The sequence below is a fragment of the Cervus canadensis genome, chromosome 12 (assembly GCF_019320065.1).
Source record: "Cervus canadensis isolate Bull #8, Minnesota chromosome 12, ASM1932006v1, whole genome shotgun sequence".
Taxonomy (NCBI): Eukaryota; Metazoa; Chordata; class Mammalia; order Artiodactyla; family Cervidae; genus Cervus; species Cervus canadensis.
Window position 1 is genome coordinate 44,895,722 of NC_057397.1, and position 72,089 is coordinate 44,967,810.

Genomic DNA, 72,089 nt, shown 5'->3' on the forward strand with positions numbered 1-72,089 from the left:
AATCTGAAGCAGGACCCAGTAACCCAGAGAAGTGCCTCCCAGTTTAGAACACACTGCTCCAGCTGGAAGCTGAAGTGAGACTTCCCTTTCCTTTTTACTGCTTGAATCTGAATCTTGAAACCAGCACATTCAGTCCTCTCTGCAAAGACAGAGTGGGCTGGGGAGGAGAGATGGGTGGCCAGATTTGCACTGAAGGCCTTGGCCTAAGTCACCTACTCAGCTCTCTGCTCAGAGGGGTTGGAAAAGAAAAAAAAGGAGAGAAGCATGACTGGCCTGGAACAAGGAGATACTTTTGTCTGGGTTTATCTACCAGGGAAGCAAGGAGAGAAAAATGAGATCAGTTGTCCGTGGCTGTAGACACAGGAACCCTGTCTAGGAGAAAACCACAACCCAAAGAATGTTCTTGCCTCAGATGAGTCATGTTAAATACTCCTGTCCCCTTGTTGGACAGTCTGAAATGTGCACAGAAGTGGACCTGGCATGTAAGGAGCGGCCTCAGATTACTTCCTCTTATCCCACTGACTTTTGGTCAAAAGGCACTTTTAGCAGTGCCTAAAAGTGCCACTTCTGAGTCATCCTGAATGCCAAGACCTCCATGCCCCAATCAACTGCCATTTCCCCATTTAGTCTCTCTCTCTCTCTCTCTCTGTATGTTGGAGAGTGCTAGCAGTAATTAGTAGGTACAGCCCAGGGCTGCCCCCTCCTATGATGCATAAGAATAACTTTCTGCCATTGTGTTGTAACATTCCGTCCACAACAAAGAGTGATCCAACCCCAAATAATGATTCCACTATGGTTGAGAAACTCTGGATTGAGAAGAGTATCTATGGAGTACTCAATTTTTACCACACAAAGAACCTTGTTCTTTACATTTTTACCCCACATAGTTCTAACAGAAACCCATTGATGAAAATATAATTCCCATTTTCAGATGAGGAATCTGAAGCTCAGAGAAATGAAATGGCAGCGGAAGGTCACAGATCTGGAAGGCAGCAGAAGGGACTGACCAGATTTCTCATTCCTTCTAACGTTCATTCCTTACCACAGAGTCCCCTGTTTCCACCGCCTCACTCCTCTGTCCCTTTCATGTCCCACGTCACTGGCATGACTCAGGGTCTCCAGGGTTGAGGCTGGCCCACAACCACTTCCATTACTTTAGGTTTCCTCTTTCTTTAGCAGACTCCTGTGTGGCACAGTCCTAGTACCACCTAAGACAGGATTTATTACAGAAGCACCTGTCAGGCCTTTACTTTTAAACACAGCAGTTTGTTCATCTCATTCCTCTGAGGAACATAGGCTCCTCTTTTGTAGGCACTTCTGAAATAATGACTGATTGTCAATGCAGATCACTTGATCAAAAAAAAAAAAAAAAAAAACAGCCCCCCACCCAAAACAAAGAAAAAGTGTTCAAAGAGAAAGCATAGATGGGATTTTGGTCAAAATAGATCTGGTTTCAGCTACTTTCTTACTTGGACTTGCTTGTTTCTCCTGCCTTTTTTTTTTTTTTGAGCCATGCCATGTGGCATGTGGGGTCTTAGTTCCCTGGCCAGGGATCAAACCCTTGCCCCCTACATTGGGAGCACGAAGTCTTAACCACTGGACCACCAGGAAAGTCCCTCTCCAATTTCTGGTCCTTCATATCCTTTAACTCACTCTTTACTTAGTACATTCTAGCCACAAGGACCTTCCCCAGTTCCTCAAATGCACCCACCTCTTTCTTCACGGTGTCCCCTCATTCTCTTGCTTCCTCTGAAATGTCCTTCCTGGTACAGTGCATTTGGCTATCACCTACCTCTTCATTCTAGTCTCAACTTAGATGCCATCTCTTCAGAGACGCCTTCCATTGACCTCCCCAACCTCAATCAGCCTCTCTTCTTTCTTATCACTTGCTGCTATTTGTAGAATATTCTTGGTGGTGTTTATTAGTATAATGCCTGTCTCCTCCCAAAGGGGAAAGAGTTCTGTGTGGGCAGAGAGCATGTCAGCTTGGTTTACCGGTGCTCTGCTCATAGCCTGTGTTGAAAAAGATTTTTAAATGAAATAATAAATGACTTTGGTTGATTCACTTAACCTTTATGGCTTTATCTATACAATGATGGTATTAATTTCCACTTTTTAAAAGTCATTAGAATGAAATAAGGGGACATATCTAAAGAGCCATGCATACATACTCATGTGCTAAGTCATGTTCGACTCTTGCAATCCCATGAACTGTAGCCCACCAAGCTCTTCTCTCCATGGGATTCTTTAGGCAAGAATACTGGACCTCCAGATTCGCTTTTACCCCTGACTCGGCTCTCCTTACTTCCACTTTTCATGTTTTGGAAAAATTTTTGTGACTGTTTCCTTGCCACTGATTCCTGGTAAGACTCCTTCCTGAGTTCAGTTTTGCCCACTCAGCCTTGGGATGCATTACTGAAGGGAGGTGAACTTTCTATTACCTGTGGTTACAAACAGCTGTTATTTCAGCCCCAGTCAGGACTAATCTATACATACATTTCTAGAATGAACACAGCTACTGATGGGTGGATAATCCAATTGACTGATGAATCTAAGCACGTTTTCATTTATGGTGGACGGAGCTAAATAAAGAAGGATACAGTGTGCATCGATCGTACTGTATCACGAGTTTCTCAGACTTCTTCTGTTGGTTTCTTAGAAACTGTGGAGCAGCACGCCGTGGCCTGTCAAACGTGGGGAGCTGGCAGAGCAACTGGCTAGTCCTGAGGGTCTTCGCATAAAAGGCAGTCGGGATCCTGGTCGGCTGGCAGCTCCATCTGAATGGTGAGTGAGTGCACGGGAAAGCGCCTGCTAAGGACTCGTGCAATTTCTCTCCGAACCACCTGGCTGTCCCGGCGGGCTGCTGTTGATAAAGAACCGAGAGAGATTGGCACTGATTGCACACACAGGGGCGGCAGCTCATCTCCAGCTTCAGGTACTCTGTCTCTGCAGCTGGGGTAGGGCACAGGCCGCGCGCTTGGAAGGAGCCGTGATGGCTCTGACAGTCAGCTACGCGGACACAGACACGGCTGCAGCGCCCTGTCACTATGGGGACTTCCTGCCCACAGTCCTCTCTGGGGTCTGGCGTCCCTAGGGGCTGAGTGTGACAGAGGAGATAAGCCAGGAAAAAGCCAAGTCAGAACTACTGTTTCTTATACAGCCCTGCTCACTGGCTCCCTGAGTTCTCTGAGTTTTCACCCTTATATCTAATCACAATTTATCTCAAGGATAGTGACAAGAACCAGGAAGCATTTAGAGCAGCAACCTTCTCTGCCGTCTTTTTCTCTTTTCCCAAAAGGTATCAGGAGGCTGTGAAGTTCCCTCCATGGTAACCTGAGTGTTTACTAGATCCTTCCATTTGCAGTGAAATATTGGTGTAGTGGAGGCTGTAAATTCCCTGCAGCCAGATCCAAGCCTCTCAGCTGAGATGAGGATGTCTGAGAAAGCACAGTCCTCCAATGACTCTTCCTATATCCTGCCTCTAAGTAACTCCATGAGTTATTTCACAGCAGCCTAATACATCATCCTTGGTCTGAGCTGTCTCCCAAGCCATTGCCCATTTTCTCAGCCCTAGGATGTATCCTGAGCAAAATCACCTTCTACTGGACAAAGTAGTTTTTTAGGGTAAACCTCACATCCTAAGAGTTATCTCACATGGTTACAGAATTGCTAACCATCCAGTAAAGGAATCACCATTAATTCTGACTAGTATATCTTTTACCTTTTTGGAATCTTAAGGATGGGACCTGTGTCTCCTTCACCTTTCTCTCTTTGATGCTAGGGTAAAACATCTCACACACCAAAGATAATCAGTGAAGGTTTCTTGTTAAATTCATTCCACTCCTTTAACCAATAGGACATCGAGTCAAACAAAGTTTAAGGCCTTGAAGCTTGGGTGGCATTTTATCCTTTTGTTCTACTCTCTAAACTTCTACCATTGACCTCCAGGGTGGTCATAAGTAGCACTGTTGCCATGACGACACTGGCACCGGGGAAGGGGGTTTCAGCTGCCCTGGGTCACACGAAACACATTGCAATTGTTTGGGCATGCAACAGGCACCCAGGGCTGCTCTACCAACAGGAGGGAAATTACTGATGTTATAGGATAAGAATGAATTCTTGTCCAGGATGTTTACCAAACTCACTGACCTGCAGCAACGTGAACAGAGAGAATCACTTGGTTCATTGTTAGCGACCAGATGTGCAAACTGTGCACAGACACCACCCCATCCACTGCTAAGATGAGCTCTTTCACACCATTGTAGCTCAGGTGCTTTGGCACACCTGCCAAGAGGAGAGAACAGGAGGCTGGGGTTAGTAGGTTATCTCATGAAATATGGCTCAGTGCAAGGATTAATTGGGGCTGCAAAGTCCTCACTCAAACGCTACCTTGCCCTCCCCATCTATGGTTTCTCTTTTCAAATGTTTACAAAAAGCAGATTCACCTGTTTCAAAGGGTTTGCCATCAGCCACAGGTTCACAAAGAGCATTTGCAGATTTTACTCTGTGACCATCAAGACAGTCATCACCCTTCATTTCTTAGAGTGTATTATCCCCCCAATTACATTTGCAATTATCTGGAAAACAAAGTGGAATCCCATGGGATTTGGTATTGAATAATCTTGGGTTGGCATTCTGACTACAACTATTATAAATTTTACCCAGCACTTGGAACTTCTCTAATCCTCAGAATATTTGTAGTAAAATAGGTATGATAAAAGCAATATGTAGTTAATAGAGTCCTTTGGGGACTCTGAAATCATCTCAGAAAACATCTGTCCTTTGTAAACTCTAATGCTATACAAGTGTTAGTTATCCAACCAGTCCCTTAGTGAACTATGATAATAGGAAATTCTAATGTTATAATACCATCTCATTATTCTGTCTGTAGAATTTCTATTATTTTAAGTTCATTAGTAAGGGTTTACTATTCAAGCTGCAGAATGTAGTAGTTTGATTGTCATCATTGTTTCTAGAGGAATACTGTGGGACATGCAAGAAGGTGGAGAGTTTGGCAGCCAGTCAGCTATGTTTTGGGGCTAAAGAACTGGAGTGTCTCTACCTGGAGATGGGAAGGTGAAGGGAAGTAGAACCATTGTTTTCAAACATTGCGAGGATTGTCACATAGAAGATGATAGGATTCGAAAACATAAGGGCACTTGGTTTGGCTGGCTAAATACCAAGTCAGTGATTGGTTAAAATCATAAAAGGTATCAGGTTGATATAAGAATTTTTTTAAAATCAACTCAACCAGCACCACTGTGGTAAAGCCATTTGATGCAATAGGTAAATCTCTCTCAACTAAAGATGATCCAAAGAGGATTCTGTGGAAAAGATTTCTAAGGATGAACACTTTTTGGCTTCCACTTCAATTATATACATACAACAGAAACACCTGGTATGTTGGTTATAAATAAATATGCCTTGGCTCCATTAAAATTCTCCTGAAGAAAACATCTATGGATGAGGCTCTGAAATCTATATGCTTTCAGAGTGGCTCTTGACCTTGGATGCACATTAGTGTCACCAGATATTTAAGAAATCCCAATGACCAGGTTATACCCAAGACCAATTAAATCAGATTTTCTGGGGATAAGACCAGCATCAGTATTTTCTTAACTCATTTGTTGATTCTAACAGAGTCAAAGTAGAGAACCATTGCACTAGTATTTAAAGCTGCTGGGCAGCCCTACTTTGAAGTGGTTCTCAAGCTTGCCTACATGTTAAAAAAAAAAATAAATCAGAGCCAGTTTCTATTAAATCAAGATCTCTGCATCTAGGACCTCGGCATAAGTATTTTCCAAAAGCTTCTCAGGTGATTGTAATAAGCTGCCAGTGTAGAACCACTTTCTTAAAGGGAATGGGGAATCCTTAGCCCTGCTTTTTCAGGATTTAAGAACGTCGCTCATAGGGATTCCCTCCTTGGAGCTAACCTAAAATACAGTACAGTTTGAGTTTATGAAACATTTTATATTGTTCCATAGAACAAAGAGCTGGTCAACATGATGTTTTACTCTATGAGCTCCTCAAAGCTCAGGGTACTAGAAACAAATTAAAGAAGTTCTTGTCTCAGATTAGCCATAGAATGTGCGTATAGTCATGGGTGAAAATGTTATACAATAATAAAATAATTAATAATATTAGCACCTTTATTAAGAACCTACTATAGGTTGAAGTTTGTGCTAAGCACTTTATAGTAATGATCTTATTTAATAGTTATAAAACTTTAAGATCTAATCAGTGTTAGAACTGTTTGACTGGAGAAGAAATTGGGAGTCAGAAAGATTAAGAATTTGTAAGGCCACATGGGTAAGTGGGATGCCAGACTCTAAGATCCCTCTTCTGGGTGTGAAGTGTTATGTAAACATTAGACCCCAGGTACGGTAACCCAGAGATGACAATTATGCCTAATGTATCATCCCTGGAGAGTTTCCTTTGACCTTTTGCTGTCATTCATCTGGGACTCTTGAGATGAAGTCAAGATCCTACTATCTCTTTTTCTCTTGCCTCCTTTTATCACTTTACTTTTATGGAGAATGCACGTCTATGGCTATTTATTTTCCTCTATGAAATAATATTGACAAGCAAGAGGATATGTTCCTGTTAACCTCAGTATTCATCACATCCTAGAAATCTTTTTCTTTCTGATGGAGAGCCTACAAAAATATTAATGCATCCAGAAAAAGTTCAAAAAAATAATTACCCAGGCTAATACACATGTGAAAAACTACTCAATAGGTTTCATAATTAAACATTCACATAAGATATAATATATTCACCTATCAGATTAGAGGAGAATCAACAGTTTGATAATATCCAGTGATGGTGAAGATGGGAAGAAATGAGCACTCTCATACTCTGTTGGTGGGAAAGAAACTGATATGGTCTCTTTGGTAGAAATGACAGTATCTATCAAATTTTAAAAGGTCTATAACTTCTGAAACATCAATATACATCTAGGAATTATTCCACAGATTCAAGTGCCAAGAATATAATTGAAGCATTATTTGTAATGTCCATCAATAAGCAAGTGGATGCTAACAATAGAATACTTTTTACCCATGAAAAAGAAAGAGGTTATCTATGTATTTACCAATATGGAAAGATTTCTAGTTGAAAAAAACAAGGTGCAGAACAAAATACGTGTATAATCTTGTTTGTATGAAAAAAGACATATATACACACACTGTATACACACACACACACACATACTCATGTATATATACACACATATGTATGCACATATTTAGGGTTTCCCTGGTGGCTTGGTGGTAAAGAATCTGCCTGTCAAGCAGGAGACATAGTTTCAATCCCTAGGTCGGAATGATCCCCTGGAGACAGAAATGGTAACCCACTCCAGTACTCTTGCTCAGGATGGGGTTGCAAAAGAGTCAGACACAACTTAGCGACTAAGTAACAACAGCATACACACGTGTGTGTGTGTGTGTGTGTGTGTGTGTGTTATGTTTATACATATATGTGTAAATACATTGTTTTTGGAAAGATATATGTCACCTTTTACCTTATTAGTAGATGTTAGGCTTGAAGATTGAGAATTTAAAGGTGAAAAAATGGGGAGAAGTCTTATCATTTTATGCCTTTCCATTTACACGTATATGTGTATGTATGCCTTTCTACACATATACATGGGTTTCCCTGGTAGCTCAGCTGGTAAAGAATCCACCTGCAATGCAGGAGACCCTGGTTCAACTCCTGGGTTGGGAAGATTCCCTAGAGGAGGGCATAGAAACCCTCTCCAGTATTCTTGCCTGGAGAATTCCATGGACAGACGACCCTGGCAGGCTACATTCCATGGGGTTGCAAAGAGTCAGATGGCTGAGCGACTAAGCACACAGCACACACACGCACATATATATTTAAATTTTATCTAGTACAAGCATTATTTTATGCTAACCTAATTTAAAAATAAGTATATTTCATATGGGAGTTACCTGCCTATCTGATAGGAGTTTCAATAATTAGCTATACTTTTCCTTACATAAAAAAAGATAATCACGAGAGAAGAGCTGTACTGAGAGAGAACACTGAATATAGTCATCGTAAATTGTATATGCATTTGTCTCTTTTCGATAGCTTCTGTAAAAGCAGCAACAGCTGCAGCCCGGCTCTCAGCCCCCAGGACAGGAGGTGGAATCATCTGGGACCTAAACAAATACCCAGTCCCCTGCCAGGCGAGGGCGTTCACTTGTCACACAAGGACTTTCGACTCCGTTTCCTGTTTCACTGTGGTCAGCACAGCCACCTACCAATGGTTACAGTGCCGGCTGAGAACAAAACCCTTCCTGTGTCCTCTGCAGTGAAGGCTGAGCTAGGGGAGGATGAACTGTTGCGGAGGCAGCTGCCCTCTGAGACTGTGCCCACCTTTGATCACAGTGAGCTGGACAGAAGAGAGCAGCTCAGCCAACATCTGGGTGGTTTTGATCATCTGAATGTTTGGTAGGATGCAAACCTCTAGCTGTGATTGGATTTTCCAAGGACTGCTCCCCGTGCCCTCATGGAGGAATCTCTGAAGTGGTATGAAAACACTAGTCCAGTGTTTCTCAAAGTATGGTCCCCAGGGCAGTAGCATCAACATCTTGTTAAAATTCAAATTTCTCAGGCCCCATCCCATCCAGGTCTACTGTCTCAGGAACTGTCCGGTGGGCCTCACAGTCTGTTTTAACAGACCCTCCAAGTGATTCTGACGCCACTAATGTCTGAGAACTGCTGGCCTAACAAACATTTTACCTTTTCAGTATCATAGTACTTATAATGCTGCCCAAGAGACAGAGTTACACAATCTTTCTTAGGTAATTTCCATGTATTTAGGAATAAACGTATAATTTTGCTGTTTCTCCCTCACTGTTTATCTCTAGTATTTGTCCATATTGCTTTTATACTATGCCATATGATACGATAGTTGCTGGGGAAGAAATAGAAGCCAATTCTTTTTTATTTATTCCCGTATGAATAAAACTCATAGTACTTGTATTCATAAAAGTTCCTTATAAGTTTACATTTTCCTTATAATGCAGGCTCACAGTGAGCATGCCTTGAGATCATTTCCTTTTGTGGTTATAGGGAAAAGAAAACACACGTGCTGGAAATAATATGAAAATCACTCCTACCTTCCATGAGTAAGATGGAGAAGTCCTTTAAGATCGTGACGGTGCTGGCCAAAACCAGGCCAGAAAAGACAAATGTGCAGATCGGGTCTGCCATCTTATACTCTGGCTAGAAAAAAAAAGGAATTTCAGTTCATTGAATCCAGGCCTCCCATGCAGAAAGTCTGATTGATAAAATAAGTAAACCCCCATGCTTCCTTCCTTTCCTGTCACCCATTCACCCTCCTCACACTTCCCATCCAAATCAGAGACAAGACTTCCTAAAGACGTAATCCTTCACCTAAGCTTTCAACTCTCAGTGACTGAAGAAGGGAGACCACAGGACATGCTCTCCTCACAATTTAAGAAGTAAGGAGGGGGACTTTCCCAGTGGTCCAGTGGTAAAGAATCTACCTTCCAGTGTTGGGGACGAAGGTTTGATCCCTGGTCAGGCAACTGAGATCCCACATGCCTTGGAGCAGCTAAGCCCACACAGCACAACTACAGAAAGCCTGCTCACTGCAGTGAAAAGCCAGTGCTGCCAATTTTTTTAATTAATTAATTTATTTTCATTGGAGGCTAATTACTTTACAATATTGTGGTGGTTTTTGCCATACGTCAACATGAATCAGCCTCGGGTATACATGGTCCCCCCATCCTGAACCTTCCTCCCACCTCCCTCCCCACCCCATCCCTCTGGGTTGTCCCAGTGCGCTGACTTTGAATGCCCTGCTTCATGCATCAAACTTGCACTCTATTTTACATATGGTTATATACATGTTTCAATGCTATTCTTTCAGATCAGGAAAAGCCAGTGCTGCCTTTTTTTTTTTTTAATGAGGATAAAAAAGAAGTAAGAAGAGAGACATCCTTGAGTACTCCTTCAAAAGGCCTTATTTAATGTCTCTTAAATTAATAGAAGTAGAGAGGATGGATGAAAATATGCACACATGGGCAAAGCATTCAATGACTTTTCAGCCTTAATTATGATAAGAAAGGGAATCATCTGCTCAGAGGTTGCATGTGACCAAGGTACAGCCAGAGCTTGGTCTTGGCAGATGGGGTCAGTATATATCTTTCTCTCTTAAGTATGTTACAGACTCAAGGTAGGTGTCTTTGATACAGTCCAAAAAGTATACACTGAGGCCTCATTCTCATGCTCTCTCACCACTGGTGCCCTTGGCCTCAGGGTGAAACATCTGCTATTCTGCCCTTGATGAAGTTCTATGCCACAGAAAACTCTGTGCCTCATTACTTCTAAGAAACTCAGCCAGAGTGACCTTCATAAGAGTACTTTCAAACTCTACTCACCTGTACAACTTGAACAATTTTGCCTTAAACTTAAATCTTTCAGTGAGGATTTACTCCTTTGAATTCTTTTTTATTTACATGTTTTAATTTTTTAGTAAAACAATAGAGTCCCTGCTAAATGGACAGTAATGACACAAATGGACAGAGATGAATGCCCCTCTCCTCCATTACCCGCCTGCCTGTACTTCTGCCCTCACCCACCTCTTTTAGTTCTTGTTATTACCAAACAGAGAGCTATAGTGAATATTTGTTTAGGGTCAGAGGCTCACCCAGATCTACTCCAGGTTTCCATTAATACAGTTCTTTTGGGAAAGAAGTTCTCTCCCTCCCATGTGGAAGAGTCAGTCAATGGCTCTACCCGCCCCATCCAAGCAACAGAAACAAGACCCAGTCTACATCAATTGTGTTCCATTTCCCAGCAACATGAATTTTCAGCAGAGTGACAAGAAGAGGGAAAATAATTAGCTGAATCACATTCATTTCAGGCTTCCCAGCTGCCTCAGTAGTAAAGAATTCACCTGCAAATGCAGAAGATGTGGATTTGATCCCTGGGTTGGAAAGATCTACTGGAGGAGGAAATGGCAACCCATTCTAGTATTCTTGCCTGGAAAATCCCATGACTGAGGAGCCTGGTGGGCTACAGTTCATAGAGTTGCAAAGAGTCAGACACCATTGAGCGACCGAGCATGCACGCACACATATACATTCCTTTCAGCATGGTGCCTGGGACAGAAGTTGGATAGTTTCTGAAATCTGAAAACCAGAAGTTTCCCTTATTTCTACCTTGCTTTCTTAGATGAGTACCTCTAATAAATTTCAATCAGTGAATCAATGTTTTGCTAAAGTGAGCTAGAGATGTTTCCTGTTGCTTATAACCCCAAAACCCTAAGTTTTTCATGGTTCTGTTGCTGTCCACCTTAACCCCAGGACAAAAGAACTGCTTTCTTAAAAGACTGGCAGCCCTATAGTTAACGACATAGCTCTTATGAATTCGGAAAATCTAAGGTTTCAAGCTTTGAATGTTTGTTTGTTTACACCTTGAAAAGTAATTTGTGTAGGCAAATCGGCTGTCTACCCCCATGTAAGGTAATAATGGAGGGCCAGATCATGTACCACCTAATCTATAAAGTCACTGGAACAGCGAGTAGACTCCAACATACTCACCTTAAAGTAGATAATCAGTGCACTGGTTAACACACTGATGCTCTGAAATAGATCTCCAAGGGCATGTACAAAAGCAGCTCTGACACTGGCATTGGCTTGCACTTCTTTGTGATTGTGGGCAGGGCGTTTCTGGTATAAAATCACACTTAGTCTGAAAGAAAAAACAATGTCCTTGGCACACATGAGATTAACCCTTAAAAATCTTTGCAGTATCATGGGGGAGTTGACGGCAGCCTGTGTTATCCAAAGTGGCAATGGATTGAAATATTACTGCTTTATAATGGACTATTTTGGAGTAATTTTGAACACAGGGGTATCACAGAATTTTCAAATTTTCACACAAGGACAGACATTGAAGATTCACATCAGTTTTCTCTTTCTAATTAATGCTATGCTGTGCTTAGTTGCTCAGTCATGTCCGACTCTTTGTGACCCCAGGGACTGTAGCCCGCCAGGCTCCTCTGTCCATGGGGATTCTCCAGACAAGAATACTGGGGTGGGTTGCCATACACTTCTGGGGATCTTCCCAACCCAAGGGTTGAACCCAGGTCTCCTGCATTGCAGGCAGATTCCTTACCATCTGAGCCACCAGGGAAGCCCGGGAATACTGGAGTGGGTAGCCTATCCCTTCCTCCAGGGGATCTTCCTGACCCAGGAATCAAACCAGGGTCTACTGCATTGCAGGCAGATTCTTAACCAGCCAAGCTACCGGGGAAGCCCAGCTAATGCTGTTTCATTTTAAAACTAGAGAGTAACATCTGTTAGGTAAATGCCAAGTATTTGACAATGAGGAGGGGAACTATCATTTATCAAGTGTCTACTGAGCTAGACTTAAAGCTGAGCTTTGGTGGGAGCTTAATTAAATGTGCTGGTTTCAAATGCAAAAAGCAGCAGAAAGCAATACAACAAAATAAGCAGTGAATTTCATCAAGGTTGAATTTTTTTAAACTTTTATTTTACTCGATTTTATTCATTTCCACTAGAACTTGAAATGTGAATGATTCCCTAATGGCCAATGATGAAAGTAATGTGCTTGTGTAAATATGTAGCTGTTTATCAAAACTGCAATATATTCATGTATATAAATGTTTTATGTGTATATAACATATTGCAAAATTTAACATCTCTAATCCAATTTCAGGAGATTAGTAGTGGGCCCTATAAATTATTTACCCAATTCTGTTTATCTACAACTTTAGGAGTAATATCTCTTATGTTTTGCCTAGAAACACTTTCTGTGCATTTTAGAACAAAGGTGTAAAAAAATAATTTTTCAGTGACACATACCCCAGTCTATTTGCAGGTAAAGTCTCTATTAAATCTCAGGCCATCATCACAAGCAGAGTGACTTCTATTCATCAAGATTTGATCATTATATAATCTACAAGGTCTTATATTGTTACTGTTTGAGCAGAAATTCACCTTCTATTAGAAGCTACCATTTAAAGTTCTTCAGACAGCCATGTATGCCTGGCAGTTATTAGACTTTCTAGGCCTGCCATGTATGCTCATCCCATTGTCATTCATTCTTTTACTCATTTTATATTTAATTTTAAAAAACTTATACAGGGATTTTGTATGCCAGGCACTGTTAAATAATTGGAGCATAACAGTGAAAATAGACATGACCCCTCCCCATTATAACTTTAAGTATGATGGAGACGGCAGAGATTCTAAAAAGACACACATAAATGGAAAATTCTAATTATACTAAGCCTATTAAGAACTGGTGCTACAGATAGTACAACAAGGGAGTCTGATTTAGTTAGACAAAGCAATTGAGTTGGGTTTGAAAGGTTATACTAGAGTTAAATGGGCTAGGAGAGGAGGAAATGTTTCAGGCACAGAAAACTTAGCCTTAAGGCTCTATCAATAACCTTCATCCTAGAATCCCTTAGCAACTTCTGCTAGAATATTCTGCCCTGATTTTGGGCTCCCAAGGAATAGATTTGTTCCCAAATTATGGTTCAGATATCTCTGTAGTCAGACAATGCAGCATCTAGCACTTGAAATCTGTAATCCCAGTTCTCTAAGTAAACATTTTAGTCACTCAGTATGTTTATCCATAAAAACTGCCTCCTTGTGCAGGGAAGTCAATGCTTTTCAATTCCCTGGTCTTTGTAAGTATGAAAATCACCTGCAATATTACGCCCAGAGTTTGAAAACAGTTGCAGTAAAAAGAAAATGTGGATGGTATCTATTTAGAAAGTCAGCCTCAATCATCAAGGTGCCAGATTTATGTGGTAGTTAACTGGGTATATCTTCATCTTTAGTCAGCATGGACACAGCCTATGTGACAATGACTCTTGGGAAATTATTAATATTTTTATTGTTACTGCTGTCCTGGGGACATATTGTTCTTCTTATGCAAAGATGATGACATTGACCCCCGGTCAGCAGGACATGTGGTCTGGCTTATTTGTCTCCTAGGAGTGATAGACTTGTATTGATCTCTCCATATGTTTTCTCCCCCTGACAATGTGAAATGCATTTTCAAGTTAACTGGGGGGAATTAGGGATCTCATCAGTGACAGCAGATCAAATACCACTCTTCTGATTGTTTTATCTTAAAGATTTTGAGCAATGGGTCCCAAAGTAAGAAGTAAGGAATTGAAGTAGGTACAAGGTCAGGATATGAGAATATCTAGAGGAGCTTATTCACAGTATGCATGCTCAGGTTGTCCTCTAATTCCAAGGACTCCTTTGTACCCTCTCTAAAATTAAAAAAAAAAAAAAAACACTGTTTAAAATGCCACTCTACTCTCAGCGTCTTCTTCACTTTTATGTGTGAACCTACCTGATTGCATGTATTATGTCACATTGCAAGATAGGTGATACATAGATGGTATCTGGGTTTCCTATTGCTGCCATAACAAGTTACCACAAAGCCTTTGTGGCTTAGAACAACATAAATGTATTATGTTATAGTTCTGGAGGTCAGAAAGTGGGCAGGACCACATTCCTTCTGGAGGTTCCAGGGGAAAATTCATTTTCTTACCTTTTCCAGCTTCTAGAGGTCAGTTCTGTTCATTGACTCCAGGCCCTTTCCTCCATCTTCAAAGCCAGCAATGCATCATCTTCTCTCCCCTCTGACCTTATGCTTCCCTCTTATAAGGATGTTCATGGTTATGTTGGGTCTATCTGGATAATCCAGGATAATCTGCCCTTCTCAAGATCCATCCTTAACTTAACCACATTCGCAAAGTTTTTCTTACCATGTAAATTGACATATTCAGGAGATCCAAGGGTTAGAATGTGGAAATCCCTGGTGGGCCCTTATTGTGTCTACCATAGATGGTAGGTAGGTAGGTAGATAGGTAGATAGATAGGTAACAGAGTTTTAAGTAAGGTTACCCAAAATCAGACTATCAAATAAGAAAGAGCAAATCAACCAAAAAGGGTCAGAGTCCTGGCCTCAACTCCCCATTGTCATGAGTAATCAAGCAGTTCATCTAGGAAGACCAGACCAACATGGCAATGATGGATGTCCTATGAGAATGATTTAAGATTGTCTGGATAAGAGAATGGACCAACAGATGGAAACTAAAGAGAGAATTTAGCTAACACGGCTTAAGGAAGAATTTTCATCCAATCATAATGATGCAAAGATAAGATAAGTTGCTCTTGAGAGAAATAAATTCCCTGTTACTCTGTTAAAATATATATGAAACTAATTACCATTTTATGGGGATATTGCAAAAGGGAATTCAAAAGTAGAAAGGGGCTGAAGTAAATAAAATTTATGATCCTTTCCAACCCAAGTCTCTGGGAACCCATAATGTGTTCATGTAACAAAAACAGAAGAGGGGTAAGTCACATCCCACGTGGAACTGTCAGTTTGCATGAGAGAGTAGAATGGCTAGAAGCTCAATTCTGGGTTTGGTGGATCTATTTTCAAACCCTCCTCTGCACTACCTCATTGACAATTTATTTACCCTTACTGAGCTTCAATTTTCCTCATCTGTAAAGTATTTGTGTTGTGAACATTGAGCTTGATAATGTAGATCAAAAGATCTTAGCAGTCTCTGGCACACAGGAAGCATTCAAGATGGTAGCTCTTGGAAGCGGATGTTAAAATGCATGTTAACTAGCACAAGCTGCCTGTTCTTGGTCGTAGAGCCTTGTGAACACCCTGTCAGCTCTCTACCATCCTCACAAGTGGAGGAATCAGAAACAAGCAGTAACAACAACAAAACCCCACAGATCTCTGTCCTGACAAGCTTCACGGGCAGCGTGTGGGGCTACTTACATAATGTTGGCTGCCACTGCACAGCTGGAAACGATGATCATCAGAGTCACCCGGATCTGGTAATCGGGGTGTAGCAGGCGTTCACATGCCAGGCACACCAGCACACCTGTCACCACCCAGACGCACAGAATGGAGAGCAGGGCACCGAGGATCTCTAGGGGTACAAGCACACAGACACCCATGCACAAAGAATCTGTGAGCCGCCTTCATCTCCCCAGGACTCACAAGACATTAATGCCCCACCAAAGAAGAGAGGCCTCACAGTACTTCACTTAGTCATTTACAAAGCAGAAGTGTGGATGAATTTTAGTACTAAGATGAGACACTTTCTTCTTGCATTCATAAAATATCAGTTCATTATGCTCCATATTACTAAGTAATTTTCAGCAAATTTTTAAAGCATATTAATTGCTGCCTGCCCTTGCTGTTTTCCTGAGGGATTTTAATTTAAACAGGTGCTAAAATGATTGAAAGTTATTAAGAGATGAAATAATGAGACACAAAGGGTAAAATGTGTTTAGAAACTCTTAATTCTGCCATAAAACATTTACAACTTGCCAGCACTGTAAAATAGTAAAAAGGGAAGGTTTCAGAGGCTTAATGAAAATGAGTTTCATTTGCCAACCCAACATACTATAAATACAGAGGCAAACTCCAAGGTATGTCAACACTCTAACTGTATTTTATGGGCAAGAGTAAGGAAGAAAAATATCAGACTAGAGACATTTACATGAATATTTAAAGATAAGACAGTGTTCAAGCTTCCCACTGAGCAAAGCATGCTTGCTTACTTAGAAGCTCCTTTACCCTCACCTTGATCTTTCACTCAACCTTTTAGATCAGTTCTAAAACCCTATAAGGCTCTAGAAACACTCTGTGAGTCAGTGGTCAGGCACATCCCATAATTTCGACCTTCCCCCCTTTTAAGTAGAGCAGTGTAGCATATCATTTCCCAGACTTCAGTTATTTACATATGCAATTTATGATTTTTGCTATATCCACATGCCCACTGTCTCATGGGCCACTTAACACTCTATTCTTTTATTGAGGTATGGTTTATGGACAAAGTTATATAAATTTCAGGTGTATGAGATAGTGATCCAAAATTTTTTAAAGTTATATTCCATTTATAGTTATTATAAAATATTGGGTAGATTCCCTGTGCTGTATAATATATTCTTGTAGCTTATTTACTTTATGTGTAACAGCTTGTACCTCTTAATCTCCTATCCCTTTATGTGTAACAGCTTGTACCTCTAAAAAAATAAAAAATCTCCTATCCCTATCATGCCCCTCCCTCTTCCCTCTCCCCTACTTTGTTTTATTTTGTAGATTCCACATTTAAGTGGTATAGTATTTTTCATTCTCTGTCTGATTTATTTCACTTAGTAGAACATCCTCCCAGTCCATCCATCCACGATGATGCAAATGGAAATTTCCACTCTTGTTATGGCTGAGTAGTATTCCACTGTGTGTATGTGTGTGTGTGTGTGTGTGTGTGTATGCCCATCTTATCTTTATCCCCTCATCTGTTGATGGACACTTAGGTTACTTCCATATCGTGGAAATTAAAATAATGTTACTATGGACATTGGGTGCATGTATTAACATTATCTTTACCTAAACTCACTTTTTATACTTAGCTTCTTCCTAAACAAAATTATCCATGAAGTTATACGTTTGATGTACTAGTTGATTTTCACCTATATGTCTGCAGAGGTGCTGCCTAATATGGTAGCCATCAATCCAATGTGGCTGTTTAAATTTAAAGTAAAATTAAATATCCAGTTTTTCACTAGCACTAGCCACATTTAAATTGCTCCATGGCCACAGTGTACTATCTATTGTACAACATTTCTCTTGAAACAGAGTTCTGTTGAGCAGCCCTGGCCTTCTAGAGTGTTCATTCTCACTGACCTCTGTGGCTAGGAGGAGAAAGTTCAAGTAGCAATCTAAATTCTGAGTCCTCCCTGTGTTTACAAAACAGCTTTGACCAATGGTATCAGAAAGGGTAAAATGCATGCAAAAATTTATGAGGATCAATAATGGGTACTCAGTCAAAGGTACATGCTTTCCAAATGTAGCCCTATTAGGGACTGAAAACATCTTCAAATCACAGTGTCACCAAATCCTTTTATTGATGTTTATTTCCTCAATTCTCCCTCTCCCTCTCTTTCTCTGAATGTTAAAGGAAAGACAGTGCAAAACACCTCTGATGATAAATTGTTTGGCATGAAATTGTTGTTATTGTTCAGTCAAACCAAATCATGTCCAACTCTTAGGTGGCAGGCCAGGCTTCTCTGTCCCTCACCATCTCCTTGAGTTTGCTCAACTTCATGTCCATTGCGTCTGTGATGCCACCCACCCATCTCATCTCATGAAATTAGAACTTTCTATCATTGTAAGCGTGAAAAACCACAGTTCACAATCATCAGGCTACAACCTGTGGTCTGTGTCTAGTGGCACCTTTTAGTGAAGGCTGTCTGTGTTAGCATGTTGGCCAAAGCTCTGCCCTCAGATCTCTTTCACGTTGATTTTCTCAACTGGTGTGAAAATATGGAGTTATAACTCTTAGTATAAATGATTTTTACATTCATCTAGAAGCTCCTCTTATTCCTCTGACAGAAGAAATAATACAGAGGAGGAGAAGTGAAGAGGCAGTGTGTGTTGAAGAGATGGGTGGACTGTACAAATGAGCCACAGTAAAAATTTCCCTGACTGTAAAGCCTCATCATACCTGGTCCCCTTCCTAGACAAGAGCAAGCCATCACCCCATCAAAGACCTAGCTCTAAGAAAAGAGGAAAAGTAAACTTTCCTTCCCTCTTCCTCCTCTTCCTCCTCCTTTTCTTGTGGTTGTGGATGCTTGTTTGAACAAGATATCCAGCTGAGCCCTTCACTGAATGGCTAAATGCCGTGTGAACTGGAAAGTCCCTATTCTATCCCCAGCCCCTCTAGGAGAAGTTCTTCAGTCTTTCCAAATCTCTGGGCTCTCTGTGCTTTATTTTGCAAAATGTCAGAAGCTTCACCCCGTCCTCTCTCCCAGATGCCAAGTCATTTAATGAGTAACATCATGGCTGTTACCACACACTGAGATCCTTGGGCTGAGGTGGCTGCTAAAATCATGCATGTGTTCCTGTTGTCCTGTCGGAGTCGGGGTAACCGCCGTTGATCTGGCTGCTAGTGGAATTAGCATTGAGAGCACACAGTCTGTTATACACATCTATTTCACTCTCTGCACCGGAGATGTGCCTGTAAGGGATTTTCAAACAAAGCTTGGCTTCATCCCTTCCATTTTTGTACTTGATTTGACTCTGCAGCATTACTCTGCATCGATGCCCAGTTGATGAACTATACCTGCTCGGTGCCATCCAAAGGTTAGCCTCTTGGAGGGGGGTTTTGATGACAACCACAGGGAGAAGCGACTGAGCAGAAAACTGGTCAGGTCAATTAAGAGATGGGCAGCATCCGTGATGACAGCAAGACTCCCAGCAATGTGCCCACCTAGGGGATACAGAACAGGATATGGGGTTAGGGCCCCACGGTGCCACCAGATCGTATGTGTACTAACCACAGTTTGGTGAAAATGCCTCAGACTCACAGAACTGAAGATGAGAAGGGGTCTTAACTTGGATATAATCTACATCTTTTCCCTGTTTTGACAAGTAAGGAAACTGAGATTGAGAGGGTGAGTAGAATTTGAATATGTAGAAATGAATTGCATAAGAGAGGCCATTCCTGGGAGAGCTAAGATACAGAGATTAGAAAGTGGGGCACATTTGAAGAATATTCCAGCTAGATTGGGGCATAAGGATTCAAAAAGGGAAGTATAAAAGGATGAGACTGGAGAGGTGCAGGCTGCATTGAAAGGGTCTCCAGACTGAGGACCTGGACTTTGTCTATAAACCAGATGACACAGTCTGGCCCACTGATATGCTGTTGTTTGATGTGTAATTTTACCATAGTCTTCACTACTTCCTTCTGCTCCATTAATTTATCTTAACCACCTGGGCTTGAAATCACTGTTAGGAATATTGGGGAGGAATAAGAAGAAAGGACAGGCACCTTCTAATGAGATTCTTTTTTAAAATGTTTATTCTATATTGGAACATAGTTGATTTACAATGTTATGTTAGTTTCAGGTGTGCAACAAAATGACTTGGTTGTTCATATACATATGCCTATTCTTTTCAGATTCTTTTCCCATACAGGTTTTTATAGAATATTGAATAGAGTTCCCTGTGCCATACAGTAGGTCCTTATTGATCATCTATCCTATATAGAGTAGTGTGTTTGTGTTAATCCCAAACTCCTAATTTATCTCCCCCCTACCTTCCCCTGGCTTCCCTGGTAGCTCAGACAGGAAAGCGTCTGCCTGTAACACAAGAGACCCAGGTTCGATCCCTGGGTCAGGAAGATCCCCTGGAAAAGGAAATGGCAACCCACTCCAGTATTCTTGCCTGGAAAATCCCATGGACAGAGGAGTTTGGCAGGCTACAGCCCATGGCATCACAAGGAGTCAGACATGACTGAGCAACTAACACACACACCTTCCCCCTTGGTAGCCATAAGTTTATTTTCTGTGTCTGCAAGACTATTTCTGTTTTGTAAATAAATAAGTTTGTTTGTGTCATTTTTTAAGATTCCATGTGTAAATAATATCATATGATATTTTACTTTCTCTGACTTGCTTCACTTGGTATGATCGTCTTGAATGCAGCAACAATCCAGTAAAGCATAGGAAGAGAACCCAGACCATAGGAGACCTGTCGTGTTGTCTCTCTATTTGGTTTGTTCCCTGCACTTTCATTTAGTTCTCAGTTGAGGAAAGACCTCCAACCTCTAAAATAGAAGTCAAAGAACAGCCTTGTCTTTTCTCAAACAGGGCTTGTTGTTTGAGTGCAATAACCTTTATTGCTCTTGTTCCATCTTCCCAGCAAAGCGCTTCTGCTGATGGATTAGTCCTCCCCGAAGCTGTTTATCACCTTGTGTATTGCAAAGTGACGGAGTCTGTCAGTCATCAGCCCCTCCATCATCAGACTCACCTTGTCTCAACTAATGATTTTTAAAAATTACATATAAGGTTCATAATTGCAGTAATCCCCACAGATTGCTGGCTCTAGCTGTAGTTAATAACTGGTTTGTCAAAGTTTAATGGTCTGAAGCAAAATCGTCTTCAAGCTTGTTACTGAGCTGTCAGGGCAAAAATCGGAATGATTCATTAGCCAAAAAGCAACATTTTGCTAACAAATCAGCTGTCCTTCCAATTATCCTCTAATGTTGCTCTGTCTGCCAAACTTGGGCCTGATAATAAAGCTGTGTTAATAATGCATTATTTCTACCCAGAGGAATGACTACATGCAGATAAGCAGCGTGCCACAATCTTAGCAATGAGTGATGGTGATGACTCTGTATACTGGGCTAAAGTCATAGCTTCAGTCAAGGAGATGACATCTTATAGGAGTTCTTCCACAGACTTAGCTGAGTCAGGAGGCACCTGGGAAAGAAAAAGGACTTACTTTGGAAGAAGCATGTTTGTATGGCGACCCGGGAACTGAGAACCGTTTTATAACCATCTGAGCTTCTTATAAGAACAGTCCAGAAAACCGTGGGCCCTCATGCTGAATCTTATGGAGTAAATTGTGTTTAAGAGGTCATCTTGGCTGAGTTTGCATTTGCTTCTGAAAGGTGCGGATATTACTGACGATTAATTGAATCATCCAGGCGGGATGTATGGAGCCCTTACTATGCACAGTGCAGGGGTAGGGTGTACAAAGACAAATAAAGTGAAACGAAGCCCAGGCCCTCTCTGCAGTGATCTCATTGTTTGATGCTCACTGTCCAGAAGACAGGCAACTTGAGCAAAGGGATCAGAAAGCCACTGTCACTGGGAGCCCTGAAGAACTTTCCACAGAAGGGATGAGTAAGAATTAACTAGAAAGGAAGTGTTTCTCAGGAAGAGGTAAGAGCAGGAACAAAAACAAAGAGCAATGAAAGATCAGGGCACCTTCGTTGAAAAGTAAAAGGGGGTGAATGAACCTTTGCCGACAAAGGTCCGTACGGTCAAAGCTATGGTTTCTCCAGTAGTCATGTACAGATGTGAGAGTTGAACCATGAAGAAGGCTAAGGGCTGAAGAATTGATGCTTTCCAATTGTTGTACTGGAGAAGACTCTTGAGAGGTCCCTTGAGAGACTGCAAGGAGATCAAACCAGTCAATCTTAAAGGAAATCAACTCTGAATATTCATTGGAAGGACTGATGCTGAAGCTGAAGCTCCAGTACTTTGGCCACCTGTTGTGAAGCGCCGACTCATTGGAAAAGACCCTGATGGTGGGAAAGATTGAAGGCAAGGGGAGAAGCAGGTGGTAAAGGATGAGATGGTTAGATGGCATCACTGACTCAATGGACATGAATTTGAGCAAGCTTCAGGAGATAGTGGAGGACGGAGGAGCCTGGTGTGTTGCAGTCTGTGTGGTCGCAAAGAGTCAGACCGGACCTAGCAGCTGAACAACAACAAGAGGGGTGGCGTGTTGGAGGAATAATGGGCAATGAGACGGGAAGGGTGGCTTGGGCTCTTTGTAAGGTGTCACACCTCATGCTAAAGGACTTGAATGTTATCCTGTGGGAGAGAGGGATCTTTTTATGATTTTGAGGCAAGGTTATGTCATGCTCAGGTCTTTATTTAAGAGGAGATCTTTGCCAGTGATAGGGAGGATGACTCGGAGCGAGGAGAAGCTGGAGGTTAAGACACAGCAGGAATAGCCAAAGGAAATTGCAAGACAGGCACAGAGTGATGCAGCAACTGTCATATTCCTGGAGTACTTGACACAATGTAGAAAGCAAGGCACTGAGGACAATGCAGGAGAGGCGCTAAGGACTGACTCCTGGAAACAGACTCTTCTGGGGCCTGGCGGGTGGAGATGACCATAGACAAGCAGAGAGATGTTGGGCCTGGGTCTCACGTTCACCTCAGATCTGGAGAGTTGGTGTCAAGCACTCATGATGTTTTTCGTGAAGAGCAGAGAAATGCTGACAGGACCGAGAGACAGTTGTTCATCTGACAATTGTAGTCTTGTGTCCTAGTACTAGACAACTCCCAGTATATGTTGTTAAGTCATATTTTAAAAAGTGTTTGTTTTATGAGTAGCATTATTATGCTGTATATAATGTTATGTCAAAATTCATGATGTCATTATTTTTAAAGTATTTCAAACACATCACAGTTTGCTTTGGCACATTTTCTTAAATTTTTAGTACCAGGAACCTCAAGAAATATAAGTAACCTAAGCCACGGAGACACTCTGGCTCTAGTACAAAACAAGTACCCTTATTAATCAAGCTTGTGGTTGTCACACCTCCCAGGTTTGGCTTTCTCTTACTAAGAGAGAATTTTTTCCCCCTCTGAGATACTTACCATCTTCCCCAGCCTGCTGCCAGCACTGTATTCCTGTCCAGCAAGCTAGTGCCTCCTCCATCCTTGCTTAACTCTCAACAGTCCTCCCTCAGGATGCCTTTCCCTGGCCACTCTCATTTTCGTCCAGAAATGGCCATACTTGAGCTTACTTCTGTGGGTTCTCTGTGTCTGTATGTCTGTCTTCTTAAATACGGATGCATATTTACATATGCGGTGTAACTCTGCTTAATGGCCTTTCTACAATTAGGACCTTTCATGAGCAATCAGAAAGTATTCCAATTCAGTAGGTTCAGAGGCCCATTCACAGTGGATACACTGATGCTTGCAGCCTTCTTTAATTCCTTCTTCCTATCTGCTCTGTACCCTGTGGCCAGTTCTTTCTCTAAACACAGCTCTATGACCTGTTCTCTCCTGTTCTAAATGTCAGTTACTCCTCAGGGCCTACAGAGTAAACCCAGATTCCTCAGCCAGGCCACACAGCTTTCTGGAACCCTCAACCACCATTCTCCACTAACCATGTTGTACCCCGTACCACTGCCTCAGGTTCTCTCAGTTGTTAAGTCGTAAACACCCAACACAAACTACTTTAAACAGCAGAGTGGTCATTTATTGGCTCAAATAACAGAATAAATCCGGCTGGGATTGGATCAGGTATAGCCTAATTGTAAGGGTCAAAAAATCTTATTGGGGCTCTGCTCTGGCTCCGATTTTTGCTTTTTATTTTTCTGCTGAAGACAAACTTTCTCCCCTTCAGCAAAAAAAAAAAAAAAAAGGAAAAGTAGGCCTCTGAGTTTATATCATTTCAGCATAGTATTTTAAAGGAAAACGAGAGAGCTTTTTTCCAAATCTCCTTGATAAAGACCCGGAGACCCTGATTTATCCAGCTTGGCATCTTACATCCCACTGTGCCTGTGAACTTGAAGTGCTTGGGCCAGAAGGACCAGAGCTGCCACCAAGACAATAAGTATGAGAAAACCTTATTGGACAGGTAATTCCAGGCCACTGCAAACAGTGGCACCCAAATATCGCTACACATCAGAATCACTTGACTTGCTTTGTAAGAATACAGATTTCTTGTCCTGATGCTGACCTACCCACTTAAAATCTTTCCAGGTGAAGCTGATATTTATGATCTCCTGGGCCACATGCAAGCCCCTGAATGTGAAAGGCCCTTCTCATCTCCCTCTTCGCCACCTTTCAATTCCTACTCATCCTTCAAGGCTTTGTTCAGACCCCACATCCTGCAGGAGGACCTTCCAGATTCCCGAAAGTCATCTGATAACACTACTTGCTTTCTCTGACTTGGTCAAAAATGGTTTTAGAAAGGAGGTTAGCTGTGGGTTGAGGTCTTGAATGATGGTCAGGGTTTTGACGAGTAGAGAGAATGAGAGGGCTTTTCCATATAAATCAAAAGGCATAAGCAAAGGTTACAGAGACCTTAAAGTACAGTGATTATTTTGCATAGAATGAATAAATAGCTGAAACAGAAGAAACGTCATATAGGGAAGTAGTAAAAGTAAAAGATTGATAGTCAGTTTGGCAGCCAGATGGTGGAATAACTTGAAACCCAAAGTAGAAGTTTTCACTTTGTCCAGGATGCCAGAGTTTTCCAATGTGTTGATCTCTTTTCACCTGGGGCAGCCGAGTAGAGCTTAACACAGGGAAGGCCCCTGAATCAGCCTTTTTCTGCTGCAAGTATGCTTGTCAGTTTATCTCTGTGCTCGGTAAAATTTCCTGTGCTTGCTGTGATGGGAAAAGGTTGTGAAGGACTGAAATGGCAAAGGTGAGCCACTGGAGAATTTTGAAGACAGAATTAACACAAAGAGAGCAATGTTTTAGGAAAATTAGCTAAGTATCAATACAATTCCAATTCCAAATGATTTTCTGTCAGTATCCATTGAATTCCTTTACTGACAACATCACTTTCTTCTGACTCTGAAGCCAGATTTGAACTCATAGACTAATTATTAGAAATGAGAAGGAAAGGAGGAGATTGATTTGCTTTCTCCAAGTGAGAAGTGTCTCATTTCCCCTCTAAAAATATGTCATTTTAGAATCAAAGTGACAGGGCATATGGAAAGGTACAAAGAGTAAACTGAGCTTTGTGAGTGAGAGAACATCTCATTCCAGAATATTAATTAGACATCACCTGGGGAGATTATGTGTCAGTTCTCAGCATCCACGTGATTTCAGGGCAAAGCAATAGAAGAAAGTTGTGGAGAAAACAAGCCACTTTATGCATCCTGCCGAAGTGTGTTCACATGGGGGTGGTGGGTGCGTGTTCAGTCGCCAAGTCATGTCCAACTCTTTGCAACCCCACGGACTGTGGTACACCAGGCTTCCCCGGTGGCTCAGATGGTATGGGATGGGGTTGTACCAGTACTTTATCTGGAAGGTTATGAATTTCCAGAATATCACTTTTTCATATCATGTTTCAAATGGATTCCGTTTTTTAGATTTTCCATTTTGTTGATCTCTTATAAAAGCAATTGAAAATTGTGCACAATCTCATGGATTTCCTTAATTAAAAAGAATACCTCTCTAGTATAGATATCAATGGATTTCCAGAGGGAGATTTCCAGATTGGAGCTGCTAAAAGTAACCTCTTGGCAGCTCTATCAAGTTATTAAGTCATTCATTCGAAAGACTTACCCTGGTTCTAGAAATTATATGGGATTAATTTTTTTTAATTTGACTAGAAAGTTATTTACCAACTCTGGATTCATCTTGAATTTTATTAAGGGCCTAGGCTGTCTTCCCTGATGCTGGGAAAGATTGAGGACAGAAGGAGAAGAGAGTGTCAGAGGATGAGATGACTGGATGGCATCACCAATGCAACAGACATAAACTTGTCAAACTTTGGGAGATAGCGTGCTGTAGTCCATGGGGTCGCAAAGAGTTAGACACAACTGGGTGACTGAACAACAAGCTCTCCTCAAGTTTTCCAGTTTTCAAAAGCTACGAAAGTCTATGTGTATAGGTCAGAAGACTCAATAGCTTGAAGAAGCAAATTAATTCTGATTGCTTGCTATTGTAGTACAAAAAAATAGCAAATTCTCCTTTAGCGTTAGATTATTATTAATTTAGCACCCATTTGGGGTAGTAAAGAGAAAATGAAGCCAAAATATCAGTAGGAGAATGTAACAAGTAATAGTGGTAAGAGTGGTATTGAAAAATGAAAGTGTTAGCTGCTCAGTCATGTCTAACTCCTTGCGACTACCCGGACTGTGGCCTGCTAGGCTCTTCTGTCTGTGGAATTCTCCAGGAGAGAATTCTGGAGTGGGTAGCCATTCCCTTCTACAGGGGATCTTCCCAACCCAGAGATCAAACCCAGGGATAAAACCCCGGTCTCCCACATTGCAGGCAGATTCTTTACCATCTGAGCCATCAGGGAAGCCCCAAAAGTACTAGTAGCTTATGGCAAAAACTATATAAGTGGTTTATAATGTTATTTTAAATTATTTTGGTAAAAAAAAATTATAAATAAGATAACATAGCATACCAAAACCTTTGGATTGTTCTTAACTATACATAGCTTTGTTATTAATAAAAAAGAATACAAATATATTAAATAAGAATATAACTTAAGATATTAAAATATGCAATAAGACTAAAGCTCTGACAAAAGAAACATAGAGGAAGGAAAAATATTTTTAAAGCCAAGGATTGTGAATTAGAAAACAGAAGGAAAATTAAAATAATATATTCAATAAAAATATTTACCAATAAAATAGACATCTACCAAGTTAAAATTAAAGAAAAGAAGTGAAAATATACAGACAGTATTAAAATGAGAAAGGAACTGGATTAAAGAGAGTACCAATGTGAGATACCATGTTCCACTGTATGATAATAACTTTTACAATTTCTGAGATGAATCAATTTAGAGATTTATAAATAACCAAAATTTACTCAAGAAGTAGAAATTTTTAATATGTCCATGAATGAGAAAGAAGCTAAAATATATCAAAAGATTATATTCAAGAATGTCTCTGAAGTCAGAAAATTTATTAGGGAGTTCTTAAAAAAGAAAGAATAGTTACAATGCCATATAAACTTTTAGTTTTTTTATATAAAAAGGAAGTTATTAAAACTAAATTTTTCATTTCAATATGCATAACTCAGATTCAAAAACCTAGAAAAGTAGTTCCAAACAGAAAGCTATAATTAAATTTCAATGACGAGAAAAGGTATAAAAATCCTAACAAAAATATCAGTGACTCAGATTGAGCAATGCATTGAGAGGATGGTCCACCAAGGTCAAGTTCAGAGGCACCATGTGGGAGCCTAAGAACATGAGCTCTGGGATTCAGACTGCCTGCCACTGATAGGTATGTTACTAAAGTCAAAACTTTACTCTTTGTGCTTCAGATTTATGGTCTATAAACTGCAATTTATAATAGGACCTACCTCTCAAGAATGTCATCAGAGTTAAGTAAGGTAATTCATGGAAAGCACTCATCGCAGCTCCCAGCACGTAGTAAGCATAAATAAATATTAGCTGTTGTCATCATAATGTCAGAAATACATGGTGATCTCTTAATATAATACACATCGACAATAGGTCAAACGTTTTAAAAAACAGAATGAACTTAAAAGAAAAGGTTTTGATAAAAGGCAATTCTCATCCTTGACTATTTGTTAACCATTAAAAAACTAGGAGGACAAGAAGAATACTTTGTTAACATAATAAAAATACTTAGCCCCTCAGGAAATATTTCACTTAACAGTTAAATAGTTGAATATATGACTTGATTTAACATATTATTTAACATGATAAAAATATGAAACATACAGAAGAGATATAACTATTGAAAGCAAGGAGAAATAAAATTTTTTGCACAAAAGAGGGTTATCTCCTGGGATGGTGAGGAGGGATGACAGGAACAAGGAAAATTAACTGAGTTACATTTAGAATGGCAATAGTTCAAATACATTATTGAATTCAAAGTGAATATAAAAAATGAAAACTTTCCAAAATACAATAACAATCTACAAAGCAGGACGTGAGAAAAGAAAAGGGAGACCCCACTCACCTCTGGAAAAAATAAACCAAACACACAAAACTACTATAAACCTAGCAAGAAATAGATTGTCCATGTCTTTAAACAAGCAAACTAAAACCACAGAACCTTGAAGAGAGATGTAAAGTATTGGGGTAAATGGAAAAACATACCATATTCCTAGAAGGAAAAACTGAGTATTTTAAGAAGATTTGTGTTCCCAAATTAATTCATATACAATGAAATCATAATTAAATTTTGAAGGAAGCGGAACAAAATTATTTTCATGTTCAATTAGAATAATAAACAGGAATGAACAGCTTTATATTTTTTTTTCTGTTAAAGGATAATGAGGGAATAACAACAGACATTACAACATGTAAATCTACATTAAATAAGTTAACTGCCGACAGATCAGCAGCACAGGTCAATAAAACACCTTAGAACCTAACTCTGTTAAATTCAAGAGGGAGGTGACATATGTCTGCTTATGGCTGATTCATGTTGTTGTAGAGCGGAAACCAACATGTTGTACAGTAATTATCCTCCAATTAACAATAGATTTAAAAAAGGAAAAAGTAATATGGAGAAAAATCAATGGAGGAAATAATGAACTATTCCATAAATGATGCTGAAATCTTTGTTAGCTCATTAGAGAATTTTCAATCTTGAGAGCATATATAATTCCATATTGATTTAAAATTAAATGTGAAAAATTGAACAACATAGTGATATTTATCTTCTCAGTAGATAGGAAAGGCTTACTAAACACTAAAATAGTGAAAGAGTAGTATAACAAAACAAATCAGTTCAAAATGAAATATTTGATAGAATTACCTATATAAAATTTGAAACTTCTCTAAGTCAAACCAAAAATTAAACCAAAATTAAAAAGTAAATGACAAATTAGAATAGTGCTTATAACAAATGTAACAGAAGTTAAATATCCTAATATATAAAGAGCTCCCAGAGATCAATACAGAGAATTACAAATTATCTGACAAAATACAGATCACTAATACATTAGCAGAGGGAAATAGAGATCACTAATAAACATGCAAATAATGTTAACAGTAACAATTAAAGGAATGCATATTAACATAAAGCATATTCATCTATACATTAGCAAAGATTTTTAAAAGATTGAAATAAATTCTAGTAACAATTTGGAGAGAGTCATTCTGCAAAGCTGGCAGACCCAGGAACTGTTTCAAGCTTTCTAGATAGCAGCTTGACAATGTGCACAAAGAAGTAATAAAAATATTCATATTCTTCAACCAACAATTTCCACTTTCAGGAATCTCTTTGAAGGGATAAACCAGAAGAGTAGGCAGAGTTTTATTCAAGATTTTTCATTGCATCATTGTCCATAAGCAGGGAAAAAACTCCCTAAACTTCTAACAATGGAGAGATGATTATGAAAATCACAAGAGCATATTATAGAATATTGCTCAGGCATAGAAATGTTTTTTGAAGAATATTTGATGGCATGGCAAAAAGCATTCAGCATGCTCTCAGTTATATTTTAAAAATTTGTGAGCTATGAATAGAAAATATACAGTACAAAAATACTCCATAATGTTATTGGAGATTATCATTCGATTGTGGGATTTTGACGAATATTATTTTGCTTCCTTCTATTTTCCAACTTACTACAATGAGCATATTGTTACTTTAAGTGTACAGAAAATATTCAGTCTTTTGTTAAAAGAAGGACTTTAGACAACCCTCCTGTAATGACGTGGGGGTTTCGTTTGTTTGTTTGTTTAATCAGAGACGTTTTGAGAAATACTCACCCACGACCTCTGCAATCATGAAAACTAAGCATATTCCTGAAGCAGCGCAGAGCTTCCACTTGGCATAGATTTGCTCCTGCGCCCTGTCCTCTGTGGCCTTGCAGTTGTGGTGGCAGTGATGGATGACTCCTGACTCCGGCTCCTCTGGCTTTTCTCCAGGACACTGATCTTTATTCAAGGGTTTCTGCTGGAGTTCCACACTGTGGAGGAGTTTGACAGAAGCAAGAAGTGAACATGGTTGCAAACAAACTTCTCACTGACAGCCCTACCAATTCTCAGAACAGCTACGAGGACATTTGCTGACTAGCTCGGAACTTCGATTTCACAGCTCCTTCTAGGCGAAACATCCAGTGTAAGGAACAAGCAAGAGATTTTCTTCTGAATTCTCAGTTTCAAAAAAGTTTTGTTTTTATGTAAGCAAACTCATATTTAGTCTATACTACCCCTGATTAGGGCTTCCCAGGTGGCTCAGTGGGTAAAAGAATCTGCTTGCAGTGCAGGAGACGCAGGTAGACTCAAGTTCGATCCCCAGCTCAGGAAGATCCCCTGGAGGAGGGCATGGCAACCCACTCTGGTACTCTTGCCTGGAGAATCCTATGGACAGAGGAGCCTGGTGGGCTATAGTCCATAGGGTCACAAAGAGTCAGGCGCGACTGAGCGACTAAGCAGGCACACACACCCACACCTCTGATTAAGAGATAGCAAAGGAGGGACTTCCCTAGGGGTCCGGTGGTTGAGAATCTGCCTAACAATGCAGGGGACACAGATTTAATCCCTGGTCCAGGAAGACTCCACATGCAGCGGGGCATCTAAGCTTGCGAGCCACAAAGACTGAGCCCAAGCACCCTAAAGCCCATGCTCTGCAACAAGAAAACCCACTGCAGCAAGAGAACCCACCGCAACAGTAGAAGCCACCACAATGAAAAAAAAAAAAAAAAAAAAGCCTATGCACCTGCAACAAAGAGTAGCCCCCGATCGCTGCAACTAGAGAAAGAAAGCATGCAGGCAGCAAGGAAGACCCAGTGCAGCCAAATATAAATTCATTTTTTAAAAAAGATTTTAAAAAAGGACAAAGGAAGCAAATACATTTTGATTCATTTCCTTCCCAGTTACTTCACTGAAAAGACTTTGGACACTACTATAAATTTAGAAAAGGGCAGTGATGAGATTATTATTATTAATGAGTAATGTGTGTATGAGCCAGCCTGGTGATGGAAATATTCACTGTGGCATGCCATCACTGTCTTTCTTCCCAACAGTCACATTGTTAATAGGTTATAGCACTTTTTCCTGCTGAGTCCATATGGACCCTTTACACAGTTTTGCAGAAATTTCTACCGATCTATCAAAGTTGTAATGAGAGTTTGTTGTTGTTGTTCTTTAGCCGCTAAGTCATGTCAGACTCCTTTGCAACCCCGTGGACTGTAGCCCACCAGGCTTCTCTCTCCATGGGATTTTCCAGGCAAGAATACTGGAGTGGGTTTCCGTTTCCTTCTCCAGGGGATCTTCCCAACCCAGGTATCAAACTCACATCTCCTGCATTTGACAAGCAGATTCTTTACCACTGAGCCACTAGGGAAGCCCAGTGAGAGTTAAACCTACTTGGACTTCCCAAAAGAGGCAGTGCATTTTTGTTCTGTTCAAGTATAAAGCATTCATAGAAATATGGAGCCATTTATAGACATACAGAATTTCACAGATGGAGAGATTGTGGATGACATTAATCCAGTGCCACAGAGAGGAGCCTGTCAGTTATAGTCTGTGGGGTCACAAAAGGTCAGACACAACTGAACAACTAAACAGACAATACAGTTTCTTACTGAGGTAACTAAGATTCAGAGACTTTCAGTGATTTCCTGAGGTCAGATAGCTGGGACATGGCAGAGCTGGGACTCCAAGCTCAGTCTTGTTTTCACTGTGCCCACATTGCCTCTCTATCTGAACATCGGTATGCTTAAAACCAAATTTTACCTCTGCAGTGATCTCGAACTATTCAGGCTTATAGTTTTAATAAACTTATTAGAAGACATATTATTAGAAGAACTTTGCATTCATGGCTTTGAAAGGCATAAAGATGGAAATAAATTATTTTCCTCCCCTTGAAGAGTTACTTCATTGGTCTTATCACCATCCAGAAAAAGATCTGATGGTTTTGGCCTAAATGATATTTATGATTATAACTCTAATTATCATTATATATTTTTTCTGAATAAAATAACATACATATTCATTATAGAAAAACTGGAATTACAGAAAGGTACAAAACAGAGGGAAAAATCACTAATAAACATACTTCCAAGAGACAAATATTATTGATAGTTTTTTGTTTAGCTTTGTAATACATAAATGCACTTTTTTTTTTACTTAGTTGTTGTCGTTCACTCACTAAGTCGTGTCCATCACTTTGTGACCCCATGGACTGTAGCACACCAGGCTCCTCTGTCCTCCACTATCTCCTGGAGTTTGCTCAAATTCATATCCATTGAGTCGGTGATGCTAACCATCTCATCCTCTGCCACACCCTTCTCCTTTGGCCTTCAGTCTTTCCCAGCATCAGGGTCTTTTCCAGTGAATCAGTTCTTCACATCAGGTGACCAAAGTATTGAAGCTTCAGTTTCAGTATCAGTCCTTCCAGTGAACATTCAGGGTTGATTTCCTTTAAGATTGACTGGTTTGATCTTGCAGCTTCTTAAGGGACCTCTCAAGAGTCTTCTCCAGCACCACAATTTGAAAGCATCAATTCTTCAGCACTCAGCCTTCTTTATGGTCCAACTCTCATATCCATACATGACTACTGGAAAAACCATAGCATTGACTAAACCCACTAGGGCTTCCCTGGTGGCTCAGATGGTAAAGAATCTGCCTACAGTACAGGAGACCCAGGTTCAATCCCTAGTTCGGGAAGATCCTCTGGAGAAGGAAATGGTAGCCCACTCCAGTATTCTTGCCTGGATGACTCCATGGAAAGAGGAGCCTGGCAGGCTGCAGTCCATGGGGTTGCAAAGATTCAGACATAAATTGGAGACTCACACTTTCACTTTCTTTGACTATACAGACCTTTGTTGGCAAAGTGATGTCTCTGCTTTTTAATATGATGTCTAGATTCCTCATAGCTTTTCTTCCAAAGAGCAAGCACCTTCTAATTTCATGGCTGCAGTCACCACCCACAGTGATTTTGGAGCCCAAGAAAATAAAATCTGTCACTGTTTCCACCTTTTCTCCTTCTATTTTCCATGCAGTGATGAGACTGGATGCCTTGATCCTAGTTTTTTGAATGTTGAGTTTCAAGCCAACTTTTTCACTCTCTTCTTTCACCTTCATTAAGAGGCTCTTTCGTTCCTCTTCACTTTCTGCCATTAGAGTGGTAATAGCTGCATATCTTGAGGTTGTTGATATTTCCCCCAGAAGTGTTGATTTCATCCAGCCTGACATTTCATATGATGTACTCTGCATACAAGTTAAATAAGCAGGATGACAACATACAGCCTTGACGTACCCCTTTCCCAATTTTGAACCAGTCAGTTGTTCCATGTCTAGTTCTCACTATTGCTTCTTGACCCACATAGAAGTTTCTCAGGACACAAATAAAGTAGTCTGGTATTCCCATCTCTTTAAGAATTTTTCAGGGTTTTTTGTGATTCACTTTTTTCTTAGAGACAATATTAATGATAATGTTTTTCATTGCAAGTACAGAAAACAAAGCTCATGCTAAGTAGATCAATACATGGGAATTATTGGTTTTGCAGCTGAAAACATCTAGAGGCATCAGGCCTGATTTATCAAAGCTCCAGAGCCATTGCTCTGCAGTTCTCTACTACTCTTTTACCACAGGCTAATTTTTATCATAAAGTGGAATAGTTGCCCAAGGTAATCAGGACTGTGTAGTTGTATTTTCTTATACAAGGAGAAAGAGTGCTCATTCTCCCAACTGCTAAACAGGAGTCCTGAGTTGCATGCTGATTTGGCCAGCCTTTAAGGCCAGAGGATTATGGGTAGGCTAACTGGCTTAGACCTTGTTACAGCCAGAAGACTGGCTAAACCCAACCCCACTGACTCTTAGAGCTGAGAGTAGGGTAAACTCTACCCAGATCACATGACTGCCAACTCAGTGCGGTGGGCTAGAGATTCCACCAAAGATAGTTTTGGGAGCTAATTTTTAGCTGTATATATTATTAACATTTTCTCAATTTATTAAATACTCTACATCATTAGTTCAATATAGACTACATTATATTTAGTATAGCTATATCACAATATTTCCTAAAATTGAATAATTGACTCTTCCAATTATTTGCTTGTATAAACTCTGCTGTGGTTCATATCCTTAAATTTCATCTTTACTCAATATATTATTATTTCCTCAAAATGTAATCCTGAAAGGAGAATTACTGAGTTAAAAAATATCTGCATTTTTAAGGAATTTCATGGATGTTGACAAATTGGCTTCAGAATGTTTTTGCTGGTGATGTTAATAGCACTCAGGATTTTGAAGAGTTCTAAATAATCTAATTGGAATAAGAACCATTTGGCAAAAGACACGTATAGTTCTTATATCTATAGATTTTCACCTTTGTAATGTGATACACACCAATAATTAGCAACCATATAGCATAGTAATGTTAGTCACAAATGGCCATTGACTCAGAGGAGCCAGAGCTGATAGAAGAGCGTGCTGGAGATTTCCTTTTCCTTTGTGCTGAGAAGGCAGTGTGAGAGGGACAGGTCACCGAATGTTCTGGCATCATTCTTGTGACCACTGGTGTACTTCATTTTCTGTTTTTCATAACCTTGTAGGCAGAGAAAACCAGGTGGTGAGTGAACTTACCTTGGAGCATTTTTGAAGGCAGAGTGTGCAGGACTCCTACCAGGGGTACAGCCTGTGTGCAATGCCACAAGAGGAAAAGTGCACAAAACATGGCCAGGTTTTACTTTTAATCCTGCTACCTTGTCCTAGACAAGGACAAGAGCTGAGATTGTTTCTTGAAGCACTAAGCCAGAAATCCAAAAGTGGTACTGAAATTGGATGCAGTGTGTTCATACATGTATATGTATGTATTTTATGGGGAGAGGCAGGAGCCCACCATCTTCACTGAACTCCCCAAAGGGTCTACAATTCCAAAAGAAGTTAAAAACAGAAGTTAAAATATATTCCTCATCACCTCATAAGACCAAAGAGATCTAACTGTCTCTACATGTAGGACAGGCCCTCAATCTGAAAGTGATGCAAATTCTAAGAATTTTAAAACATAGGTTCTAGAAAGCAAATGCTAAAATATATAAAAAACTGAAATGTGAATCTGTCAAAGAGTAAATCACCAGAATTCCCACCCATTCAAATATGACTGAGGCTTTGAAAAGCAGGAGCAATAGGGTGGAACAAAGAAATTTACTGTAGTATCAAAGAGGGAAAAAAAAGGCGGGCAGGAGGGAGGTAGAAACAGAGAAGAAAAATAACGAAATATTAGAAAATTTGACATCAGTAGCCTAGAACTTTGAGTTCATCCCTTTAAAAAGGAATTAAAGAGTGGAGCTTTATTTTGTGACCTTGGAGAATCTTTTTTTTTAAATTTTGTGTCTTATTTTCATTTGGTTTTAGAGGTTAAACGTTTTTGTTTCTATACCTTTGAAGTGGAACTGGTAATATCGGGCTGGCCAAATAGATTGTTCAACATTTTTGGCCAACTAGGTGATTTTTTAACCTCTTATTTATATGTTGACTACATAAAATCACTTTGTTTTTGTACTTTAACATTACTTTTCCCCAGAACCTCAAATCACTAGTCCTGTTGGGAGAGGAAATACAAGCTTAGGTCCCACCATGGCATTTCCACCACTTCATGTATTCATCCATCCAACAAATGTATCGCATGTCTACCATACATCTGCCCCATCAAAGGTGCTAATGATACCATGTCCTTGATACAAAGTTCTTGATCTAAGAAGCTTTATGTCCTAGCAGAGGCGGAACATGGCAAACCAGCCAACAGTAACAGAGGCTGTGTGGTATCATGGGCAGTGCCTGGGAGAGGAAAGGTTAAAAAGAGTGGTATATGGGAAAGCTGAGAGACCATAGATGTAAATGTATTTTAATTAAGCACTTCAAGCTATTGAGAGTAACTGGTTTTCAAAGTTTAGTTTTAAATAAGTAATCTAGTCACTCAAAACAATTTTCCACCCATCTCACTGAAACCGTATATATATGTATATTTAGATCTAAATAGCCTGCTTCCCTGGTGGCTCAGTTAGTAAAGAATCTGCCTGCAATGCAGGAGACTCCAGTTGGATTCCTGGGATGGGAAGATCCCCTGGAGGAAGGATAGGCTACCTGCTCCAGGATTCTTGGGCTTTCCTGGTGGCTCAGACAGTAAAGAATCCACCTGCAATGCGGGAGACCTGGGTTTGACCCCTGGGTTGGGAAGATCCCCTGGAGAAGGGAATGGCTACCCTCTCCAGTATTCTTGCCTAGAGAATCCCCATGGGCAGGGGAGCCTGGTGGGCTATGGTCCATGGGGTCACAAAGAGTCAGACAGGACTGAGCAACTAATCTGATATCCAAACAGAGCTTCCCTGGTGGTTCAGATGATAAAAAAAATCTGCCTACAAGGCGGGAGACCCGGGTTCGATCCAATCCCTGGGTTGGGAAGTTCCCCTGGAGAAGGGAAGGGCACCCACCCCAGTATACTTGTCTGGAGAATCCCATGGACAGGGAAGACTGGCAGACTACAATCCATGGGGTTGCTAAAAGTCAGACTGGACTGAGCAACTAACACACACTCAAACAACCATCACCACAATCTAGTTTAGAACATTTTCATCACCCCGAAAAGAAATTCCATACCCAGTAAATCCCCATTCTCCTCACGCACAGTACTACCTGAAGAAACTACTAGTCTACTTTCTGTCTGTATAAAATTGCCTGTTTTCTATGAAGAGAACCGTACATGATGTAGTTTTTGTGACCAGCTCCTCTCATTTAGCATGCTGTTTTCAAGGTTTATTCAGTTATAGCAAATCTCAGTACGTCAGGACTTTATTGCTTTGTATTTAGTGTGTCTGCAGGAGAGCGGGAGGGGAGGGGAACAGAATTCACAAACGGGAGGTGTGAGTCCACATCCCAGCTCTGCTATAATCAAACAGACATCAGCCTTAAGAATGGTGTTTATTCTCTTTGCAGTTCCCTTTCCTATGTGGCAAAATGAGGGATTAGGATAAATGATATATGTAGGTTCAAGTGTTTTTGGGTTTCTTTGTTGTTATTGTTGGCAGCACCCATGTGGCTTGTGGGATCTTAGTTCCCCCACCAGGCTCTACCCTTGGGAGAATCAGGCCATCAGAACAGAGAGTTACGTGTCTTTCCCTTAGAGGACTGATACTACTTCAGCTAAACGTTTCCTTGGCAGTGAAAACAAGGAGTCCTATAGATTCTATTGTTTTTATTTGAAAAGAAAATAAAAATGAGCTTGACAGTTTTTATCATCACTGTATCCTGAAAACTGTACCCATATATGAGGTGAATGAGACCCTATAACCATAAACAGTTGTTTTATTTGCATCACAGACAGCTAAATGGTCTATTTTAATGAGAAGGGAAATACTATTAATTCAATGATGTAGAGATGCTCTACTAATAGTGTCCATAGTGTTAACAATTTGTTGTTTAAAATTTCTGCCGACCTAACATGAGGCTTTATTGTTTATGATCTCAATAAATTCCATCTAATATTATTTTCCAAGAAAAATAATTCTTATAATATAATGTGCTAGATTCTTTGTTGTATATTTTTTAAGCAGAGTTATAAATATCCTAAGGAAAAGTCCCTTTGCAGTTGCTCAAATATTTGATGCTATCAAACACAACACCACTACTCTTTGGAATATTAATTTGGCTTCATGAAATGCATAAAAACATTAAACATACTATTATGGGTATGTATTCCCTTAAATTCCACTCCTAACATAAATTTTTTTCAGGTTCTTATTCATATATCTATATATTCTGAGTACGTTTCTCTTGGATTGAATTCCCCAAATGCACCAAAATCTCATTCTTATTTTCCTCTATCTTTACCAGGAAATACCTCAATCACGAAAACTTTTGTAACCCTACCTCCTATGTAGGGTTTCCCTAACTTCACTCTAACTCCTTTTTCTTTTTCAATTCTCAGTCTATCACTGCTGAAAAGCTTTCTCTGGCTCCCAAAGTCCAGCAAAGACCTAGCTTCCCTTGAGATATTCTTACTGAACGCTCCTAGAATAAACACATGCCATTTTGTAATTGCCTATTTCTCAAACACATTCTACATTAGACTCAAACTTTCAAGAAGACAGAGATCTGTGACTAGGAATGTTTTGCTTTCATTATATATCCAGATGTGTTCAACCAATAATTGCTAAATAAGAGGGAAATGAATGAATACATTGCACATGGCACTGTGGAAGATAATAAAAAGAACTAGAGCCAGGTAGACCATTAAACTCAGCTATATTTATTCTAGGTGTGAATATTTAATAGTGATATTATATAATTAAGGAAACAGCAATTAAGATCAGTGTAACCACAATTTGCCACATAGTTGAAAAAAACGTTAATTCTTCCTAAATATAATTTACTAAAGTTTACCATCTTAAAAGTGGGAATAATTGAGGGAAAGAAAGGTAAAAAACATTAGATTGTATATATCAATTTTTTAGAAAATCTACAGATAAAAATATACTAATAAGATGTATCCTTCATGCACTCAGGATATGTAAGGAATCAAATCAACTAAACAGAGTATGACCTTTTCAGAATATAAATTATACAAGTCAATCAACAGTTGATAAAATTTTGCCAAATGCCCCTGGGTTGCAAAAGCAGAACTCTCCAATTCTGAAGCAGTAGGATCTAGGGACTTTGTGAATATTCAAGACACAGAAAATTGTGAAGCAGAGTCAGATGTCTGTTACCTGTCTAGTGTGAAGGCGTACATCTTGGTGGCTTTGTCATTCACAAGGTAAGTTCTTTCCAGAAACTCCATGGTGGCCAGGATGAAAGCTCTGGCTGTTGTTGTTGTTGTTGTGTCAGCGGCTGCTGCTCTTTAACTCACTGTCCAGTTTTGGAAGCAAAGCAGCATTGCAATTAGTCTCACACTTTCCAGAGAAAAAATGAAAAGACTTCCGGGATTACAGTAACAAGCCTCCCACATCAATGTTCTTGATAGACCTGCTAAAATTACAGTCTGTTTGAAATATCACCTGGCCTCATTCTCTCACCCACAGAAACTTGTTTCCTGCAGGTAGAAACATATGGAGTGTGTGTGAGTGTGTGAGTGTGTGTGTGTGTGTGTGTACTTCCCATATCTGATTCTGTTGTGCTTTCTGGGAGGTAGAGGAGCTCAAGGGTCAACTATTAATTGCTGATGTAGCGGGTTGGTCTTCAGAGCACACCTGAGTGAGCTGCAAACAGTGACCTTCTGTATGCTACTATTTCCCCCCCTCTCTTTTCATTATCTTTTTCTTCACTGGGGAGTGGGGAGGTCTTTCTCTGAACCCAAAAACATTTCTCCTGGGATTTAGTTCTAAAATGCCCTCTAAGCAGCTGTCAGGATTTACTTCTCTTCTCTTCTAGGACCATTTGGGGATTTCACTATTGAAGCGAGGACACGGGTCGTTAGTCACTGGAGTCTGTAATCTGAAACAGTTCCTGGTGTGGCAGCTTTGAAACCCTTTTGACAGGCAGGAGGAGGGCAGTCTCAGCTTCTAAATAAATAACAGCCCTCAGTCACACAAGAACTAGAATGATCTGTGCTGTCCCTGGCCAGGGCGTCCTTGGCTGAGGATAAAAGACAGGCCCAAGCCGATCCTACCAGGCAAACCTATCACATCTTAGAAACCCATCACCATCTTAGAAATGGAGTCTTCTCACTTGATCTCGAGAGAACTTCAACCCCCAAATTCCTGTGAATTGACCTTTTATTTCATGACAAAGAACTTTCAAAATAAGAGAAAGGACCATGGCCCAAGGACAACAGCCTGGTCACACAGCAGACCTTTACGTGTGAACCAAAGACCACCCAAGAACTATGGAGATGCACATAGGGGCAGACAAGGGCAGAGTGGAGAAGAGGGCCTAGACCCTCCACCTCTGAGTCCTGAACTCCTTCTCCCTCTGTGGAGACGAATTCCCTAGTGAGAAAACTCAGAGTGGTGTAGTCCTGGAGTAGCCCAGTGGCCCAGAACCCTGGGGATTTACCCATGTGACTGAGCAGAGATCTCCCGCCATTAAATCAATATTATCTCCTGGAAGGAGAGTGGAATTCAATGAGGGGAGAAGTCACCTTTCACTGAGTGGCTGAGGTCTCCTATGACATCTGCCATGAAGCTGTACCTCTTGTCTCTTTTAAGATTTCGAACACTCTCCTCTCTAACATGAATTCTAAGGTCTCTTCATGCAGACCCCTGCCTGCCTGATCATTAACTTTGCTCTGACAGATAGAAACCAGAGAAATGGCTCTGGGAGGCCATTTTTCTTCACAGGAGAAATTCTGGGTCTTGTGTTAAAGTATTTCCTTCTCTTACATCCTTATTATTAACTTTGCAAAATAATAGGTTATTCTGTGGAGGCAAAAGTAAGAAACGAGGAAAGAATGACTGATTGATCGTGTGACCCATTGCCATACTTTACAACTTGAATCATTTGTAACTAGTTTCTAGCACATAATAAAATAAAGAGAATTCAAGTGAATGAGTATCAAAAAAGTGAAGCAACTACATAAAACCAGGCTGAAATCCCTTAAAGATAAGTGCCAAGAAGAGGAGATAAATATTATTCAAATGCAGGAGATAGAGTATTTAGCTATAACTTTCAACAGAGAAAAAAGTAATCTGGAAGTTTGAGGTTTCTCATGATGAGTTTGGTGGCTGGCACGCACACAGATGCACAGATATATTTGTACCTGTTTGTGATTCCATGGGCCTTCCCTGGTAGCTCAGACAGTAAAGAATCTGCCTGCAGTGCAGGAGACCTGAGTTCATGATTCCATGAGTATGGAGAGATATACATACACGGTTATGAATGTGAATTGCCAGTGAGAAGAGAATAGTGTGGGGATATGTGAGAAGGGCAGAGTAGAGCTGATATAGACAGGGTAAGGTGGAAGTGGGAAAAGAGGAAACAGGGATCCAAGCAAAAACAGGTGAGAAAAAAATGTATTCTATGATCACTCATGAGTTGAAGTATATAAAATTGCCATTTTTGTAGACCCAGCAGTTTCATGTGATTTTACTTAAATATATATGCGTGTGTGTGTGTGTGTGTGTGTGTGTGTGTGTTAGTCACTCAGTCGTGTCTGACTCTTTGCAACCCCATGGATCGTAGCCTGCCGGGCTTCTCTGCCTATGGAATTCTCAGCAAGATCACTGGAGTAGGTTGCCATTTCCTTCTCCAGGTGGTCTTCCCCACCCAGGGATCAAGTGTGGGTCTCCCGCATTGCAGGCAGACTCTTTACCGTCTGAGCCACCAGGGAACCCTGCACACATGTATCCATACTTCTAAAATGCATGTGTATGCATGTGTGACACATTTAAAAATAAAAAGTGTGCATATACTTTAAAAGTACTGGGAAATTAGGTACTATTTTCATCAAAGCTTTGTGAATTCCCAAGTACTACCCTTGACGATAATTACTTGACTGTAAATCAAAGCTTCTGGTATAAGTAGCATAACAGCAGGGAATTACAACAAATAAAATTTTTACATTAAAGAAAAGTAAGTTTTGCTGCCATAAATTTAGATGTAAACTTATGATCAAGAATTGCATGCATGTTATGTAAAATATTCACCTATTGATTATCTTATCTTATAAACCCCTTTTAAACTGCACCATAATTCCCCTTCCCCCAATATGTTGTCAGTATATTGTTTATGAAAAATGTCCCACCCTCCCCAACTAACCTTTGGCCCACTTAGGCCTACACTGACCGCTAGGGGTTAATGGCCCAAATCAGATGCCACTCCACGTAAGTCACAAAATATGTATTTAGAAAGCAACACAGATCAAAAAAGAAAACCCCCTATCTTGTTGACAGTTGGTTTTGGTGGGCATTTTGCTGCTTATCCCAGTTTCCTAGGCAACCAGCTTTCAAACCATCCTGAATTACAGGTTGTCCTCTCCGCCCACTCTCCATCACAAGCTTGTAGCAACTGAAGGGGCAAAATGCAATTTATAACAGTTAACTCTGGGAATAAATATTCTATCAGCCACAAGAACATAACTGACTCAACCAAAGATCTGGTTCTGCTCCCCAATGCTAGCTGTTGTCAACAAAAATTTCTTAATAGGATTTTACATGTGGTAGCTAACACATCTGGAAAAATAATTTACATGTGTGTCTTACACATGGTTTGCTATTTTACTTGCAGAAAGGATGTGTGTACGTGAAAGCACTGTAATCATCCCTACACGCTAAAGTACTGAGTTCTCACAATCTGCATTCCCCAAATTTAAATTCTTATTTCAGGAACATTTCATGTTTTCATTGTTTGCATATAACTGTTCTTTACAAAGACATATGAAAATGTGCTTGTTTTTAAATACAAATGTGGATTCTTGTTCTGTTTGTATCCTTGTTGTTTGTGTGTAGAGGCAGTGGAATAGAGTAGTTTTGTTTGTTTTTTAATTTCTCTTGTCCCCTTGTCCAGACAGTGCCCTACCCCACAGAAACAATAGCTTTGATTTCTGTCACCATTGATTAGTTCCACCTGTTTTTGAACTTCATAAAAATGGAATCATATGGTCTTGACAGTGTGCAATATTTTGTATATGGTTTCCTTCTCTCAACATAATGTTTTGGGGATTCATGCATCAGATTGGTTTAATGTATGGACTTTCAAATGTATGCGTGCTAAGTCGGTTCAGTCGTGTCTGACTCTTTGCGACCCCATGGACTGTAGCCCTCCAGGCCCCTCTGTCTATTCAAAAGTACAGACAGACTTAGTTTCAGTTTCTGGTTTGACCCTTTTCTTCTTTCCTTGAACAAGTTTTCTGACCTCTGTGGTTTTCAATTTCTCATCTGTAAAATGAGGACATTATTTAGAATCTATCTTACAGAGTTCTTATGAAGAGTAAAAGAGATACTGTGTATAACAGTACTCCATGTAGTATCTGCCATGTAACCAATTTTATCTAGATGTGAGCTGCTATGTAATTGGCCATGTCTAATCATAATACCTTGGCTGTCCAGTAGAAATTGACCCCAGTCTTAGTAGAGGCCAAGAATAACTCAAGGAATGGAAGTAGAGGTTTCTGGGGAAAAGACCTGGGAACTTGAACCTGCCATTAGCTGGATGACTCTGAGTAGATGCCTCAAATTCTCAAGCATGAACTTTCTCAAATAAGAGGTTTGTGCCTGGCCTACCCGTCCCATGTGGTAGTAGAGTGCCATTCAGGATGTGTCCTCAATAAAGAGGACACAATAGGAGAGAAAATGCAGACTCCATCAATATAATCACCTACTAAAGATTCTGGACTTATGCATTCCCACACAGACTATGAAGGTATTATTTCTAAGTTGGGTAGCATTTTCTTAGCAAGGTGGTTTTATGGTTATTACTACAGTGTGAGTTTTTCAAAAGTTCCATCCAAGAGCTTGTAAACACACTGGAAATTTAATTGGATTGTATTTTAAAGAACATTATGAAAATTTCATTTTACTCTAAAGTGAACATGTATAAAAAGCATCTGCCAATATTTCATACTTTACTTGAAAATGTACCGAAAGCCATCTGAGTTTTATTTTTTTTCTTGATGAATTGGGACTATATAATTCCTTGGGCAGGGGAGGGGGTCGGGCATTTTTATTTTTAAAGAGATGAGCTGTAGCAATGTTCCAGTGCAAATGCAACTTGTATTTGTTGAGGAAAAAAAGGCTTGATAAAATATTGATACTAAAACAATAAAAGAAATATTTTTTAAGTGTAATAGATGCAAATAAATGATACAAAAATAAACAAGCAGTGTTTTAGTGGGGAGAAATATTGAGGCTAGGTGGTTTAATGTTTACGAAGTGTATATTTTATTGATTAGTCTACATGTCTCATGCTTCCAAGTCTTCTGCAACTTATACTAGTTAACCATTAAACACATCTCCCAAGTCACATATGATTGTGTCTTGCAAACTCTGGGGTGGTTTTCTACTGGCTTCATATTCTCATCACAGTGCATGTCTCTCGTCTTTATTTTATTTGTATTGGCAAGCAAGAGAAGGCCCCAAGGACCTAAGCCGTGATTTTAAGGTGTTGGAATAAGAAAGGCAAACAAAAGCATGCTTCCTAATATTCCAGCTCCTTGATCTATAAATGCACAGATCATCACTGAAAACCAAAGCACTGAATTCCTGAATCTTAAAAAAAGAGAGGGAGAAGAAAGAGAGCCCTCTTTGATTATCCAGAATGTCTCCATTTAATTTTCATGAGTACAGTTTACTTTCCGTTAGTGAAGTCTTGAGGGGCTGATAATTTGTCCTAGGAGAAGGATTTTCACAGCAAGTCCCCAGATTAATGCCAAGAGAGCAAAAGCATAGCTCATCTTCTCCTCCAAATCGTGAAGCCTGGATTTATTTCACTCAAGGCTGACAAGCCTGCCTCTCAGGAGATAGTCCAGGAGACAAAACAAAAGCCTCCTCAAAGCTTTCCCCTGAAAGACTGAGCCATCGCTTTTTACGTCAAACTCAAAGTGCATCAGGGGACAGCAGCTGGGTTTTCTGCTTGGAAGCGCAACTACAGGACATCTCAGCTAACTCATCTCTTCTTTTCATATTAGTGAATTTGCATGCAGTGAATCCACATTTTTAAATGTTTCTAATCCAATTGTAGCAAAGCTCACCACCATCGCCAGGGTAGGAGTCCTTTCACTTTGCATCCAGTACAGCAAGTGAGGCATCCTATTACCTTTTGCACCCCAAGACTCACTATTCATTCACCCAGATATTGTCAGTGAGAAACGATGGGAATTTCCATTTCCTTCACAGTCAGCTAACTCTGAAAAAGAAGAAAAAATATATAATTATAACAAGCTAACAAATAGCACATCATTGAAAAATATTGTCTTTGGCAGCAGATTTTTATGTGCCTAAGATAATATTCTCCTTTAGCCTTCAGAATCTAAAACTAAGATTTTTCTCTGAGTTTGCACCAAAATTGTGATAATTCGTCATTCACTGAATAAGCATTTCATTTTAAACTTTATAAACATTCAGATTAAACTGCTACAGAAATGATACCCAAGGCAAAGACAATGGCAATTAATGTTCTTCTATAGTTTAAGCTTTATGTATGCAACAAAAGTCAATATGGCAAAACAGTCTGAAGAATTTTTGATAGAAGTTGGTTAGAATGGAATTTGTCATAACCTGCATTTCCTAGTCACAAGTTAGTTTCCAAGCGAGCTGGTAAATAGTAAACTCAGATGCCCCTTGGCCATTTTCTACTGAAGGAAACAGAAGGAGAAATGTCTTCTATGATTAATGTAATGTCCCAATGAGTACTAACTCTCCATCACTTCTTAGAATCGTCATTGTTATGGATGCTGCTGTCAGCAAATGGGGAATAGTTCTTTTTTAATTTATTTTTTATTGAGGTGACATTGGTTTAAGCATTATATAAGTTTCATGTGTACAATACTGTATTTTTTAATATTATTTCGTTAATACTAATTCTAGCTGTGCTGGGTCTTTGTTGTTGCATGAGCATTTCTCTAGTTGCGGTGAGCAGGGGCTACTCTCTAGTGGTGGTGCATGAGTTTCTCATTGTGGTGGCTTCTCTTGTTGCAGAGCATGAGCTGTCGGGCGCCAGGGCTTCAGTAGCTGCAGCACATGGACTCAGTAGTTGCGGCTCCCTGCCCTTAGAGCACTGGCTCTGCTGGTGTGGGGCAGGGACTCAGTTGCTCCACAGCATGTGGGATCTTCCTGGACAAGGGATCAAACCTGTGTCCCCTGCATTAGCAGGGAGATTCTTTACCACTGAGCCATCAAGGAAACCCCTAATATTATATTTTTATTTCTGCATATCCTATAGCATGCTTATCGTCCCATATTTAGCTTTCATTCTGCACTATATAGTTGATTCCACTCTACCCATTCTGTCCTTCCCTGACCCCATTTTCTTTCTAGTAACCAAAACTCTGTTCTCTGTATTGATATGCTTGTTTTTGTTTGGTTTGCCTGGTGTGCTACAGTCCACGGGGGTCGCAAAAGAGTCAGATACAACTCAGCGACTAAACAACAATATGAAATAGTCATTTCTCCTTTTTAATAAAGACCAGGCCCCCCCAACTAAAGTGAGGTGTACTGGTTAGTTCTCATATTTGAACACAGTGGAGTCATTGTCTGCCTAAATATACTCTTTCCTATATCGGCTGATCAGATTACAGGCCTCGGGCATCCCACTGTAACTCACTTGGTCATTTCCTACTAATTCAAACTGTTTGCTTTGAAGATGCAATTTAATTTCTACCTATTGGCTTAGACAGTAAGATATACTCACCTGCATTACCCTCTTCTGAGAAGATATTGCCCTTCAGGGCTAGCTTATTTGACACCTGCATCCAGCCCTGCCACCCAGTTTTAACTGATTTCACTGCTACACTGACCATATTGTTGTGCTGAATGCACCCAGTTTGTAAATTTGGCTGCGGCAAGTTCTCATCCTATCCTTTTTGCAAATTTTCTATGTGTCAGTGAATACATTTGCTCCTTTCTACCCCAATTTCCTAGCCAGAAAATGTTGAATGATAGTACTAAGCCACTTCAGAAGACTCTTCTGAGTAAAAATAATCCCCTTCTTCCTTCAGAGATAACAAAACACTTCCAAAGTTTTTAATATTGTTAAATACATTAAATATTGAGAAGTCATTTATGGATAAAAGCAATAAAACATACCAGAAGTTAATAACCACCTATATAAAAATTTTAACATATTTTAACTTTAATATATATACACAGCAAAACATCTTTAAAATTCATGAAGATTGATAATGGATGTTAAATCCTCCTACCTAACATCCTAGGCTAAGAAGGAGGGAATAAACCAAGTTTAAGAATATTCTGAATATCTTCATGGAATTTTTTGTGCATTTATGGGCACACATACACAAACTTTTTTTGCAGTCCAAATTAATGTGTATTTGAGGAATGACATAAGCTTGTCAGCAGTTGATTATTTACATGTCATTTCTTAATTATTAATAAACTTTCTTTTCTTTAATGTCTCAGATGGTAAAGAATCTGCCTGCAATGCAGACCTGGGTTCAATCCTTGGTTCAGGAAGATCCCCTAGAGAAGGAAATGGCTACCCACTCCAGTATTCTTGACTGGAGAATTCCAAGGACAGAGGAGCCTGGCAGGCTACAGTCCTCAGGGTCACAAAGAGTCGGACATGACTGAGCGACTAACACTTTCACTTCACTTTTTTTTTCTTTTCTACAACAGTTTTAGGTTCACAGAGAAATTGAGTGGAAGGTGCAGATTTCTCGTATACCCCTGCCCCACACATGAGAAGCCTCCCCCATTCTCAACATCCCTCCCAGAGTGGTACATCTGTTTTATACCTGAAGTGTTTCCATTAGGGCTTACTCTTGGTGTTGTGCTTTCTATGGATTTGTAGAGATGTATAATGGGATGTGTCCACTATTATAGTAACATATACAGTTTTACTGACCTAAAAATTCTTTCACACACACCTTTTTATTTTTAAATTTTTAAAATTAATATTTGTATGTATGTATTTATTTACTTATTTTTGGCTGCACTGGGTCTTCATTGCCTCACCTGGACTTCCTCTAGTTGCAGTGAGTGGGGGCTACTCTCTCGGTGTGGTGCCCGGCTTCTCATAGCAGTGGCTTCTGCTGTTGTGGAACAAGGGCTCTAGGGCTCACGGGCTTCAGTAGTTGCAATTCAGGGGCTTAGTTTTCCTGCTGCATGTGTGATCTTCCTGGGCTAGGGATCAAACCCATGTCCCCTGCATCGGCAGGTGGATTCTTATCTACTGGACTGCCAGGGAAGTCCTACACACACTTTCTAAACCAAATTCACCCGATTTTTATGAGATTGCTATCTGGTGAATCCTAAGGTTACATCAATAATAAAGCTATTGTCTTTCCTTTTGCTCTTGCTGGGAGACTCCCAGGCCTGTCCTGTCCCTACTGGACCAAGACAATCTGATGGTTGTGGCTGCTGTCCCACAACCTCCACGAGCCAGCAGGTCCAGTTCCGCGTCCCACCTCATGTCTTGTTTACAAGCAAAGTGAACAGGCTAAAGTTCACAGCAGTTGCTCTTCATTAGGAGAAGAGTAAAAGAAGACAGCCAGAAGCCCCCCAGAGACAACTCAGTTCTTTGTTCAGTCCAACAGTTGACATTCATCTCATCCTCCTCTTCCTCCCAAGCCTTGATGAAACTTCTGCTGCTAACGGCTAAGCCCCAAGCTCATCCTAAGCTCTAGTGAATTGGACAGACATGGTTCCTGCTTTCTAAGAATTTATAATCTAGGGGAGAACTGCCTTTGAAAAGCAATCCAAAGTCTTCCCTGGCAGTCCAGTGGTTGAGACTTCCCTTTCCAATGCAGGGGATGTGTGTTTGATCCCTGATTGGGGAACTAAGATCCCAATGCCTATCAGCCAAAAAAACAAAACACAAAACCAAAGCAATATTGTAGCAAATTCAATAAAGACTTTTAAAACAGTGCACATCAGAAAAGTTTTTTTAAAAAAGCAATCCATTTGGTCCAGTACTCAGTGACATACCATAGTCATTACAAACCAGCAAACAGATCCCAGGACATATTTATACTTAAAAAAATATATATATATATATATGTATGTATATATATATCATGGGCTTCCCAGATGGTGCTAGTGGTAAAGAGCCTACCTGCCAATGCAGGAGATGTAAGAGATACGGGTTAGATCCCTGGGCAGGAAGATTCCCTGGAGAAGGGGATGGCGACCCAGTCCAATATTCTTGCCTGGAGAATCCTATAGGCAAAGGAGCCTGGCAGGCTACAGTCCATGGGTTTCAAAAAGTCAGACACAACAGAGAGACTTTACTATATATATACATATATATCATTAGACTTTACTAACTAACTAACTATATATATATATATATATATAAAATACTCCTCCACAAAACCTGAACAGAGTGAATATTAAAGTGAATATCACCATCCCCAGTCATTTTGTACACCAACATTAAAAATTAGCAACTCTTATCTTAGCCTCTTGGATTATCAGATCTGGCTCTGTCAGTCAAAAATAATACCACACATCATGCATTATCTTACAGTTGCTCACAGCTCTGAAAAGAAAATCTCTCTCTAGAGCCTGAAGTGATAGACACTGATGCTTATAACATTGTTCTGAAAGAGTTAGACAATTTAAAATGAAACATTTATTTTTTGTCATATGAATCCAAATATTTTCCTGTCTTTCAGGGAAATGTCACAAGAAGGTGAATCTTGTCTGGCTTCCTCTAATTGTGGAAGTAATGACAGTGCACAAGATACAGTATCTCTTCCAACACCCTGAGGGCAAAATTATCCTGTCACTCTACATTGCAGATCTCTTTTATGGAGAATTTCAGTTATTACTCTTCATCACAGTGTTTACAAACACTCAGCAACTTATTATTCAGTAGATGAGAGGAAATGGGAAGGCTACCAAAAAAAAGTAACTAAGACATTAAATAATGTGAAAAAACTAATTAGATGTGTGACTTGCCCATTATTTTCCCCTAAGAACTCCCACATGAGGCTCGTTTCTCTTAGATCTCAAAAATAAATGTGGTACATACAGTAAATAGGCTTGAGAGTTATCTAAACTGAACACCTGAAGATGTAATGGTGGTCTTAATTTAATCAACAAAACTAGAGGACACATTCAGTGACCTGTCTTCTAGGAAAGAGCATGGTATAGAATTGATTATGGATAATTTCCATTGAACTAGTTATCTGGATCTTTAAATGGGCACTCATAAGAATAAGCTTCCATTGCCTGGAATTGGCCCTCCTAGACAGCTCCCCAACCCTGCCTGCTCTTCTGGAACACTCCTCCTTCTGGCCATGCACGTGGATGCTGCCTTCTCATCCTGAGGGTCTCAGCTCAGTCAGCCCCTCTCCAGAGAGCCCTTCTCAGACCTCCCGTGAAAAGCAGTGGGGTCTCAGCCACATCTAACCTCCCTGCTTCACAGTGCACTCTTCATTCCTTTCAGAGCTCTTCTCACTGTCCGGGTTACCCTCTTTGTTTTCTATTTCAGTTCCCATCTACTGCTACAGGAAATGTACGCTCTTGGGGAATCAGGGACTTTGCTGTTTCACACTGTTGTATCCCCTATTCTTGGTACACGGTACCTGGTATATCGTGGGAGAGTGGGTAAATAATAAGATTTTTTAGAAATCAATGAGTGAAAAAATAAATGATTGCATGAATGGCTGGATGGATGAATGAAAGATACTAGTAAGAATTACATTCAGAGTACTGTAATTACTTGTGATTCAGAGTAAACCTTTTTTTTTTTTTTAAGTGTTGAAAGTAATATGTTAGTCGCTCATTCGTGTTTGACTCTTTGTGACCCCATGGAGTGTAGCCCATCAGGTTCCTCTGTCCATGGAATTCTCCAGGCAAGAATACTGCAGTGGGTAGCCATTCCCTTCTCCAAGGGATCTTCCTGATCCAGGGATCAAAGCTGAGTCTTCATTGCAGGCAGATTCTTTGCCAGGGATCTCTTTATTCATGTGATGATGAAGTTAAAATTAATTTACATGATACCATTTCTGGGAACTCTGCTTGCCTGCTATTTTTTTTTAACTTTTTATTTTATATTGGAGTAGAGCTGATTAACCGGAGAAGGCAATGGCAAGCCACTCCAGTACTCTTGCCTGGAGAATCCCATGGACAGAGGAGCCTGGTAGGCTGCAGTCCATGGGGTTATGAGTTGGACATGACTGAACGACTTCACTTTCACTTTTCACTTTCACGCATTGGAGAAGGAAATGGCAGCCCACTCCAGTGTTCTTGCCTGGAGAATCCCAGGGACTGGGGAGCCTAGTGGGCTGCCGTCTATGGGGTCGTTTAGCAGCAGCAGCAGAGCTAATTAACAGTATTGTGATAGTTTCAGGTGAACTGCAAAGGGACTCAGCCGTACATAAACGTGTATCCATCCTCCCCCAAACTCCCCTCCCATCCAGGCTGCCACATAACATTGAGCAGAGTTCTCTGTGCTATACGGTAGGACTTTGTTGGTTATCTATTTTAAATATAGAGTGTGTACATGTCGATCCCAGAGTAAACCTTTTTAACTCATGTAGACTTGTGTATCTCTCTACTCACTAGCCAGGCTATGATAACCCTTATGAACTTGTTTTCTTATCTATAAAATGGGGACAATAAAATTTTTCTCATAGGACTGTTATAAAGATTAAATTCAATTATTTATCATAAACAAATTTCACATATAAAGCTAATAGTAATTGCTCAGTAAACAAAGGATATCCATATTAATTCTTCATATGTAAAATCAGCCTGTAATCAGATAGGCAATTATGCCTTATCAAAGAGGAAAAAAACATCGCAAAGTACCTTCAAATCTAGTTGTCAAGTTTCAACTAGGATGGAAAAAAGCTACAATACAATGGACTTTTCTGCCTTAAAAAAAAATAATTGGAGCTGGCAAGGGTTCAGTTCAGTTCAGCCACTCATTCGTGTTGAACTCTTTGCAACCCATGGACTGCAGCATGCCAGGCTTCCCTGTCCATCACCAACTCTCGGAGCTGGCTCAAACTCATGTCCATTGAGTCAGTGATGCCATCCAACCATCTCATCCTCTCCCCCTTCTCCTCCTGCCTTCAATCTTTCCCAGCATCAGGGTTTTTTTCTAATGAGTCAGTTCTTCATCAGGTGACCAAAGTATTGGAGTTTCAGCTTCAGCATCAGTCCTTCCAATGATATTCAGGACTGATTTCCTTTAGGATTGACTGGTTTGATCTCTTTGCAGTCCAAAGGACTCTCAAGAGCCTTCTCCAACACCACAGTTAAAAATCATCAATTCTTGTATTAAAACCTGAAATTGCACTGCTAGCTGGTAAATTTTAGATGTATCTATACTTTCTTTAGATAAGATGGAGACAGAAGGAGGGAAGAAAAGATCATGAAGAACATACAGAATATACTTTATACCAGTGCTATTTAAATTCTAAGTACATTTGGACAGTATATACACATCTTAAAAATATATGTGGAAAGAGCTAATTTTATAATAAGACATGAGGAACTCTGCATTATTTCTCATTGGTGCAAAACTAATTGGCTTTTCCCATTCATTGCACAAATACTTGCTTTTCCATTTTATTATCCTTATAATTGCAGCTGAAATTAAAGGAGGGCATGGCTATCTGCCAAAATCTGATGCAGGGCACTTTGCATTTCCAAGTGTCCTAGCCAAGCTGTTTTCCCAAGTTTTGGGAGCCATTGGTGATAGAAGTTGTTACTCCGTAAAGCCACCCCATTGATGGCACCCAATTTCCAGGTGCATACCCAGTTACACCAGCATTTGGTGAATTTTTTTGAACTGAAAAGAAACTCCTAAAATATACCTGTTATCTAAGACTCCAGAAGTAATGATGAAAAAATGGTGGCATAAACTCCTGGTTGCTCCACTGGACCACATTAGAATCATGAAAATCTGGGGTAGTGTCTCTTCTTGTGAAGTGGAGAAGAATAATGAAAAGTTTAAGAGGATGGAAAAAGTAAAACAGAAAGAACTATAACCCGTGAAACCCAGTTACATTTCTAGATTTGGGGACTAGATCCAAGAATCTCAATAAATGCAACAAAAAGCTTTCTTAAATACCCACATTTTTTATCCTGATAAAATCCTGAGTTTATGTGGTTATAACCAACCAGGAATGTCCTGGCTCCTTGAAAGATCTGGCTTTAACCCCAAATTCCATAGCCAATGGAAATCTATAATCTTCCCTTTATTTTGGCAACTTTTTGTGGAACAGAAAGGACATGAGGAAGAATGGGAGAATGTCTGCCTTCAGGTTCTGCTTCTGTGTTAAACCAGAAAAGAAACTCCCCTTCATTTTTTCACAGAAGAAATCTGTGCATACAGTGCATAGATGAAGGTAGCAGACTTATTGAAAACTGAAGATAAAGATGAAGGAAGTTAAATTGCAGCCATGTGAAAAATCTAAACTGGAACCGTAGTCATCTTGTTCTCATGACTTCAGTTATCTTACTAAAGGGTTTAAGGTTTTCCATGAACTTTTACTCATCTCATCTGTCTCTGCATCTTGCTGACATCTATCTCTTTATTCTTTTTCTTTCCTCTTCTTCCTCATGGAATCATACCAAATTCTTAAATTTATCACACTTGGAGTAATCCAGGGATTATTTTCTGTTGCCTGGTTAGTCAGCTCTCAGCCCTCACGCTGAGATGCTTATCGAGGTATTTTCCCAAATGAGAAGAATTTTCTTACTGAATGTAATTCTGATGCTAGAATTTTAGTATTACAATATTTCCCCTCTCATTTCATTAAATAGTGCTATATATGTGGTGATGTTTACTGTCATTTCCTGATATTTGATTCTCTCTTTCTGGACACATGGGTAGACTTCTCTGCCCCCTTGAGACTGGATGATAATTCAGTGTAATGGGCTGAGGTTGAAAGTCACATGAATTACTTTCTGTTTGAGATATTGAAAGGCCAGTGTGAGGTCCCCCAGTACTGTTTACCCTGCTGTGACATCCATAAAAACCTGTGTATAACTTGAATCTGCCTCAGCCTGGTGTCTGAAAGATGACAGGAATCAGCAGAGCTTTCCTACTGACCTGCACTAGATTTGTAAAACAAGGAGAAACCAATCTTTGCTGCTGTGAGCATCTGAGATCCACGGCTTGTTTGTTTCTGCAGCGTTACCTGGCCTCTTCTAACTTATACAGTTAAGTCCCCCACATACAACGAGTTCTGCATGTTTGTAAGTCCAACTAACTCAATCAGCTAAACAGTACTGTACTATAATAGGTTTATAATACTTTTCACCCAGTTCAGTTCAGTTCAGTCTCTCAGTCCTGTCCAACTCTTCACAACTCCATGGACTGCAGCACACCAGGCCTCCCTGTTCATCACCAACTCCTAGAACTTACTCAAACTCATGTCCATTGAGTCAGTGATGCCATCCAACCAGCTCATCCTCTGTTGTGCCCTTCTCCTCCCACCGTCAATCTTTCCCAGCATCGGGGTCTTTTCCAATGAGTCAGCTCTTCACATCAAGTGGCCAAAGTATTGGAGTTTCAGCTTTAGCATCAGTCCTTCCAATGAATAGTCAGGGCTGATTTCCTTTATGATGGACTGGTTGGATCTCCTTGTAGTCCAAGGGACTCTCAAGAGTCTTCTCCAACACCACAGTTCAAAAGCATCAATTCTTTAGCACTCAGCTTTCTTTATAGTCCAACTCTCACAGCCATACATGACTACTGGAAAAACCATAGCTTTGACTATACGGACCTTTGTTGGCAAAGTAATGTCTCTGCTTTTTAGTATGCTGTCTAGGTTGGTCATAGCTTTTCTTCCAAGGAGTAAGTGTCTTTTAATTTCATGACTGCAGTCACCATCTGCAGTGATTTTGAAACCCCCAAAAATAAACTCTCTCACTGTTTCCATTGTTTCCCCACCTATTTGCCATGAAGTGATGGGACCAGATGCCATGATCTTAGTTTTCTGAATGCTGAGCCAACTTTTTTCACTCTCCTCTTTCACTTTCATCAAGAGGCTCTTTAGTTTTTCTTCACTTTCTGCCATAAGTGTGGTGTCATCTGCATATCTGAGATTATTGATATTTCTCCTGGCAATCTTGATTCCAGCTTGTGCTTCATCCAGCCCAGCATTTCACATGATGCACTCTGCATATAAGTAAATAAGCAGGGTGACAATATACAACCTTGACATACTCTTTTCCCGATTTGGAACCAGTGTGTTGTTTTATGTCCAGTTCTAACTGTTGCTTCTTGACCGGCATACAGATTTCTCAGGAGGCAGGTTAGGTGGTCTGGTATTCCCATCTCTTTAAGAATTTTCCACTGTTTGTTGTGATCCACACAGTCAAAGGCTTTGGCATAGTCAATAAAGCAAAAGTGAATGTTTTTCTGGAACTCTTTTGCTTTTTGGATGATCCAACGGATGTTGGCAATTTGATCTATGGTTCCTCTGTCTTTTCTAAATCCTACTTGAACATCTGGAAATTTACAGTTCATGTACTGCTGAAGCCTGGCTTGGAGAATTTTGAGCATTACTTTGCTAGTGTGTGAGATGAGTGCAATTGTGCGGCAGTTTGAGCATTCTTTGGCATTGCCTTTCTTTGGGATTGGAATGAAAACTGACCTTTTCCAGTCCTGGAAAAGCGACCACTGCTGAGTTTTCCAAATTTGCTGGCATATTGAGTGCAGCACTTTTACAGCATCATCTTTTAGGATTTGAAATAGCTCAACTGGAATCCCATCGCCTTCACTAACTTTGTTTGCAGTGATGCTCCCTAAGGCCCATTTGACTTCACATTCCAGGATGTCTGGCTCTAGGTAGGTGATCACACCATTGTGATTATCTGGGTCATGAAGATCTTTTCACCCAAATAACACATAAAAAACAAACACAAAAAATAAAGAAAACATTTTTAAATCTTACAGAGTAGTACCTTGAAAAGTATAGTAGTATAGCACAACATCTGGCATACAGGGGCTGGCATCAGGTGAACAAGCAAGAAGAGTTAGTGACTGGAAGAGAGGGAGGAGGTGGGGGACAGTGTGTGGTCAGCAGTAGGAGATGGAGGGCACGGTGTGATCTCACCATACCTGACGCTGATGGCGCAGGTTCTGCTGCCTTGCTAGAACCAGATGCACAGTCACATCTGTGAGAGTTTGCAACTTGAAGGTTCATCTGCAGGGGGCTTACTGTACAGTGTTCTTATCACAGAGGCTTGGCACCGCCTTTACTCACCTCTCCCTACAGTAAAAGACTACATCCCCTTATACCATATTTTACTCTCAGGGGACTGAGCACCAAAAACAGTTTCTACCTTTTGACAATGGTCTCTCTGAGTCTCAAGGCCTGAAAACGCATCATTTTTGGAGGATTTGTTCATGGGAATTAGTGGATCATTCTGCCCATCCATTGGCTTCCCGAGCTTTGCCTCTGCTTTGGACATTGCTTGTCAAGAGCCTATCAAGTTGCAACTAACCAAACATTTGATTCTCAAGCACAAACAGAAGGGAGGTTTCCCCACAGCAAGTCAGTATACAGGTTTACTGGCCAATAAGACCCAACGTAGGTTCTTTGTTCATTTTCTTCATCGGTAGTTCCCAGTATCTTCAGTGTCCATTCAGTGGTCTATACTATTACATCTCAAAGTGACTTGAGAAATTAAAATAAGCAACTATCTTGTAGGTGAGGCATATTAAGAATGAAACATTAAGTTCTAAAATAGAAAGGGACTATATTGCATATCTGTGTAAATGTACTAAAAAGCCTTGAAGTGAACACATAAAACAAGTAATAAATCATACCTCAAACAATCTGTTAAACATGATGAAGTAAAATACCTGATTTCTTTAAGCATAATTTTGAAAACCAAATGCTGCTCTATGTTATGAAATTTTCATGATGCTTTACATGCAAAAAATACCATAAACTTTTATTTCAGTATTTCAAGAAGTATGATCATGTCCCCAAGGTATCAGTGGCTAATAATGAAATTAGTTCAGGTTTCTAATTAATTTACATTTAAAGATTCCATCATGTTATTTTAATATTGATGGTCTGTTTATATAAATATCATTCATCTCATTCTGATGTCTGTTTATTCATTGCATAAAATCAGGAAGCCTTATTTTCAAAACGTGAAGGCTGGTGGTCAGGGGACTAGACCTTTGGTCTCTGTGTCATCTGAGTAAATGGGAAAGCTTAAAAGTTGGCTCATCATTTCTATTGTCGCATATTAAAACTTGAGCCCAGGAGAGGGTGGTTAAGTATTCAGGGGCAAGGAGTAAATAGTGAAGGTGGAGGAGATGGAGCCTGACCTGAGCCTGCCCTCTAAGGTGAGACAGAAGATGCAAAAGCTTCTCTTTCATTCATTTGACAAATGTTTGTTGCAATTCAACTCTGTGCCGAGCAACATGCTCACTGCTGACGCGGCAGCGGTGACCACGTCCAGCAGTTCCTACGCTGTGCAGTGTGTGTTCTGACTGTAGAGACAAACGCCCGGGACAGTGTCAGAAACCCTGGCAATCTCAGTCATGATTTAGGGAGCAACTGACTCAAGGATTCCTGTACAGAGGAGCAGAGCTCTGTGGAGGGGAATGGAGACTGAAGTCCTCTATGGAATAAAGGCAGACTGTGATCATCATTAAGGACACAAGGACCCTGCAAGGCTCTTTGGTCAACACTTGTCAGAAGGGAGACTTGGGCTTCCATGAATGATCAGACAGCTCTTCAGGAAAGCACATAGAGATCAAGTGTTGTGTAGAACCTAATACCAAGTCCTACTAAATGAGAGCATGAAAGTCTTCAAATTTTCCTGTCTCAACTATGAGTTCATCTGGGGCCTTTAGTGGGTATCAGACCTCTGATGAAGAGTCAGAGATGGTGAGCCCAGCTGTTGGAGGCTACGATGATACAGACAAGGAAAGGCTGTATGGCAGTGGTTAAGGGAATGAATCAGGAGCAGAAAACCGGGCTTGGAATCCCAGTTCTGCCCTGCATGAGCTAAGTAACTTTGGGCAAGTGGTATAATCAAAGTCTGTAGCTGTAAAAGGTCAGTGATTATGACAGAATCAAATTTTTATTGGATTGTTGTGACTGTTAAATGAGATAATATATGAACAGTATTTAGAATATTGCCTCAGTTCAGTTCAGTTCAGTCTGTCAGTCATGTCAGACTCTTTGAGACCCCATGAATCGCAGCATGCCAGGCCTCCCTGTCCATCACCAACTCCCAGAGTTTACTCAAACTCATGTCCATCAAGTCGGTGATGCCATCCAGCCATCTCATCCTCTGTCATCCCCTTCTCCTCCTGCTCCCAATCCCTCCCAGCATCAGGGTCTTTTCCAATGAGTCAACTCTCTGCATGAAGTGGCCAAAGTATTGGAGTTTCAGCTTCAGCATCAGTCCTTCCAATGAACACCCAGGACTGATCTCCTTTAGGATGGACTGGTTGGATCTCCTTGCAGTCAAGGGACTCTCAAGAGTCTTCTCCAACACCACAGTTCAAAAGCATCAATTTTTCAGTTCTCAGCTTTCTTCACAGTCCATTTCTCACATCCATACATGACCACTGGAAAAACCATAGCCTTGACTAGATGGACCTTTGTTACAAATTCCTAAGATATATTACCTGTTATTAAAGATGCCAGGGCCCAATCTTTGCAGCTGCAAATAGGTCTCTTGATCTCATTTCCCCCACAGTAAGACCCTACTGTAAACCAATTAGAGTATGTAGGCCACACAAAAGCCAGTCTTATCACTGCTTCTAAGCCTTAGTTACTAAAAAGTAACTAGCATGAGTATAAACACCCAATGAAGCAGCATCAAATGCAAATGCAATTCTGATACCCTGTTTTCCATTTTAGTAAAAGCCCACATACCATAGACAATGCTATAAAAACACCTGATACTTTACGTTCATATAGCACCATGCCTTCCTAGTACTGTAGCTTCTCCCACCTCTCAAGACACTAGGCCTCCTGAGAGCATCTTAAGAATGGGGTGTTAGCCATGCAGAATGAAACTTAGGCTTAATGACCTCACTTAGGACCAGATAATGTGATATTAGAGTGGGGAGCAGGGAAGGTTGCAATACAAAGGAAGGAAGAAGGGCTGAATGGGTGGTCAGGTTAAGATGGTAAAACAATTCCTGAGAGAATATATTCTCCTCACATTTCCCTTAGCTTCCTCTTTGACTAAAGTGAAAGTTGCAAATGCAGAGAGTTACTTCAGCAGACAAAACCCTAACACTGGCCAGTAGTCTTCTTTCTTATTTGCAAACTCAGTCTAAATTCTGAAGATGAGGGACTTCCTGGTGGTCCAGTGGTTAAGAATCTGCCTTGCAATACTAAGGACACAGGTCTGATCCCTGTTTATGAAAGTATCAATAAGATCCCACATGCTGCTGAAGAAAAGTTATGACCAACCTAGACAGCATATTAAAAAGCAGATACGTTACTTTGCCAACAAAGGTCTGTCTAGTCAAAGCTTTGGTTTTTCCAGTAGTCATGTATGGATATGACAGTTGGACTATAAAGAAAGCTGAGAACTGAAGAATTGATAGCTTTGAACTGTGGTGTTGGAGAAAACTCATGAGAGTCCCTTGGACTGCAAGGAGATCCAACCAGTCCATCCTAAAGGAAATCAGCCCTGAATATTCATTGGAAAGACTGATGTTGAAGCTGAAACTCCAATACTTTGGCCACTTGATATGAAGAACTGACTCATTGGAAAAGACCCCGATGCTGGGAAAGATTGAAGGTGGGAGGAGAAGGGGATGACAGAGGATGAGCTGGTTGGATGGCATCACTGACTCAATGGACATGAGTTTAAGTAAACTCTGGGAGTTGGTGATGGACAGGGAGGCCTGGCGTGCTGCAGTTCATAGGGTCGCAAAGAGTTGGACAGGACTGAGCAGCTGAGCTGAACTGAACTGAACTGACATGCTGTGGAGCAATTAAGCCTACCCGACACAACTACTGAGCTCAGGCACTCTAGATCCCAAGTGCGTCAATGCAGCCAAAAATAAAAATAAATAAATAAATAAAAATCATGAAGATGGAAAAGAGCAGTGTGAACTGACTCCCAAAGAATTCTAGCTCAGGGTTGGTCTCAAATGTTTCACTGGCATAAAGTGTCTTAGCTTGTAAATAGAGCCTACCTGGAACCTTTTCCAGAACACTCTTACTGATAAAGGTGATCAAAACTGGATCTGTCCTTTTAAAATTAAGGCTTCATTATTACTTGCCATGGAAACCAAAGAGAAGGGCCATACTTGTCTTCTACCATTTCTGACTCCCCCACTGGGCCTGTCATGACTTTGGTCCTCAGAGGTACTTGCCTGATTTCCAAACTCTGAGTGAGTTTCAACTTTAGCTGAATTGTTTCACTATTTTCTCTACATAAATTCACCAGAATTTTATCATCGCCTAATAGCAGTGAAAAGATGAATGACTTAAATTGTTGTTCAGGTAATAAAAGACCAGGTCGATAAATAGTTTCACACATCAAAAGAAAATGATGATGTCTTTCAAGTGAGAAGGTGTGCATAGAGAATGAACAGGATATGTTTGGAGACATTTACACTTTGGTTGACTGATCTCTTTTAATATGTTTGCACAAAAAAGAGAGGGGGAATGTGTAGTGAAATACCACTCCAAATCTACATTAGTTTGAGGGTTGCTGTAGGCTTTCAAGTTCTGGAAATATGACTTATCCAGTCTGGTAATGCATTGAGAATGCTCTGAGGTTTAAAAAAATGAGCTATTGATCTTAGAAGATTTTAATTTAGATTAGTTCACTTAAAAGTGTAATAAATGACAGGGCTCACATGTTGAATCACTAAGGCAGCAATTATTTTAAGAGTATCAGTTGTCTGTGCTTTGAATTTAATAAAATCTCTTTATAGAGCTTTTAGACAGTATTTGAAATAACCACATAACCTGTCTATGAAAATATGTTTTGAGTTGTATGTCAAAAGTTGAAGAGAAATTATAAAGACAACTTATAGTTTTCTAAGACCAATAATAACAGATGGGCAGTTGCTTTTACTCTATTTGTGAGCAACTGTTGTTTTGAAAGGTTTGGTTTTTTTTTTTGTTTTTTTTTTTTGTGAGAGAAAGAGAGAAAAAAGGGAGAGGGGGGTACAATATCTGGACCCAGAAGGTTTCTGAGTTAAATTTGCAAGAGCTAAAATTCTTTACAAAGGTAGGATAAAAGTAGTGACACAATTTGGTAATCTCTAGCAAAATGAATCGGAGAAGGCAATGGCACCCACTCCAGTACTCTTGCCTGGAGAATCCCACGGACGGAGGAGCCTGGTAGGCTGCAGTCCATGGGGTCGCCACAAGTCAGACACGACTGAGCAACTTCACTTTCACTTTTCACTTTCATGCATTGGAGAAGGAAATGGCAACCCACTCCAGTGTTCTTGCCTGGAGAACCCCAGGGACGGGAGAGCCTGGTGGGCTGCCGTCCATGGGTTCGCACAGAGTCGGACACGACTGAGGTGATTTAGCAGCAGCAGCAGCAAATAAATTCTTGTTCATGTTCATAAGGAAACGGCAAATGTAATAAAAAGAGAAAAATGAGAGATACCTCGCTGGTAGCATTAACTTGCAATTTTACCTTAAAAGCCAAATATTTAGGTTGAAATTCCTTCTTCCTCTGGCCTTTTAGGTTTCAATGAAGATTTCATCATCGTGGTTCTTGATATGCTAGTGGCTCCCTGCTGAGATAAAGCCAGAGGGGTCTTCGTCTCTAAGCTGAGACCTCTGGTTCTCCTTTTCATCTTATAAAATTCATTTAGAGCCATCTTTCCTGACATCTGTACATAAAGCAATATAAAACATTGCAATATAAATTACATCTGAGGGATTCATCTGAAATTCTATTTCACTGTTTAATAATTAAAAGTCAAAAACCTCTCTGTGGCTTTATAGCATTCTCTATCTAGAATAAATTTTCTTGATAAGGCATCCTCCTCCCAAACAATGGAAGCCGTTGGCACATTCTGCAGAAATGAATTTAGTTATTAATAAATCCTATCCTCTGGAATGTGACTGCATGTCTGAAACTCTTTGGAGGTGATGTTACATATTCAGAGCTCCCAGGTTATCCACCAATTTACAAGTGTTGGAATTTAACATAAGTGCCTCCATGTTTTTCATTCATAAAATGATGTTGAGCAGCTACCCACTACACATGGTTGTGCAAGGACTGAATAAGTCAATATGAATGAAGGGTTCAGAATAGAGTCTGGAAAACAGAAAACACTATGTGCTGGCTGTTATTTTAACTGTTATGTTTTGTGTTATTCAGAAGAACCTTTCTGTTTCACATGAATGAGAAATTCTCCAAAGGAAAACCCTTCTAGGAGGACAAACATGATGATAGCTAAAAAATTGTTTTTCATTGTTTTGTGAATCTTAAGCATTTCTATTTGAGGGGGAGTGATTCCTTTTTTATTGGATATAATTGCTTTACAGGCTTCCCCTGTGGCTCAGCTGGTAAAGAATCCGCCTGCAGTGCAGGAGACCTAGGTTCAATCCCTGGATTGGGAAGATCCCCTGGAGAAGGGAAAGGCTACCCACTCCAGTATTCTGGCCTGGAGAATTCCATGGACTGTATAGTCCACAGGGTCGCAAAGAGTAGGACACAACTGAGTGACTTTCACTCTCACTATAATTGCTTTACAATGTTGTGTTAGTTTCTGCTGTACAATGAAATGGATCAGCTATATGTATGCATATACCCCCTCCCTCTTGGGCCTCTGTCCCCACCCTCTTCCTTGCCACTCCCACCCCACCCCCATCTAGGTCATCACAGAGCACCAAACTGAGTTCCCTGTGCCTTGTAGCAGCTTCCCACCAACAATCTATTTTACACATGGTAATGTACACATGTCTCAATCCTACTCTCCCAATTCATCCCACCCTCCTTAAGCATTTCTAGAATAACACAACATTAATCTTTGAGAGCCTAAAATCCACAAAGCAGTAAGGACAGGGAGCAGTGTCCTGGGCTTTGCACCTGCCATTCCTGTGTGGAAGGATTTTCTCCAAATTGTAGGATGCCTGGCCCCTTCTCATCACTTACTTCTCAGTTCATCTCCCACAGCCTCAATGAGCATTTCCCCAACACTCTAGAAACTGACTCCCAACCCTTATCCCATCTTCAGTCCTGTAGCCATATCACTGTCCTTCTACTTGCTGCTAATGAAAAGATTTCATCTGTTTATTCATTTGGCATCTGTTTCCCTTGCCCAAAAAGAATCTCAGGGAGAGAAAGGACGTTGTCTTCTGCCTAACACTTAGAAGGGGTTCAATGCCTACTTGTGGAGCAAAGGAAAGCAACAATCATGAAAGAATACATATGTTGTGAACACATACTGCTATTAAAAATAGTACAAGGCTCTTGAAAGACCTGGGGGTGTGACCAGAAGGATCCAGGGTGAAGGGTACACAAGGGAAGAAGTAAGTTCCCTAAAAGGAACCAAGAGAACTGGAAGAGAAGACTGATGGGAGGGCAAAGTAGGGGTGATACTTGGCAAAGGTAACCTGTAGCTATTTTACAAGTTTGCCTGCAATGCTAGGGAAGTCCCTCTTGCTGGTGTTCCACTTACAGAAACAGAGATGGTGATTATCTTATACAGCCTAGAATGTAATTCAAATGTCCTCATTCTTATTTCTGATGCTTCCCTGGCAGTCATTCTGGAGGACTGACTTGGTCATTTTCGTATAGCTATGGGATATTCCGTGGCCAGGGAAGCATAACCTACAAAAGGATAGCTTTCCGTCACCCTGTCCCTACTTGTTTTCTCAGTAGACCCCAGTCTCAGGGGCTCACGTGGCTGAGAATCTGCTGAAGTCAGAATCGTGAGCCTCTGGCTCGGGAAACAGCCAGTTAATTCACTTTTTAAAAATGAAATACTGTGTAATAGGAGGGCCAGGGATTTCAGGCTGACAGGGGTCAGCTTAATCTTTGATGGGAGGATTCGCTCTAGTGATTACCCCACAGCTTAAGTGTTCAGTCATAATACTTAATTCCTCCAGATTGATTTTCCAGATTCTATCATCACCAGATCTTTGCTGCTCCACCAAGTATACTCCCCTGGGTTCTGGTGCCCTGCTGTGGAATCTGATTAGCAATTCAGAAGAAGGGCCAGGGGGGAGGGTTCAGTTCAGTTCAGTCGCTCAGTCCTGTCCAACTCTTTGCGACCCCATGAACCACAGCACGCCAGGCCTCCCTGTCCATCACAGCTCCCGGAGTCTACCCAAACTCGTGTCCATTGAGTCGGTGATGCCATCCAACCATCTCATCCTCTGTCATCCCCTTCTCCTCCTGCCCTCAGTCTTTCCCAGCATCAGGGTCTTTTCCAATGAGTCAGCTCTTCACATCAGGTGGCCAAAGTATTGGAGTTTCAGCTTCAACATCAGTCCTTCCAGTGAACACCCAGGACTGATCTTTAGAATAGACTGGTTGGATCTCCTTGCAGTCCAAGGGACTCTCAACAGTCTTCTCCAACTCCACAGTTCAAAATCATCAATTCTTCGGTGCTCAGCTTTCTTTATAAGTCCATCTCTCACATCCATACATGACTACTGGAAAAAATATAGCCTTGACTAGACGGACTTTTGTTGACAAAGTAATGTTTCTGCTTTTTAATATGCTGTCTAGGTTGGTCATAACTTTCCTTCCAAGGAGTAAGCATCTTTTAATTTCATGGCTAAAATCATGTTAGGTACCCAGAATACAGGGGTTCCGTGATAGTCCTTGTCAGATGGACATTGTTTTTCTCATCCAGATTTTAATTTAATTTCCCCTAACAATGATTTCTAGTTGTAGACAGGCAATGTGATAGCACTTCCCTGGGAAACTTTATGAAACATAGAGGAAGAAAAGAGCCCCTGTTTTTAAGTGCTTTGTGTCTGAATTCTCTAATTTGATGATGAATTAGACAAGGTGTGTGTACCCACCTGGAGCTGGGTCATCACTTTCTAGTGATCTAGGGATGAATTACTCTACTGCCTGTGGATGTCCTATGCCCCAGCTGTGCTGAGAGCTTATTAAGGGAGCAAATGAGAAAAATATAGTCTCTCTAATCTTTCATTTTCAGGTTTTACAAATCTCCTTGCTTTTATTCTTCTACCAATGTCCTCACCTATTGTCTGACCTTCTCCCAGAGCAACTACATTATTGTACCATGAATTTTAATGATTTTGTATATTATATCATCATCCTAAAATAAACTTTTTGTGGGTGCAGGTGGAACCAAGCCTGCATTACCCAAGAGTTTTTCCCAGTAGTGAAGTTCTTAAAAAGTTTTACTAAAATGAGTTGAATACCTAAAACGTCTACCAGGACTGTCTCCATAAATGCATAGCTAAAAAGCACTAAAATCTAACAGCGTGTTGGCGCCTTAACAAACCCGTCATTCACATCTCTGAATCCACGAGATAAGGATGCCTTAACAGAGAATCATAATGCAGGCAATTGTTAAATCAGAATCAAATCACAGTTCCTGCCAATGCAGCCAGGCACAATACACAGAAACTTCTCCAAACATTCAATGTTGTATACAACAGCAATCCCTTTCTTTTGGGTGGCACTAACACGTTTACAACTAGTTTCTCATCTGATCTTCACAATAGTTCCAGAGAGAGGAAAGGCAGATATTATTATCTCCATTTTGAAGATAATGCATTGAGTCATAACATAGATAAGTGACTTGGCTTCAGTTCTATAGCCAGCATCAGAGCAGAAAGTTGGCAACCACTAGCTCCCAGGGTTCTGGACTACTAGTCCATTCTTTTCCCACTAAACTCCATTATGACATATGCCTTCCTAATGCTGCACTTTTCATATTATCATGGGCACACAGACTGCCTGCAGATCTTGTGAATACACAAATTCTGAGTTAATATTGTCTGAGGTTGTACCTGAAATTCTGTATTTCTGATAAACTCCTAGGGGATATTGATACCACCATCCTTCATATCTTTATATCTCCATTGCTTGACTCATAGCAGGTGCTCAATAAATATTTGTTGCGTTAATGAAATAAGGAATGACCAAGCTTTCCTGACCCACTTTGGGTGTCTCTAGTGCTGCTTGAAGGGCCTCACAGGTGGCATTAGTGGTAAAGAACCAGCCTACCAATGTAGAAAACAAGAAATGGATGTTCGATCCCTGGGTTATGAAAATCCCCTGGAGAAGGGCATAGCAACCTACTCCAGCATTCTTGCCTGGAGAATCCCCATGGGCAGAGGAGCCTGGCAGGTTACAGTCCATGGGGTCACAACGACTCAGACATGACTGAAGCAACTTAGCATGCACAGTGCTAGATAAATCGTTAAACACTCAGGAAATAAGCAGTGAATTAATGAATCAATCCAGCAATCAGTGAAACAAGGTGCTGACTGTGTAGAACTCCATGTGATCAAAACTGATGAAAGAATAAAGGACTTGCAGCGCAGGAGCATTCCTGGGACACACCCCAGTGTTCACCCTGTGATAGCTTGTGAGTCCATTATAACACATTTTGCTTACATAATTGCATCCATCAGAATATATCCTTGACCCCCTAAGTAACATGAAGATTTTTTTCCCCAAGTTCTTTTTATGCTTTGAAGACACTGTCTCCCTAATACCCCCTGCCAAGGCTCAGTGAAGTAAACCCATTTCAGCATTCTCATTTTTACTCTGGAAAAGAAGTCTGAGTTGCCCCCAGCCTTTCAGGCAGTGCTGACATTAGAACTTGAGCTTTCTGCCTCTCAGACCAGATCATGACACTTGGCTGAGTCTCTTGGAGTTTTTCCTCTGTTCCAACACTTTCATCTCCCAATAAGTCAACGTGATGAACCAGGGGATTGCACTTCAAATGAAATATTTAATTGTTCTGAACTGAACTATGAAAAAAAAGGCTTGATTCAGAGAACGGATGCATACAATAGAGCTTAATTAAAATGTTCTTAACAGTTGGTGAGACAGAGTGACAGAAACCACAGTTAAACATTTTCTAAGAATCCCATCTCTCAAGGTCTGGGCACAAGACACTCTTTCGGTGTGACTCTGCCTCAGGAAATCATTTATAAAAAGCACTTGCCATTTATAAATTAACCCAGGAACACTGTTCCTTTCACAAATGCTTAGTAGCAGGTACATTTTTCTGGAAGTGGGGTTGGCAGGGATGGGGGAGGACAATAACTAGAATAGAGGGGACAGAAAGTTGCCCCCTCTTTACAGAGAGACCCAAGGCAGCTGCTGCTGACCACTTAACTTCCACAGCCTTCCTCTCACCCACCTGGGCACAGGTTAGCCTCATTATCTAGGACATTTCCAGATGTTATGCAAGAAAGACATTTTGGAACTGAGAATTAAAATCTCTCCAATTGTAAAGAGGAAAAAGAAGCCTCAACCAGGAGCAGAGCTGGTTTGCTGTCCAGATTCCTCAAACTGCGTACCTGGGACTCAGTTTCCCTACATCCATCAGCTTCGTGTTCCTCCAGGTTGACATCACTATTAGGAAGGCATCCCCTCAGGTGGCAAGACCCACGTTGTACTTGCTCAGCAGCCCCAGTGGGAGAGAAAGGCCTCTTTTTCTACTCATTCACAAGAAAGTCTCAGGACTCACTATAATTGGGTTAGCCTCATCCACCTGCTGCTGTTCAGTTGATAAGTCGTGTCTGACTCTTTGTGACCCCGTGGACTACAGCACGCCAGACTGTCCTGTCCTTCACTGTCTCCCATAATTTGCTCTAACTCATGTCCATTGAGTTGATGATGCCATCCAACCATCTCATCTTCCATTGCCCCCACCTTTTACTCCCCTCAGTCTTGTCCACCTGTGCAAGGCTAAACCCATCATCAGAGCCAGAGTGTGGTTTCTATGTAGTCGGGTCTGGGGGAGTGTCCAGCCCCCCTGAAGCACAGCCACCAAGAAGTTGGAAGGAGGAAGACCCTAAAGAAACTTGGGGAGTGTGACTTAAAGAAGAGGGAAGAGATGTTGAATAGGCAAGCAACAGAGGCCTTCTCCTTAGTCTGATCTTATATTTTGCCTGACTTCTGATAACTAGGTTTCTCCTTTGTTCCCAAATCCCAGACCCTAACTTGAACACCATTTCGATAACTGACTCCTTATCTTTCCTAACTTTCCTAACTTGCTAACCTGCCTGAAAACAACAGTAATAATAGCTAGCCATGCTTACCAAATACTCACTTTGTGCCAGACTTTGTGCTAAGTGCATTATGTATGTAATTTTATTATCCCCAACAGGTCTGAAGATGTGTTTTATCATAACTCCTTGTTTAGTTGAGACAACTGGGGCTCAGACTGAGGTGGCTTTCCAAGGAAACATGACAGTTATGGGAGAACCAGGACGTAATGTCTAAGCAATTAGACTCTAGACTTGATTTCAGAGTCTAAGCAGCTAATCGCTATGCTATGCTATATTTCCTGATTACATTTCGTGGACTAGTCTGCAGTTAATGCTGGCGAATCAGTTAACATCAGTTAAGCTGTTAACATCAATTAACAGACCTTAGCATCCTACCTCGTACAGTAAGGACGGTGTTACCTGCCCTGATCTGCCTATCTTATCTTCCAGGGCTATTGTGAAGCTCCAAAAAGGGGATGTACATGTAGCTTTGTGATTATGATTATTCCTTAAATAGTCAAGCAAAATTGCAGAAATGGGTGTAAAGTTGAATATAGAACCACATATACCACATCAGTCCCCATAATCACTTACTTCGAGCTTTGCCAAGAACACACACTTCTCAGCCAGTTCTCTGATGCTCTTGGAAGCACTGGGACTTGGTGTACTTTATCCCCCTAAGAGGGGAAACTTTGTTGCATGCCGTGTCCATGTCCTGGTGTCTTGTCACCTCCTGAAGCTCCCTCACTCCCAGCTTTTTCTACATCCTTGCTCTACACATCCGTTGTCCACACTGGAGGGCATCACGTCATTCTCTGGGTCACCATGCTCTGCCCCCTGGTGCACAGGCACATGTGGTAACCTGACGTCATTGGTCCTACTTGTATTATCTTTTTTGGCATGTATACCCATTGGACTGGAAAGAAGTCCTCAACTCTGTCACCCTAAATGAGCAACAATGAGAGAATGCTCATGGTTAGACTACTGTTTCCACCTATTTGATGGCTTTTCTTTAAGTGAATGTTGCTGGATTCCTATAAAATTCAGAGGAGAGGAGAGAATTTGAACAAGTCTCAGCACCTCTCTCTGGAGCCCACCACAGATATCAGCAGCAGCCAGGTCTTCTGTCATCCTCTCAAGGAGGGTTTTAATCAACATATTTTTATTCTATGAATCTTACCAGGTATACATATCTCAGAAACTGTAATGGAGACAAAAAAATTTTCAGAAATTCTTTAAGTGAACAAAATGCTTTGCACTTCAGCTTATTTTTTTCATAAACAGAGAGGGCTTGGAAAAGTCAATAAAGAAAGGGTAATTCTAAGTATCTTAATCACTATAGATGCTGAGGTGGCTCTTCTACGAAGCTGTTTTCTGAATGATATCCAGGGTGGTAATTCTTCTTCGATTATCCCCTCAAAAGAATGTCTTTGAATTCTCAGTATTTGTCCTTAATAGCACTAAGGCTTTCGTTACGGACTTTTTACCTTGGTAGACAAAGTTGAAAGCACACAAGACTGTAGAGATAGCAATTTTTCAACTTAATAACAGTGTGTCTTCAGCAAACGTAAATACAGATGTTGTAGTTTAAATGAGTGCTTCAGCATTGTCAAGTAAGAGGCCATTCATTAAACACGGTGAACAAAAAACTTTTCAGCCAAAATAAATTTGAGACTCCTGGATGTTCATAAAATCTGCTTAGTTACTTCTCTTGTTTTTTCCTACGTGCAGTGCATGGATTTAAAAGGTGTTGTTGTTGTCCACTCACTAAGTCATATCTGACTCTTTGTGACCCCATGGACTGCAGCATGCCAGGCTTCCCTGTCTTTCATTATCTCCCACAGTTTGCTCAAACTCACATCCATTGAGTTGGTGATGCCATCTAACCATCTCATCCTCTGTAACCCACTTCTCCTCTTGCCCTCAATCTTTCCCAGCCTCGGGGTCTTTTCCAATGAGTCAGCTTTTCACATCAGCTGGCCAAAGTACTGGAGCTTCAGCATCAGTCCTTCCAATGAATATTCAGGACTGATTTCCTGTAGGATTGACTGGTTTGACATCCTTGCTGTCCAAGGGACTCTCAGGAGTCTTCTCCAGCACCGCAGTTCAAAAACATCAATTCATCAGTGCTCAGTCCAACTCTCACATCCATATATGACTACTGGAAAAACCATAGCTTTGACTATATGGACCTTTGTTGGCAAAGTGATGTCTCTGCTTTTTAATACACTGTCTAGGTTCATCATAGCTTTCTTCCAAGGTGAATGAAACACTTTTTCTTAACCTCAGGAATCAGGGCCTCAGTGATCAGGTGCTCAGTACTAAGGACTTTGTCTCTACTGATCATACCTGTCTTTTTCTTAGTCCGGCTATTTGACCCCTCTGAGTTTTGTTTTTCTCATTTATAAAATGAAGATTGTTTTAACTTACCTCTAGAGGGCAGTTGTTCCCTGTCCCATCATTATTCCCTTCTTTTTCTGATAACGATATCTTAATTTTCATTGGGGAATCATTCCTTCCCCACTCTAATGAAATTAGAGAGTTGCCACCTCATGGAGAGGGCCTGCGAGAGTGACACTGATATAGAGAGAATTATCAAATGACGTGGTGACACTGACACCAGGAATGTAGGTTTGAAGTAGCCAACAGCCCCTAAATAGGGTTTTTTTTAACAACTGATGTTCAATTTGTTAGTGGAGTCCATAAGGACATTTTAAATCTTGTGTTGCTCAACTCTTAAAAATGCAGCTCAACATCTTGACAATTGTTTTATCTTCATGCATGAAGTCAACAGTACTAAAAATCAGAAGTCCAACCTTATCCATCCAGTGTCAAGTTTTCTCAGCAGCTTTTGGAATCCTCTGTCCCAAAGAAATTGTATGACTGAGGCAGGCTTCCTACCTGACCCTCACTTTGGCTTCATCATCACTAAAGGAGGGGTATTGGTGGTTTTCTAAGCTTTTTTAGGATAGCTGTGAGAATCTAATGAGACAGTGAGGGGAGGGGTCATTCTCCATTCATCAATTCAGCAGGGCCCCTCCTTTGAGCATCGTCCAGTCCCTTGCTAAAGCAGTAATAGCAATTCACTCCTTGAAGGCATCTCTGGAGTTTCTATCTAAATTAAACAAGAAAAGGCTTCATGTAATATATTACACCAGCCATGGCCATTGTTACATATCACTGTAAATGGCGTTCTGTTTATTCTTGTCATCTGGGAGCATTTGATTTTTTTTTAATTAGCCTGTTTAAATATTGGTCTCCTTTATAGATTTCCCATCCAGCAGTCCTTATTCAGGCAAAACTCCCATTAACTTAAATAAAAGTTAAAACATTAAATATTGTTAGGAGGTGGTTTATATTTTATTCATAGTGCCTAAGATTATTTTAAATGTTTCCATTGTTCCACCGGTGCCCCGGTGGAACACCGGTGGTTTAGGGAGAAAGATAGTTTTACTCATCAAAATAAAACATTATGCAAATATAAAATGATGCTGATAAATATTAAACAATAAACTCCCTTAAATCTTTTTGCCCTAAAAAGTCAGGCACCCTATACATCACTAAATATTTATTTCAGAGCAAACTTAAATAGAATTAAGGGACTAAATCTGATAGACAGAGTGCCTGATGAACTATGGATGGAGGTTCATGACATTGTACAGGAGACAGGGAGCAAGAAAAAGAAATGCAAAAAAGCAAAATGGCTGTCTGAGGAGGCCTTACAAATAGCTGTGAAAAGAAGAGAAGCAAAATGCAAAGGAGAAAAGGAAAGATATACCCATTTGAATGCAGAGTTCCAAAGAATAGCAAGGATCAGTGCAAAGAAATATAGGAAAACAATAAAATGGGAAAGACTAGAGGTCTCTTCAAGAAAATTAGAGATACCAAGGGACAATTTCATGCAAAGATGGGCTCAATAAAGGACAGAAATGGTATGGACCTAACAGAAGCCAGAAGATATTAAGAGGTGGCAAGAACACACAGAAGAACTATACAAAAAATACACAACCCAGATAATCACAATGGTGTGATCACTCACCTAGAATCAGACATCCTGGAATGTGAAGTCAAGTGGGCCTTAGGAAGCATCACTATGAGCAGAGCTAGTGG

At 40.4% G+C, this 72,089-nt stretch overlaps 1 protein-coding gene across 1 annotated transcript; it reads right to left on the bottom strand.

Moving 5' to 3' along the window:
* Nucleotides 1-1,858: 1,858 nt before the first annotated feature.
* On the bottom strand, nt 1,859-39,138 carry SLC30A8 (solute carrier family 30 member 8). Its single transcript, XM_043484108.1, has 8 exons — nt 38,986-39,138; nt 30,040-30,239; nt 19,184-19,330; nt 15,829-15,982; nt 11,580-11,730; nt 9,129-9,234; nt 4,150-4,284; nt 1,859-2,863 (listed from the first exon to the last, which is right to left on the bottom strand). The coding sequence occupies exons 1-8, from the start codon at nt 39,054-39,056 to the stop codon at nt 2,718-2,720; spliced, it is 1,110 nt and encodes a 369-aa protein (XP_043340043.1). The 5' UTR covers nt 39,057-39,138; the 3' UTR covers nt 1,859-2,717.
* Between the last annotated feature and the right edge of the window lie 32,951 nt (nt 39,139-72,089).

What these genes read in the sequence shown, in the direction of transcription:
- SLC30A8 (XM_043484108.1), bottom strand. Translation starts at nt 39,056, where the DNA reads ATGGAGTTTCTGGAAAGAACTTACCTTGTGAATGACAAAGCCACCAAG. An exon ending in TACGCCTTCACACTAGACAG is followed by an intron (nt 30,240 to 38,985) that starts GTAACAGACATC and finishes ACTCCTCCACAG; the next exon opens with TGTGGAACTCCAGCAGAAAC. An exon ending in CACTGATTATCTACTTTAAG is followed by an intron (nt 9,235 to 11,579) that starts GTGAGTATGTTG and finishes TTTTTTTTCTAG; the next exon opens with CCAGAGTATAAGATGGCAGA.